The following is a 70,858-nucleotide window of genomic DNA, read 5'->3' on the forward strand; positions in this document are numbered from 1 at the left end:
CTCCCTCGTTTAGATGCTGTGCGTGTTTGGGGAGAGAGAGACAGAGGGAGAGAACGTGTAGGGAGGCAGGGAGAGGAAAAGAGGGGGAAAGAGAGAGAGAGGTGGAAGGGAGGGCGGTGCAGAGGGAGGCAGAGAGACTGAGCCCTGCGGCGGACGGGGGTCCTGGAACCGTCACAGCTGAGTGCTTGAGGCTGGAAGGCTGCCCCCAGCACACACCTTGGTGCAAGCTTCCAAGTGCCTATGGAGGCATTATCACTGTACGAAGCGTCAACATCTCAGGGGCCTGTGTTCTGTCTCCAAACTTAGCTACCTGAGAATCTCCTGCGTTCACAGGGGCAGGTTTCCCAACCTGCCAACGTTTCGCAAAAGCACAGTGAGCTTGTTGCCTCCCTCAGATCTTCCTGATGAGAAACGCCTGGGAGCAACAAAGACAAAACTCCTTTTCTGATGGATCAAGACTCCACAGGCCCACTCACAGGGCTTCTGCTTCCCTGGCTCATAGAGATTCCTGTAAGCTGTGAAGAGTGCAGCATCCGAAGGGCAGGAGTTCAGCTCAGAACGACTTGTTCTGAAGATAAGATAAGGCAAGGTGATTGGAGGAGTAATGACAACTTTTCACTAATAACATAACTTCTTAAATCTTGCACTGTTTTCAGATTGGGATCTTTTGGAGACCCACCCAGAGGAGCATCTGGAAATCTACTGAAACTAAATGTGATATTTCTATCTATGAGTTTACACTGGACACATTTTTATGTTATTCCTGATACTTATTCAAACACAAGGAAATACCAAAACTCTGGAGTGTTTAGTAGTTATATAGTTTTACGATACGTTGGGTTAAACCCATGAGTGAAACTTATAAAATTTCTTGCCAATACAGTGTGTAGTATTCAATTAATATACAAACTTTGTGTTCTTAATCCGATCAAATTTCTTCTCTTATGAAGGTGATTCCTCATTCATTTCATCTCTGGAAATGTTTAGTTATTCACCCTGCCAATAGCAAAGCTGAAGACTCAACGTTAGTCACACAACCAATGAGTGTTTAGCGGTATACATCTTCGTCTTAAGTGAAATAGCACAGGGAAATTATGCTCTGATCCATCTCATTCAATAAAATACTAGCTCTCATATTTAATAATTGGCTATCACTTTTTGGTATTTTTTACTATCATTTCCTATGATCGCATTGTTCTAAGTGTTTCAAGGTCTCTTGTATTGAGAGGTAACTACATTTGTTGTCGATTAGTTGCTCGGTCGTGTCTGACTCTTTGCGACCCCATCAACTGTAGCCCACCAGGCTTCTCTGTCCATGGGATTCTCCAGGCAAGAACACTGGAGAGGGCAGCCAGTCCCTTCTCCAGGGGACCTTTCCAACCCAGGGATCAAGTCCATGTCTCCTGAATTGTCAGGAGGGTTCTTTACCACTGGGCCACCGGGGAAGCCCAGCTACATTTATCCATAGTGTAAAATTGTCATGTGAGCGGATTACATAGCATGCACTCATTCTTTTCAGTCTCTTGTTTGCACAGCACAGCGTGTAGGAGTTTAATGCATGTTGTCAGTAGTTTTTTCCTTTTCATCTCTAAGTACTGTTCTTGGGTTTGTATTTTCGTTCACCTGTTTTGTTCAGCTGTTAGACATTTGAGGTTTTGCCAGCTTTTTGGCCATTACAAATAAGGCTTCAGTGAACATTTGTGTGTTAGTCCTTTTGTGGTGGATGTATTCATATCTCTTGGGTAAAATCAGGATGTGGAATTACTGGTCTGGTAATAGTCTGGTCATGCTTTTAACACTGTAAGAAAGTACTGATATGTGGCACTTGTATACTTGAGAAAGACTTTCTCTAGACGTGCATTGCTGAGCCAATGAGATATGTGGTTTTCTGGAGATATCACGCAGGTGGCAGCATATGAGACCCCAGCGTCCCCTCCCTTAGAGATCAGCAGTGTGGCAGCTGTTCTTGACCAACACACATCCCGACAGAGAAGCGAGAACATGTGATGAGGGTGTGAATGCACTGTGATGAGGGTGTGAATACACTGTGATGAGGGTGTGAATACACTGTGATGAGGGTGTGAATACACTGTGATGAGGGTGTGAATGGTGCGTGAATGAGGAACGGTATATGAAGAGCTGTACTTATTTAATGTATGACGTCAGGAGTTTTGAGGTGAGTATATATCTGTGAAACCATCATGCCAATCTAGGTAATAAACATATCACCTCCAAATGATTCCTCTTGCCCTGAGAAAAGTTATGTTTTGGGATATAAAATTTGTCAGTTCTTTGTTTTATGGGTTGGTGGACTTCAGGGTCATATGTCAGCCCTGCTTCTCACTGGATGCTCTCCCAGTCTTATCCTATCTCTGCCTTCAGCTATAATTACCATATTTCTCTCAGTAGCTCTAATATATGTATCATCTGTCTTACCTATTTAGAGACTCAGTTCACATCCCAAGTCTGAGTTCTACATGCTTATATTTGGGCTCTTACATGGGTTACAGAGCCTTCCATGTTCTGACAGCAGTCTGCCTTTTTAACCTCATCATGCTGCACTATTTTGACTTCTATGTAGGATAATATCTTTCTATATGATCTTTTCCACGTGTGGGGGGTCACCTGCACTTTGTTGCAAAAAAAAGGATGAGCAACAAATGACATGAACAAGCCATGGTTTTATTCATAACCCATTTCAGAAAATTAAAAAATTTAGACCTGTAAGGGTCCCACATACCACCTGAACTCAAGTAAATATGAATGTCTAGGTTTGAAAAGTAAAAATAACTTTTGAAATAGGAGCTATGATATTTCAAACTTAGTAGAAGATAGAGTATGGAAATAACTTTTTAAAATATAGTGAACACGTTGTCCAAGGAGGCGTTTTCATGGGGAATAGAGTAGGTTACATGTGTTTGTAGAAAGAGAGAGACAGACAAACATATTTTATCCAATACATAGTGAGTGGTGACTGTGAGGTTGGAAAGGAAAACGAATCCAAGGGCACCTGTGCACCAGCATTCAAGCTCCGGGAACAGCTCTCTGAATGTCCCCGAGTGTGGCCGCTGCCCAGGGACGTCTAAGGGGAAGAGACTCGGCCGCAGAAGAGGATGCTGTTGGTCTTGATGTGCTTGATGAGGAACAGGAAAGGGTGATCGCAGCGGAAACTCTCTCGAAACGGTAATGATGTGATGACAGCATCACCCACACCGGTAGCAGCCGCGGCCTCCGTGCCCTCCTCGGTCACCTCCACAAAGGACTTGTGGACGACCGTCGACACCACCAGATCAGGTCTCCCGGTCATGCCCGAGAAGTTGGCGACCCTGTCATTGAAGGCATCCACCATCCCCAGGGCTCGCAGTGTGGGCACGAGTTTGTAGCTCTCTTCCACTTTAAACCGAGGCAGGTATAAGTCCACTTCTTGCTTCCCCATATTCTGTGGGCTCGTCCATGCTATTAACTTCTCAGCAGTGAGCTGGTCTTCAAGCTGTAACAGTGGAAAAGGAACAACTGTCAGGATTCTCATGGTCATGGAGCCCACCTAACCTTGGATTGAAATGTCTGGGAAACCTTTATTTTAACAGTAAACGTGAATACAGGAGATTCAGTTTATTAGGTTTTCTCTGAGGAGGAAACAATAACAGTCCTGAATATATATCATTTGATCAAATAAATGTTTTTATACATTTATAACTTTGCTCTTTTTATGTATGTATGTACACTATATATGTGTATATAGAAATGTCTATACACATGTGTAGATGTGTGTTATATAATCATGCACACAGAAATGAAACAACATGTGTTTCATGTGAAAGTCATGTCTGACTCTTTTTGTGACCCCATGGTCTGTATCCCTCCAGGCTCCTCTGTCCATGGGATTTCCCAGGCAGAAGTACTGGAGTGGGTTGTCATTTCCTCCTGCAGGGGATCTTCCTGACCCAGGGATTGAACCCATGTCTCCTGTGGCTCACACACTGCAGGCGGATTCTTTACCATTGAGCCACTGACATTTAAGATATTGATATTATTATTGTTATTATTTTTTTTTTGTTCTATGCTGCCAGCCGGTATCACCAATCTATGAGCAGCCCACACAAGCACTGAATCACGGGAAATGTGAGCAATGGCATGGAGCACTGTGAATACAAGGTTTTACCTCCTGCAGACCGTCTACTTCATTGGGCAGCAGCACCATCATGCTTAGCTCTTCGCCTTTGTACGGGATTTCCAGGATCTTGGCTTGCACGTCCTCCAGTGACACGAACTTGAAACTATCGGATTGTTTCATCATCTGCACAGGTTTGCTTGTATCCTGCAATAAATTCATGTGCAAAAGAATGCCAAGTGAGCATTAGTCCAGAAAAAAAGATAGTATTATTGAGATACCAAACTCAGCCTCCTAAGAGATGATCTGGGAAATTTGTGTCTTAGAGATAAGAGTTTCTTCAAGGAATCCCAAGTAAATAAAGTTTAAAAAAAGGACAAGAAAACAATCCTTGACAAATTCTATCTTCTATACACAGTCATATACTAATTACTATGTATTTAAATTTCACAGTGCATGTAGCTACACTTTGTTATATACAGAAATAACAGACGATACCTTATTCAGCCAAAATTTTTCCTCTGTAGTATGTTCTTCCTTAAATTTCTGGTTCCACTGCCCTTTGAAGTAGACGGCGTTCACCAGAACCAGAGCAGTAGAGCTGTCGAGAGAGTCTTTGGGAAATAGGTCCTTGATTCTTTCTGCAAAGACAGAAAATCAAAGGTGTGTCATGAATGGCACGAGTGGTTTATCTGTCAGATGCTTTGAAAGTTACAAGTGATGGTTAAATATTCACACAAGTCAGCCCGTGAGGGACTCCATGCCCAGCGGTTCACCAGGTGAGGCTTTGCTCACGGTCCCAGCCTGATGGAGTCGCCCTCATGCAGACGCCCCTGCTCCTGAGTCTGTGTGTGTGGGGACATCAGTCATTTCACAAGGAATCCTGATGAACTGGTTTCTGATATTTAAGATGCCATGATATTTCTATGATATTTAAGATGCCATGCTGTGCTAAGCCTCTTCAGTCTGTGAGCCCACGGCTGCAGCCCACCAGGCTCCTCTGTCCATCGGACTTTGTAGGCAAGAATACTGAAGTGGGATGCCGTGCCCTCCTTCAGGGGCTCTTCCTGACCCGAGAATTCTGGGTCATCAATTCTGAAAATACCTTGTTCATCAGAACTGATGAACAGGTCATCAATTCTGAAGAACTGATTTCAGCTGACCTTTACTGGTCCGTTTTCTTCCTTCCCTTTCCTCCCTTCCTGTTCCCTCAATAGCTCTGTCTCTTGTTTCCATTCCCTGTCTTCTTCTTCATTCTGCACATTGAGTGGCTGTAGGTTAAGCCTATGTTTCGGAAGGGAGGTAGGATACGGTTCATGGGATGGAGACGTTGTCCAGCCCCTCCCTGGGTGGGGAGGACACTGTGACAATCCTGTGGGAGGGGGACGTGGGCCCGGAACCTTCTCCTGCAGGTGGTCATTTCTGCAAGAAGGATGGTTTAACGGAGAGCGGCGTGTTTCCCAGTTAAGAAAGCAAAAGTGGACTCTTCATATTTTCTCTTAGGGATTATAATCCGGAAGTTAAGCCTTTAATTTAAAGAACAACTTATGAATCAACCTGAAGCCTGAGCAGAGACTTGGGATCCACACAGATACTGTCATCCAGACTCAGCTGTGCCTGCAGGGGGCTGGTCCTGGGAGCACCCCCGACCGTTTCTCTCTGCCCTGACGTGGACCGTCCACCCCCTGCAGGGCCTCCCCACCCTCTGCCATCTCGTCTCACCCTTGCTCCTGACAGCCCAGTCAGGGTCCAGCACTGTGTTCACACACAGCGGGCATTCAGCAGTGACTTTTAATGAGTGACTCTCTCATAACCTACCATTGGTTTGGCTCTCCACCCAGGAATTAATCATCTTTCGACTTTCCTCTGCAGCATATTTAAAATCAGCAGATTCCACACTGGCTAGGTAAAATTTCTTAACGTTATCCATGTATTCCTATGACATGAGCAGGAAGAAAGCAGGAATGAAAAGTAATTTATCAGTAACTATGTAGGTATCCCCAAGTTAAATTAAATGTGTTAAATCCTGATCAAGCAGAGTTCACAAGCCAATCTCTCGCCCCCCCTCACTGGTGTGTTATCAGCCTCTGGACACTCCAGCGGGTGTGGTTATGGTCAGGGAGCCCGGTGCCCCTGGGAGAAATGCCCCCATGTGGGTCCCCAGGCTCCTCTGCTCCCTCCCCCCGTTAAGAGTTTGGGCCCGAGGACCCGGGATGCAGACCAAAGGTGTGACAGACCAGGAAACTCACCTGGAGAAACCGAAACTCCTTTTCTCCGTAGAGCCTGTTGGCGACACTCAGCTCATAGGCATCTGTGGATTTCTTTAATTCTGTCAGAAGCTTTTGAAAGTGATGATGAACATTTCCTGGCTTTTCAACCTTCAAATGTCAAAAAGTGAGCGCATTGGATTCTCTGTCAATGTAAACTCTACATCCCCAGGGTCTGTTGGATCCCTGTCTAGAGGGTGGTATCCCCAGGGATGATGGTTGTTGGTATTTCCTCTAATTGGTGTGTTTTACTGGATATAGCCTTCCTGATCTTTATAGTCGGTCTCCTAGGCAATTCTTTCTTCCTGCTCAAACACATCCCACTCTTTTCTCTTTTGAACTACCCATGCAGCACCATTCCTCCACTGCACTGCATCTTAGCTGTCTGCAAAGGTTAGGGTAAACTTCTCTGCTAAATTTAAGCTTCTTGAGGGCCAGACCCCCAGTGCGTCTCTGACAGTCATCAGCTGTGTGAGAAAGTGAAATCTGTGTATTGTCCTAGGTTATGACGTCAAACCCTGTTATACTCCTGGTGGGATTGTCTTCTAAGACCTGTTTACTCTGCCCTACGGCTCTTCGTGCTGATGGCCGCACGTCTCAGTGTGGGAGCCGTGTGTGTCTGGGACACTGCCAGCAGCTGTACACCAGCATCTCGGTCTTTGGCTGGATTCACATGATGACAAGAGAGTGCAGAGGGCTAAGTAGTTTCTCCAAGGAGACAGGGCCAGGTTTTCAACCCAGGCTTGTCTCAATCCAGAACCTTAACCTTGCTACCTGAGAGTTTTGGACTAGTCTATAAACAATAGCTCTCTGTTAATCACTTTCCATAATATATTTTGATGCCTAACAATTGGTCTTCATAATATGAACTACCATCATGATTTAACATTATCCAATAATAATATTAATATTATGAGTTAAAACTATGCAATGTTAGAAACATGTTATAAATAGTATAATTATTATTTTGCTATAATAACCATAATAAAATACGTAATATACATCAGAGTTTCAATTTCCTGGCACTGCTATTCTCTTTCACACGGATGTGCATGTATTGTAGCAGACATTTTATTATCCCCAGTTAACTGGGATGAAGTCACTGTGGCTCAGAGCGGTTGTATTCTCCACATTTGTCATTCCTGAACAACAGAGCGCAATTTGAAGCCCCTTTGGGTTTCCGAGCCCTAACCGTGAAGCACATGCTACTCTCCTCTCAGGATAACAAAGACGTGAAGTACATATATGTAACGTGACATGAGCAACAACTCTGTCCGCTGGATTTCACTTAAGATGTCCCCTAAAAATGGACTTTCCCCACTTTGCCTGAAATTCCCAGTTTAAGCTATGACCCTCTTGGATACGTGATCCTCTAAATCCGGTGCCCTGTGACTCACGTGATCTTTTGCGGCTCCTCCTCTTGTGTTCTCTGCGATTTTATTGAAGTGAAGGACCTGGAGGAGACAGATAGCGGGGCAAAGACGTGTCACCCGATACATCTGTGTGCATCACAGCCAACCAAAAAGAAAGAAAAGAGTCAGGAAGAAGAAAGGAAAGAAAATGCAAACCAAGTACCAAACCAGACAAAAACCCCCAAAGCATAAGGAACAAAGAAAAGAAGAAAGAAACATTCAGTGCCAACACTTGCTTCTTAAAAAACACAGTCTGTGTGTGGAAAACACAAAGCTGCTTGAGCGCTGTCCACTTTAAAGAACTGTGTCTCGTTTTTCATTCATCGTTGAGGAAACATGTAAAGGTGTCCCCCGTGGCTTTTAGTCAGGGCCTCACTTCTACTGAAGTCTTCCATTAAAGCCTCACCTCTGGTTGTTGGGCAGTTGTGGGGGTTCATCCCAGCCCCCAGAGGAAGTCCAGGCACAGGAGGCCGGTGGGGAGCCCTGCCCCCATAACTCTGTGCCCACCCAGTCGTGGGGCTGCTTGAGCTTGCCGTGGGACCCGGGGACAGCCAGACCTGTGGTCATCCGCACACCAGCCAGCAGACAACCCATGCAAACCTGTGAGGGAAAGGCAGCTGCCACCTACCTTCTGCATTTGTGATGCGGTGTTTTCTCGGGCCCCTAAGTAAGTCATGGCTAAGGCTGACGAGATACTGAAAGGCGACAGGAAGATGTTTTCCTTCTCTGATTTTCTGATCTCGTGGAACAGATCGATTGCAAGGTGGATGATTGCTTCACCGAGGGAACTCATGGTGGCTGGATGTGGTCTGGAAGTCCTGGAAGAGCATCAGATGCAGTTTATAATCACTCTAGTGAAGGAAGGTAGTCTGTAGTGAGAATTTCTAAAAGAAATGCCTTATGTGTGGGTTGTGGATTTCTGGCAACTACGGTTTTTCCTTTGTATAAATTTAGTAATTAGAAGACTTGAAATTAGGAATACTGGAGTGGGTTGCTATGCCTTCCTCCAGGGGATCTTCCCCACCCAGGGACTGAACCCACATCTCTTACAGCTCCTGGATTGGTAGACTTGTTCTTTACCACTAGGGCCACCTGGGAAGCCTTATTTATAAAAAACGCTTCTTAAATATAATAGAAACTTTATGTTACACATTTCATGATTGAGAGATGTACCTGAATCCATCTCATAATTAGACGACTATTGAAATTAGTATTTAAAGAATGTTTTTCAAAGAAGTAATAGAGTATCTTTACTGTTTCTTCCTTACTGACTGTACAAGAGTGGGTAAAAAGTGCTTTATAACAGAGGTTTTGTTGTTGTTGTTCAGTTGCTAGCTTGTGTCCAACTCTTTGCTCCATGGACAAGCTCCTCTGTCCTCCACTACCTCCCAGAGGTTGCTCAAATTCATATTCATTGAGTCCGTGATGCTGTATAAGCATCCCATCCACTGCTGCCCCCTTTTCTTTTTCCTTTCAATTTTTCCCAGCCTCCAGGTCTTTCCCAGTGAATTTATAACAGATTCAAAGGCAAAACTGATGTGGTAACATCCAGCCATCTCCCATCAGGTACCTCCGTGCCTTACTTGAAGGATCTGTGGATGCTGGACAGCCTACCCCTGATACACGTGCTCCCGAAGGAACGTGGGTTTTCTTTTAGAAATAAGCAAATTACCTATGGATAAATCAGGAGAAAAAGTTCTTCTGTGGCAGAATACGTAAAATACCATCATACCACATGAAACATTTAACACACGCACGATAAGACATCACATTCATTAGTATTTTCAGAAAGGACTCCTGAGTTAGGGCAGAGCTGCTGGAAGCACTTACCTGTGTTCCTGGAGGAAGCAGAGGTGGGCAGGCAGCCTGCAAGCCTGTGTGCCGGGCGCGCTCAGCCCTGAATATATACCTCTACCAGCCGCCGCCCGTGCCTCAAGGCAGCTGGTATTTCAAGTAGATCAGCTTCTGATTTCTTCACCAGGTACTGTCACATTCATAAGCACAAAGTCTGTGTGAGTGAAGATTAGATGCTTGTCTAGTTCCTGTACTTCCTTCTCATCCCGGAAGAAACTGAGAACTGCGGTCACTAGCTCCTGTGAACCACCTGTAGGGGCCTAGGACCACTGAGAGTACAGGCACGCTCCGACCTCTTTACATGCCTTGAGCTGCCATTTCCAAACAGACATAACCCATAAAAACCTGTCTTTTCTTACATGTTGAATTGTCCTTAAGACCACTTCTAACAAAAATGATTAAATAGCTTACATTTTCTATTTTATGTTCTGAGAGCTGGTCCAATCTGACAATGTCCTTGAGAATTATTCGCATAAATAGGAAAATATTTCAAATTCTCAGTTTAAGAGATTCTGGCAAAGTGTCTCAGCCATGTGTGGAGAATAGGTATCAGTTGCCTTCCCCAAAAAGCGGACCTTGGCTGCGGTCCTCCCTGTGACCCTATCCTCCTGACAGCCATCCAGCTGGTCCCCGAGTTCTAATATCAAAGGGAAGCTCTTTTTCCTGCAGAGTCGCCTGCTCTCAGGAGGAATAAGATGTAAATAAATGGGCCATTTGGGGGGCAGTTTTCTCATTCTTACACAAAGATGTATCATAAAAATAATTTGAGGTCCATTATGAAGAGATGGGAATATCAGACCACCTGACCTGCCTCTTGAGAAACCTATATGCAGGTCAGGAAGCAGCAGTTAGAACTGGACATGGAACAACAGACTGGTTCCAAATAGGAAAAGGAGTATGTCAAGGCTGTATATTGTCACCCTGCTTATTTAACTTCTATGCAGAGTACATCATGAGAAACTCTGGGCTGGAAGAAGCACAAGCTGGAATCAAGATTGCCGGGAGAAATATAAATAACTTCAGATATGCAGAGGACGCCACCCATGTGGCAGAAAGTGGAGAAGAACTAAAAAGCCTCTTGATGAAAGTGAAAGAGGAGAGTGAAAAAGTTGGCTTAAAGCTCAACATTCAGAAAACGAAGATCATGGCATCTGGTCCCATCACTTCATGGCCGATAGATGGAGAAACAGTGGAAACAGTGTCAGACTTTTTTTTTGGGCTCCAAAATCACTGCAGATGGTGATTGCAGCCATGAAATTAAAAGACGCTTACTCCTTGGAAGGAAAGTTATGACCAACCTAGACAGCATATTCAAAAGCAGAGACATTACTTTGCCAACAAAGGTCTGTCTAGTCAAGGGTATGGTTTTTCCAGTAGTCATGTATGGATGTGAGCGTTGGACTGTGAAGAAAGCTGAGTGCCAAAGAATTGATGCTTTTAAACTGTGGTGTTGGAGAAGACTCTTGAGAGTCCCTTGGCCTGCAAGGAGATCCAACCAGTCCATTCTAAAAGGTATAAGTCCTGCGTGTTCATTGGAAGGAATGATGCTAAAGCTGAAACTCCAGTACTGTGGCCATCTCATGCGAAGAGTTGACTCATTGGAAAAGACTCTGATGCTGGGAGGGATTGTGGGCAGGAGGAGAAGTGGACGACAGAGGATGAGATGGCTGGATGGCATCACTGACTCAATGGATGTGAGTCTGAGTGAACTCCGGGAGTTGGTGATGGGAGTTGGTGAACTGAACTGAACTGATGAAGACATTTCTCGGTCATCATGCCCTGTAGCACACCAACTTCTGATTCATGCTGGGGAGGACAGAGTCAAATGCGTGTAAGAGAAAAGAGATAGGGAATTGTGTTCTTTGAATGTCACGGTTAAGGCTCTTACTGCTGGAGCCATGTTCTCTTCATGCGTTCAGCGTTCCAATAACAGAACGATGTCATAAATTGTTGACTTTTACTAAGGGGGGGTTATGTATTCACCCATTTCCCCCTTTAACGCCATGTTCAGGCAGATCCATTGTTTCCCCCATTTCTCAAAGACAGAAACAAGGCACAGAATGGTGGGGAGAAGAAGCCCAGGTGTCTAAGGCAGTGAATTGCCCAGGTGAGCTCTCCAGGCAGGTACCTGGCTCAGGAGACTACGTGTGTGTCCACTCCCCAGAGGGAGGTGTGGAGACAGACTCTGGGCCTTTACTGACAAACCTCCTTGTGTTCAGATGAAAAGAACCTGCATCTTCTGCCCTCTCAAGAGAGATCATGTCCTTCCAAAAACCTGGAGGGGTGGAAGTGGGTCCTCAGATTCTCCTCCGTGAGTCTCACAGTCACTAGGAGTGAAGGCTGGGTTTCAGATGCTGTCTTGGGGCTGCGTAAAATTTAGAAACTTCACTGTGGACATTTGTTTTAATATCTCAGGCATTTACCCAACAGTGAAACATCTGGGTCACATGGAAGTCGATTCAGAGCTGCCGACTGCCCTCCCCAGCAGCTGCTCCATTTACTGTCCCACCAGCCTGTGACGGAAGCACGTGTGTGTGGTACTGATTCTCTGCTTGCCTCCAGGTTTGTTACTGTCCTTGCTCCTTTTTTAAGCTCTGCCACCAGCAGAGTCTGCTGTCACTCACTCACTCACATCACTCACTCACAGGACGACTCACCCACCACAGAGTCCCAGAAGCATAGGGATGGAGACACGAACTGAAGGAAGGGGAGACCTGTGCGTCTAAACTGGAAAGATGATTCCTGAGCTCAGGCCTGCTGCTCTTAGGGCTCCTCCTGGTTATGTGTGTCCTGAGCCCCGAATGACACTGGAGGTCAGAGACCCTTGAGCTGAGACTGGTGGGCTGAGTGAGGATGGAGTCTGCTGGAGTCTGATGGGGAGCTGAGTCTAAAGAAGAAGGAAATAGCAGGAGAAAAGACCCAGGATGAAAAACAGCATACGAGGAATAAGAGGTCCCAGTCAAGGCTTCGTCACGGGCGCTGTCAGAGAGCAGGGAAGCCCCGGGGCCGGAGCAGGGTGGACGTCTTTGGGTTCAAAGAGAAAGGGCTCTGAGCCCAGAGACAGAAGCAAGGAGCCCTGGCTTGGCCTGGAGGAAGCCCAGGGGACAGAGCAGGAGACGCGGACTCAAGGGAACCGCTGACTGAGCTGATCCCTCCTGTGAGTAAATTACCGAAGCTTATGGTGCAGAGGTTGGCTTTGAGGAAGAGGCACTAACTGATAAGGACCAGGGTTTTGCTAAAATTTTAGAGTGAACCTGGGTTAGTTCAAATAAGAAGCCGTGTGATACCTTTCTCTCCCTCCTTTTGAAAAGTGCTCCCGGTGTGTAATAGACAAGGTTGACACTGTGATATCATACAGTGTCACAGGAGACTCAGCAATTCTCAGAGGATTTTGCAAGTCAGTACTTGCCAACCTCTCTTTGGGTATTTTCTAAATACGCTAACGTCACTGGCATCATGAGTCCAGGAACCCAATAAAGCTGACTGGCATCATGAGTCCAGGAACCCAATAAAGCTGAGGAGGAAGTGACGCTAGGGATCCATCCCATTATTTCTAGTGGGATGGTAGGAATAGCTCCTGTTTCCCATCATTTCTCCTTCCTTGTGAGGTGTGCAGTGACTTGCCAGCATCACTGAGCTGCACATCCTGGGGGGCAAGGGTACAGCTGGCCCAACTGCAGGTAAGTTGGTTACTTGAGGAGATCCTCCAAGCATCCAATAACAGTGTATCTACCGATTGCAGCTTTCCCCTAGTCAGGGAATGCTCTCGTTTGTAGGTGTGCCATGGAAGATTGAGACAATTCATTCATCACCACTGTTCCCCCCACTCCCATGGATCCAATTCCACCCAAGACAGTCATTCTACTCTCTACTTATCACCATTCCCCCGGTCACTTGCGGATCTCTTACAAGTCCCGCTTTGCTTCATCTTGGCTTTCCTGTTCTGCTGCCAGGAAATCTGCTAGGTTCTCCGTTTTCCTAGGAACTGTCCCTCTTCCTCCTTGCTTTATCTGAAATGTGGATTTTCCCCAGGATTGCATGTCCCCTGATCTTTTCTTAGACACATGTCCTCATTCTCCTACTTCATATTGTGAAGCCAGAAAACATGGTCGTCTCTTTCTCCTGTTTCCACTCACTTCCAGCCATTGTTCTTTGTCTTGATGTCCCTTGTCAAGTTTCTGACATGCAGCTATCTTACCATGTGCCTACCTGTCATCTTGTATATTACTCCTTAATATTCACTAATTGATTGCCTCTCCCTCGTTTATGATTTTGCTCTTTATCCTCAATGCGTTCAGCTTTTTCAGTGTCTTCCAACCTTGTAGTCCACAGATAACGGATGGAATCCATGCTTATTCAATGTTCCAGCTCTGTTCCAGTTCAATCTCCTCGTTTGTGAAAATCTAGTCATGTCTTTTGTTCTTTTGCTATTTGGATCCACGGTCTTCCTTATCTATTTAAATATGCGCTTTATTTAAAGCAAGGTTAATTATCGCTAATTCCTGTCACTGCAGAATTAATGCAGTGGTAAAGTTCCAGAGGGAAGAATAAATTTGATTACATGGGAAATCGTGTGTATGTGCGGGATTTTATTTTGCTTCTCCAGTTTCATCTTTCACTGTCTCAACCTCCTGTGTCCCCAGGAGGCAGAGATGCAGGGAGACATAATCAGGGTTCTGGTCCTCTGGGGAGTGTTGCATCTGGTCTGTGGGAGGCACCAAGAGCAGACCTGCAGCTGGGTGAGGTCCGGCTGCTCAGTCACCCTGCTCCTCTCAGCCTGGCTGTCAAGAGATGGCTGCATTTCTTTACCAAAGCCCGGGAACCTTATTGGGCAGCTTTTCTGCAGCCACAGCTACCTTCTCCTGATTTTGCCACCATTCCTGCCCTTGATGTGGGTCTAGGCGTGGCAAGGTCTCCTCACGGTTGCTGTCCCTGCATGTGTCCCCACTCTTCCTTGGTTTCTTTTAGCCCTGGCATTCTTTGTGCATGTGTGCATGCATGCTAAGTTGCTTTGGTCATGTCTGATTCTTTGTGACTTCTTGGACTGTAGCTCGCCAGGCCCCTCTGTCTACAGGGTTGTCCAGGCAAGAATACTGGGGTGGGTTGCCATGCTCTCCTCCAGGGAGAGCCCTGGAGGGCTCTTGCTGGCCCTGGGATTGAACCCAAGTCTCTTACAGCTCCTGCATTAGCAGACTGGTTCTTGACCAATAGCGTCACCTGGGAAGCCCTGAGCATACTTTGTATAGTCCCCTTATTCAAGTTTCCTTACTCACCTACTTTGACTGGAGTCATTTGTCTTCTGCTAGACACTTGACTAGTACAGTGAGCAAATGGCTTTAGAAGAAACATCTTTGACAGGGATTTGGGGATTGGATCTGTCCCATATTGAGTCTGGAAACAGCTGACTCACTGGAAAAGCCCCTGATGCTGGGAGAGATTGAGGGCAGGAGGGGAAGAGGATGACAGAGGGTGAGATGGTTGGATGGCATCACCGACTCAATGGACATGAGTTTGAGCAGACTCTCTGAGATATTGAGGGACAGGGAAGCCTGGAGTGCTGCAGTCCATGGGGTCACAAGGAGTCAGAGATGACTTGTCGACAGAGCAGCATCAACAGCTGCCCCATACTGAGAGGCACGTGCCGAGAGGCCCTAGGGCACAGGAGTGGGGCGCACGTAGCATCACGCTATCAGCGGTGGAGGCGGGGCATGGAGTGCAAGTGGAGGACAGGTGTGGGGCCTCAGCCACGGTGGGGGTAGTTGCCGCTGTGACCATGTGTGGGCTCCGCTGCTTTCTTATGACGGGAGAGGAAGGTCACCCAACAGAAATCTGAAAGGCATTTTTCATGGATCTTGGCCAGGAAATCCTAAAAAGACATAGATATGTTTACAGCAGTAAGATTCTTAATCTTTCTAGGTCAGCAAAATGCACTTAACTATGACAGTGAGATTAATAGCAATAAAACTGACATGAAAAGAATTCTAAGTGTTGGTATCATGTAGGAAACAGTGTGATGTAGAGGAGAGTTCCTGATACAGTGCTGATAAAAATGCTAGATGGCACAAGTAACTTGGGAATATTTCATGATATGTGATTGTTGGAGGGAGAACAAGGTGGTGGAGGAGTGGGTGAATGTGGACTAGGTCTCTCTCCATGGACACATACACCTTCAGACAGAAGTGCATGCAGAACACCAGCTGAGAGCGGACGGGAGGACCTGGCCGGGGGAAGAGAATATATAGAACCACGCAGAACTCGGCAGGAGGACCGAACCAGGGGGAAAAACCGGAGTGTTAGCAGGACTGCACCCGCCTGAATCTCGGCGGGTGGGGGGACTGAAGCAGGGATCCGATCCCCACATCGGGGCGACTGTCTGAGTCAGAGGAGACACATTTAAGGCTAGAGTGAAACAGCGGATCTGGGACAGCCTGAATGGAAGGAGAATCAGACAGTCCTTGCCACAGCCATACACACCCCAGACAGGGCTGCAGATCCCCTGGAAGGCGCAGCAGCTGGGAGCTGGAGTTTAGGGATTGTGGGGCAATCCCAGAGCGAGGGCTGCTGTTGACTGTGGAGAGACGGATCGAGGGGATGTGAGGGAGGAGATCGTGGTGGAAAAGGCCTGTGGAGGAAAGCCAGGCAGCCATGGAAGCAGGCGATACTCCTGAGTCACTCGTGTGGGTGGAGCCACCTCCATAGCGTCTCTCCCGCCACACTCGGCGCCTGAGCAATAGAGAGGCTGGCCCATCAAATGCCTGACTCACTGAACCACAGAGTAGGACCCCACCCAGGGTGCCCCTTTAAGTGCCTGATGCGCTGAACTACAGAGAAGGACCCCAGCCAGGGAGCTAAGTGCCTGAAGGGTGGAGGTATGAAGAAAGACTGGCCAAAGAGGCCTTCTGATCTCCAGCTACAAGAGGCTCAAAAAAAGACTCAGAAGGACTCTGTTAGGGCTTCCCTGATAGCTCAGTTGGTAAAGAATCCACCTGCAATGCAGGAGACCTGGGTTTGATGCCTGGGTTGGGAAGATCCCCTGGGTTGGGAAGATCCCCTGGAGAAGGGAAAGGCTACCCACTCCAGTATTCTGGCCTGGAGAATTCTATGGGCGCTATAGTTCATGGAGTTGCAAAGAGTCGGACATGACTGGGCAACTTTCACTTTCACTTTCAGGGCCATAACTCCTGCGGCTGAGGCAGTCTGTGTCCCTGAACACTTGGCGCTGCCAGGGCCTCTGAAAGCCAAGCAGCCACGCCACCTTCACACTCAACTCTCAGCAGAGCTGACACAGGCAAAAAAATCTTGCCATCTATGCATGCAGGGTTGCATTGTGTCAACTCTTTGCGACCCTGTAGACCTGGCCTGCCAGGCTCCTCTGTCAGGAGGGTTCTCCAGGCAAGAATACTGGAGTGTGTTGGCCAATACTGGTTGCCATACCCTTCTGGAGTACTATATTTCCTGCTGCCCTAGCCGCAAACTCCCCTGAGTACCTGGTGCTGCCAGAAACCCTGCAACCCAAGCATCTGCACCACCTCCACACGTGGTCCTCACAGGGGCAAACCCAAGCCTCTAGGGAAGCCTCGGGGCAAACCCCACATTTGAAGACCACAGGGGCAGTGTGACTAAGGAAGAAGACCCCAAAACCTCCCACCAGCTGTACAAGCTGCAGATTAAATCCACACGATCAACTAGGCAGACTCTGTGTCTATGGAATATATAAAAGGATTTCGAGAGCTCCCATGAAAGAAAACGTACTATATCTGATAGGTGTGGACATTGGAGGCAAGAACACACAGGAGTAGGACCAGATTAGAATCTGAGCTGCCCCCACAGCAGGTCTGGAGATCAGTACAGTGTTGGAGGGCATCCCAGGGAGGTGAGGTGGACTCTGACTCCCAGCGAGGGGAAGGACTCTGACAGTGGTGACCCAAGAGTTTATTATTATGTTCATGTCATTCTTCTGTTTTGACTTGTTCTGTAGATTCTGTTTTGACTTGTTCTGTAGATTCTGTTTTGACTTGTTCTGTAGATTCTGTTTTGACTTGTTCTGTAGATTCTGTTGGATTCTTTTTTCTTTTTTTTCACCCTCTGTTTTGTTGATTTTATTGGCACCATGAAATCTAATTAAGCTTCTGAGTTTTTTTGTTCCTCAGTCACATTTTTTATTGTTGTTATAAACCTCTGCCTCTACATTGGGCTTTTGCAGTTCTGTGGAGTTCCCCCCACCCCCGTTTTTTTTTTTTTCCTCTTTTTTTTTTTTTTAATTATTATTACTATTCTTATTTTTATACATTTATTCCTTTGTTTGCTTTTCCTACTGTTCTTTTCCCCTTGCAGTTATTGTATATAAATCTTATCTACCTCTATTTAACTTTGCATATCTATTTTTTCTTTCTTTCCTTTCCTTTCAACATATTTGTTAATTTTGTTTTCATTGCTTTATTCCTCATTTGGCACCTTGCTTTAATTTTATTTTGCAGTTTGTGATTTAGTTAGTTTTATTCTTAACTGGTAAATATAATTTTTGGTTTCCTTTGTTCACCAGGTCAATTTACTGTACTTTATATTTGTTGGACTGTTTTGACTTTGCTTATGGGTGTATATGTATTGTGCATATTCCATCATTTTAATTATTATTTGCCTGATTTTGTAACTGCCATTTGTCTGGGGTTCATCTTTGCTTTCTCGTTTTTGGGTATTTGTTTTAATCTCACGTAATGCCATAACAAACGACTTGTGGAATCTTTGTTCCTGACTAGAGATCAAACCCTGAACCTTCGGAATGGGAGCACTGACTCCAAGACTATAGACTATCAAAGAACTAACCCCAGGGAGTACCAGATAGCGAGAACTCACACAAAGGAAACCACTTGAAAATGAGACCCAGCATCACCCAACCACCAGCAGCATCCTGTGCAGGATACCTCATCTAATCAACAAACAAAACAAAAATACAAACCCAATCATCAGCAGACAGGATTACCACCTCACTCAGCCTTGCCCATCAGAGGAAAACAAGCAAACAAAAAAGCTCAGCACCAATCTCACCCTATATGAAGCTTACACAAACCACTGGACCAGTCATAGGAGGGCAGAAACCAAAAGGGGGAAAGAATTCAACCTTGAAGCCTGGGAAAAGGAGACCTCAGACACAATAACGTAAAAAAATTAATGAAAAGGTAGAGAAATACCACACAAATTAAGGCACAAACCAGAAACACAGATGTCCAAATAAATGAAGAGGAAATAGGCGAACTACCTTAAAAAAGATTTTAGAATAATAATAGTAAAGATGATCAAAAACCTAGAAAACAAAATGGTGAAAATGCAAGAATCAATTAACAAAGACCTAGAAGAATAAAAGAATAGACATACAGAGACAAACGATACAATTACTGAAATTAAAAATTCTCTGGAAAGAATCAATAGCTGAAGCAGAAGAACGAATCAGTAAGCTGGAAGATAAAATGATGGAAATAACTTCTGAAGAGCAGAATAAAGTAAAAAGAATGAAAAGAACTGAGGATAGTCTCAGAGACCTCTGAGACAATATCAAACACACCAACATTCAAATAATAGGGGTCCCAGAAGAAGAGAAAATGAAAGCATATGAGAAAATTTTTGAAGAGATTATAGTTGAAAATTTCCCCAACATGGAAAAGGAAATCAAGACAATCAAGTCCAAGAGGCACAAAGAGTCCCATACAGGATAAACCCAAGGAGAAACATGCCAAGACACATACTAATCAAACTAACAAAGATTAAACACTAAGAGAGAATATTAAAGGCAGCAAGGGAAAAGCAACAAGTAACATACAAGGGAAACCCCACACATTGAACAGCTGATCTTTCAGCAGAAACTCTACAGGGTGGAAGGGAATGGCAGGATATATTTAAAGTACTGAAAGGGAAAAATCTACAACCAAGATTACTGTACCCAGCAAGGATCTCATTCAAAATTGATGGAGAACTAAAAAGCTTTTCAGACAAGAAAAAGTTAAGAGACTTCAGTACCACACAACCAACTTTACAACAAATGTTAAAGGGACTTATATAGTCACGAAATACAAGAGAAGAAAGAAGATCTACAAAATCAACCCCAAACAATTAAGAAAATGGCAAAAGAAGCATATATATCAATCATTACTTTCAATGGATTAAATGCTCTAACCAAAAGACACAGACTGGCTGAATGGATACAAAAACAAGACCCATATATATGCTGTATACCAGAAACCCACTTCAGACTTAAACACACATACAGACTGCAAGTGAGAGGATAGAAAAATATATTCCATGCAAATGGGAAGCAAAAGAAAGCTGGAGTAACAATCCTACATCAGATAAAACAGACCTTAAAATAAAGAAGATTACAAGAGATAAGGAAGGACATTAAGTAATGATCAAGGGATCAGTCCAAGAGGAAGACATAACAATTGTAAATCTCTATGCACGCAACAAAGGAGCACCTCAATACATAAGACAAACACTAACAGACATAAAAGGAGAAATTGACAGGAACACAATAATAGTAGGAGACTTTAACACCCCACTCACTCTAATGGACAGATCATCAAAACAGAAAATTAATAAGGAAACACAAGTTTTAAGTGATAACATTAGATGAAATGGATCTCATTGATATCGTCAGGACATTCCATACCAATGCAGAAGAATACACCTTCTTCTCAAGTGCACATGGAACATTCTCCAGGATAGACCACATCTAGGGTCTCAAATCAAACCTCAGTAAATTTAAGAAAATTGAAATCATATCAAGCATCTTCTCCGACCACAATGCTATGAGTCTAGATATCTATTACAAGAAAAAAACTGTAAGAAACACAAACACATGGAGATTAAACAATACATTTCTAAATAACCAACAGGTTACTGAAGAAATCAAAAGGGAAATCAAAAAGTTTCTAGAAAGAAATGACAGTGAAAACACAACAACTCAAAACCTATGTGATGCAGCAAAAGCAGTGCTCAGAGGGAAGCTTATAGCAATACAACCCTACCTCAAGAAACAAGAAAAACATCGAAAGGACAACCTAGCTTCACACCTAGAACAACTGAAAAAGAAGAACAAAACCCCCCAAAATTAGTAAAAGGAAAAAATCATAAAGATCTGAGCAGAAATAAATGAAAAAGAAATGAAAGAATTGTGAAGATGAATAAAACTAAAAGCTGGTTCTTTGAGAAGATAACCCAAATTGACAAGCCTTTAGCCAGACGCATCAAAAACGAGAGAAGAATCAAATCAACAAAATTAGAAATGAAAAAGGAGTTTACAACAGATGAGGCAGAAACACAAAGGATTAGAAGAGACTATTAGGAACAACTATATGGCCATAAAATGGATAACCTGGAAGAAATGGACAGATTCTTAGAAAAGTTCAACCTTCCAAGACTGAACCAGGAAGAAATAGAAATTATGAACAACCCAATGAGAAGACACTGAAATTGAAGCTGTGATTAATTCACAAAATTGATTCAAAATCTTCCAAAAAACTCCCTGAAAACAAAAGCCCAGGACCAGATGGCTTCACAGGAGACTTCTATCAAACATTTAGAGAAGAGCTAATGCCTTTCCTTTTAAAACTCTTTCAAAAAATTGTGGAGGAAGGAACACTTGCAAACTCATTCTACGAGGCCACCATGACCCTGATACCAAAACTAGACAAAGACAACACACAAAAAGAAAACCACAGACCAATATCACTGATAAACGTAGATGCAAAACTCCTCAGCAAAATTTTAGCAAACAGAATTCAGCAACACATCAAAAAGCTTGTACACCATGATCAAGTTGGGTTTATTCCAGGGATGCAAGGATTCTTCAATATATACAAATCAATCAATGTGATACTTCAATTAACACATTGAAAGACAAAAACCGTATGATAATCACAAAAGATGCAGGAAAAACCTTTGACAAAATTCAGCACCATTTATGATTAAAATTCTTAAAAATATGGGCATAGAAGGAACCTATGTCAACATAGTAAAGGCCATATATGATAAGCCTACAGCAAACTTTATTCTCACTGATGAAAACCTGAAAGCATTCTCCCTAAGATCAGGAACAAGACAAGGGTGTCCACTTTCACCACTATTATTCAACATCGTTTTGGAATTCTTAGCTCCATCAATCAGAGAAGACAAAGAAATAAAAGGAATCCAGGTTGGAAAAGAAGAAGTAAAGCTCTCACTGTTTGCAGATGAGATGATACTATACATATAAAACCGTAAAGATAGCTCTAGCTAATTAAGGTCATCCAGCAGTTTGGGCAGGGGAGTGTGAGGGGCTCCCTTCTGCTCTCAAGCAGCATGTCGGATTCCTAGGATGCATGCGGCGGTGTACCTGAAACTGAGGCTTAAAACCACTGGCACTCATTCTCCCTCTCTGCTGAATGCCTGGGGCCTAAAATCAATGTGTTCTCAGCACACACTTCCTCTGAAGGCTCCAGAGGAGAAAGCCTTGCCTCATGCAGGCTCGGTGGTCCCTAGAGTTCCTGGGCTTGAGCGTCTGTCTTTACGTGACTCTTCTCTGAATGTCTCTTCTCTTGTTCTGAGGATCCTAGTCATTGAGTTAGGGTCCACCCTGAGTCAGTATGATCTTGTGTTAAGTAGTTATGTCTGTGACTTATTTCCCAATAAGGTCACAACCTATGATTAGGCATGAATTGTCTTATGTGGAAGGGGAACGTTTTCTTCAATCCAGTACAATCAGCCATCCTATAAGCCAAACTAAAAAGTTTTATGAGTTTGGAGAGAAGTCATGGAAGTAATTTTGGTGTGTATTATTCGATTAATGCATAAAATGTATTTTTAACAGCCTGGTCATAAACATTTTTTCCTGTGGTAGATAGACTCTTCATCTGGCGGTGGTGGTGGTTTAGTCACTAAGTTCTGACTCTTGTGACCCCATGCACTGTAGCCTGCCAGGCTCTTCTGTCCATGGGATTTTCCAGGTAAGAATACTGGAGTGGGCTGCCATTTCCTTCTCCAACTCTTCATTTAGTTTATCTCTAGAAATGTTTAATGATTCTTAAAAAGAATGAAATTATGCCATTAGCAGCAACATGAATGGAGCTAGAGATTATCGCATTGGGTGAAGTAAGTCAGACAAAGGAGGAGAAATATTGTACAACAGCTCATATGCAGAACCTAAAAGAGACAACACAAATAAACTTATTTACAAAACAGAAACAGACTCAGGGACTTGGAGAAGGAACTTAGGGCCCCAGGCGGGAAGGTGTGGGAAGGGATAGTCAGAGAGTGTGGGAGAGAGGTACGCACTACCACATCTAAAATGGATAAACAGCTGACTATTGCTTGGTAACACAGAACCTCTGCTCACTGTTACCTGGCAGCCTAGATGGGAGGGGGGTTTGGGGGAGAATGGAAACATGTGTACGTGTGGCTGAGTCCCTTCACCGTTCTCCTGAATCTATCAAAACGTTGTTTACTGGTTATACCACAATACAAAATAAAAAGTTTTAAAAAATGTTATTTTAATTCAAAAACTGCTATTAACAAAGTTCAATATTCTATGTTAGATGAAGAACAAGTAAGTGTTTAAGAGTCTACATCTTTATCTTAAATGAAAAAGCACAGAGAAATTATGCTTTGAAAGTGTTAGTTGCTCAGTCGTGTCTGACTCTTGCAACCCCGTGGACTGTAGGTCGCCAGGCTCCTCTGTCCATGGCATTTCTCAGGCAGGAAGACTGGAGTGGGTACCATTCCCTTCTCCAGGGGCTCTTCTCCATCCAGGGATCGATCCCGAGGCTCCCGCATTGCGGGCAGATTCTTCACCGTCTGAACCTCCAGGGAAGCCCTAATTAAGCTCTGATTCATCTCACTAACAGATGATATTGGAGTAAAATATTAGCTTTCATGTTTAGTAATTGTTTATCTTTTTTAGGTGTTTTTTGTTTTTATTTCCCATGATCATATTGCTCTAAGTGTTTCAAAGGTCTCTTTTGTATTGAGATGTAAGTAAATTTACTCTTTAAAAGATTGTCACATAGAAAAATGACATAACACGCACTTTTTCTGTTCAGCTGCTTTTTTGCACAGCATATGTGTAGGAGTTTTGTCTATGTCGCTGTAGGAATCAGAGATTTCTGTTCTTTTGTTTCTATAAAAGTTCCGGAAAAAAATAAAAAAGAAAGTTCCGATAAAAGTTTGAGGCTTTGCCAGCTTTTCAGCCATTATGAATAAAATTTCAATGAACATTTGTATGCTAGTCCTTTTGTGATGCTGGTATTCGCATCTCTTGGGTAAAATCAAGTCATGGAATTACTAGATTGTCTGGTCAGTATACATTTGACTTTACAAGAAAGTACCAATATGGGTATCTTTTTTTTTTTTTTTTCCCAATATGGGTATCTTGCACACTTGAGAAAGACTCTCTAGAAGGACATTGCTCAACCATGGAGATTTTTTAGTTTTCTGGAGGAACATCACCCAGATAGCAGTGTTAGGACACCCTAGCCTCCTGTCCCCTACAGAGATCAAGAAGGAGACAACTCTTCTTGAATAAAAACAGCTCAGAAAGAAGAAATGGTGATGATGTGACGCGGCCGAGGTATCAGAGTGAGCTGGGATGGTGATCACTTTGCAGAAAATAAGTGGGTCAGATCCACACGTTGTCCACCTTCTTCTTGCTCAGTGTTACAAGTCATTATATCTTAATAAAGATGGAAAAATTAAAATTACAAGACTGTTTTCCAAAGTGGTCGCGGTTTTTGTATCCCTACCTGATGTATAGGAGAGTTCTGACTGATCCACGTTCTTTCCACATGGGGTTTGAACAGCCTTTTTAGCTTTGGCCAACCCAATGGGGACCAGGTGGTATCCTGGGGAGAGGTATTTTGTATGAACATGAGATTCTTTATTAAACTTCTATCATCTTTATTTTTATTTTTTAAACCACATAAAATATTTTCACTATGTTCCATTCAAAAATAACCTTATTGATGTATGACTGATGTAGAAAGCGCTGTACATGTTTAACGTATACAACTTCGTGAGTTTTGAGATGAGAATACATCTGTGAAACCATCACCCCAGTCTGTGTAGTAAACATGTCTGTCACCTCCAAAAGACTCCTCCTGGCCTAAGGAGAGCTATGTTTTAGGAAATAGAAACTGCTAATGCTTGACATTTAAGTATTTCACTATTTCAGAGTCGGGTGCAGGCCTGCCCTTCTTCTCACTATTTACTCCCCCAGTCTGAGCCCATTCTTGCCTTCCGCTATGATTACCACAGTTCTCTCAGTAACTCTATTATCTGTCTATTCCTGGTATTGTCTTCCTCATCTAATTAGAGATTCAGTTCGTATTCCATCTCTGAGTTCTGGACTCTTATATTTAAGTTCTTAACACGAGTTATAAAGCCTTTCACACTCTGGTAACAGTCCACCTCTTCAACCTCATCATGCTCTACTATTTTGAATTTTTATATATGATAAAATCTTTCTAAATTACCTTTTCTATGTGTGGTGGTTCACTTATACTTTGTTGATAAGAAAAAAAGGAAAAGCAATGAACGACATGAATAAATCATTGTTTTATTGATAATGTATTTCACAAAATCAAAAACTTTAGACATGTAAGTGTCCCACATACCACCTAAATTCAAAGAAATGTGAGTGCCTAGGTGAAGAGTATATATGATTTACAGTGTATATTTTTTAGTATATGTAATTTTTTAATAAGAGCGATGATATTTGAGGCTTAGTAGAAGATAGAGTGCCGGGGTCCAGCCCCGGCTGATCCAGGGTCTTCGAAGGAGAGACGGCTAGGCGGCCTATTCAAATGTTAATAGATATAATAAAGAGGAATAGAATGAGGATAGCTCAGTAGGAAAATTCAGTGGAGAAAAGAAGCTGAGTGGCTTGGTTTACGCAGAAAATCAATATAACCCGTGACACCAGGTTAGCTCTGACCACGGAGGCCGCAGGCGCCCTCTCGAATAGCGGAAGGTGCCCCACCTTAGACACCTTCTCGAGTGGGTCTTAGAAGCCCAGGCAAATAAATGGTCGCAGAGGACATCCACGCTCCAGATGGACACTCAGCTAGAAGTTAAAGGGAAGAATGACATGGGGAGACCAAGCGTTGGTGAGCAAGGCCCATAGCTTTATTTTCAACAGGGGCTTTTATACCCTAAGTTACACATAGAGGACAATAGGGGATGCAAAATCAGCAGTCTTTGATGCTTATCAAAAACCAGGGTTTCTTTCCTGCAGATTTATCGTATACAAATGGTTTAGGTGATTTACATCATCTTCTGGCCAGAGGCCTATTAACATTTTATGACTCTTGACAAGGACTTATCAACAAAGACTTATTTTCTCTAAGAGTAATTATTTTAAGGTTTGGCGCCATCCTCCGAAGATAAGATTACGTTCCTATAGGGTGGATGTGTAATGGGTTTACAAAGGAAAGAATTTACTACCTTAAGGGTCTAAAGTTACTAACACCAGGCCACTACTTATTTTTTCTACATACCAACTATATTAATTAATGCACATTCAAGGATACAATTCAGGGGATGTGAAAACTTGGCAACAAACATTGGCTCATCAATGAAATCTTTTACTAGCTTTATTCTGACAGCTTCTAATTCTCTGAGAGGCTCTAAGCTATTTGAATATCTTAAGCTTCCCGTGCCTCTGGAGGCTGGGAGACTGTAAACAATCGTATGCATAGCTGTAGGTGTCCGGGTAAACTTGTCAGGCAAGTTAGAGAGCCATCTGAGGGGTTTGGATTTAAACACTCCTAATTGCCCAGGAACTTTATTAATTGGAGCTGTAAGTTAACTCTTTGACAGAGAGAGTGAGATGGTGGTGGGGGACAGCCCCCAATAAAGTCAGAGGCGAGAGCACAAAGCAATAAAGTAGGCAGACTCTGGTTTTTGGGGGGTAGATGCTCGAGAATATCCGGGGGCACTCCCGAGGCTCGATCCCGCCTTTGCATATGCCAAGCCTCCTTCCTCATGACCTTTGTCGTGAGTGGAATGTCTCTCGCCGGCTCCCGGCAATAGAGTATAATAATAATCTTTTTTTATTAATGTATTTTAAGTGGAGGCTAATTAGTTTACAATATTGTGGTGATTTTTGCCATACATTGACATGAATCAGCTAATCTTTTAAAATATATTGAACATTTTGTGCAAAGAGGAGTTATCACAGAGAGATAGAGTCAGTTTACATGTTTGTAGAAGGAGAGCGATAGACAGACGTCCTATTCAGACTTCCACCAGTACATGCGCAGTGGTGACTGTGAGGTTGGAAAGGAAAACGAATCCAAGGGCACCTGTTGCACCAGCATTCAAGCTCCGGGAACAGCTCTCTGAATGTCCCCGAGTGTGGCCGCTGGGCAAGGACGTCTAAGGGGAAGAGACTCGGCCGCAGAAGAGGATGCTGTTGGTCTTGATGTGCTTGATGAGGAACAGGAAAGGGTGATCGCAGCGGAAACTCTCTCGAAAAGGTGCTGATAAGACACTAATACCCACACCGGTAGCAGCCGCGGCCTCTGTGCCCTCTTCGGTCACCTCCACAAAGGACTTGTGGACGACCGTCGACACCGCCAGATCACGTCTCCCGGTCATGCCCGAGAAGTTGGCGACCCTGTCATTGAAGGCGTCCACCATCCCCAGGGCTCGCAGTGTGGGCACGAGGTCATAGCTCTCTTCCACTTTAAACCGAGGCAGGTATAAGTCCACTTCTTGCTTCCCTATATTCTGTGGGCTCGTCCATGCTATTAACTTCTCAGCAGTGAGCTGGTCTTCAAGCTGTAACAGTGGAAAAGGAACAACTGTCAGGATTCTCATGGTCATGGAGCCCACCTAACCTTGGATTGAAATGTCTGGAAAACCTTTATTTTAACAGTAAACATGAATACAGGAGATTCAGTTTATTAGGTTTTCTCTGAGGAGGAAACAATAACAGTCCTGAATATATATCATATGATCAAATAAATGTTTTTATACATTTATAACTTTGCTCTTTTTATGTATGTATGTACACATATATACACATATATAGGAATGTCTATACACATGTGTAGATGTGTGTTATATAAATATGCACACAAAAATGAAACAACATGTGTTTCATGTGAAAGTCATGTCTGACTCTTTGTGACCCCATGATCTGTATCCCTCCAGGCTCCTCTGTCCATGGGATTTCCCAGGCAGAAGTACTGGAGTGGGTTGTCATTTCCTCCTCCAGGGGATCTTCCTGACCCAGAGATTGAACCCATGTCTCCTGTGGCTCACACACTGCAGGTGGATTCTTTACCATTGAGCCACTGACATTTAAGATATTGATATTATTATTGTTATTATTTTTTTTTTGTTCTATGCTGCCAGCCAGTATCACCAATCTATGAGCAGCCCACACAAGCACTACATCACTGGAAATGTGAGCAATGGCATGGAGCACTGTGAATACCAGGTTTTACCTCCTGCAGACCGTCTACTTCATTGGGCAGCAGCACCATCATGCTTAGCTCTTCGCCTTTGTACGGGATTTCCAGGATCTTGGCTTGCACGTCCTCCAGTGACACGAACTTGAAATTATTGGTTTGTTTCATCATCTGCACAGGTTTGCTTGTATCCTGCAATGAATTCATGTGCAAAAGAATGCCAAGTGAGCATTAGTCCAGGAAAAAAGATAGTATTATTGAGATATCAAACTCGGCCTCCTAAGAGATGATCTGGGAAATTTGTGTCTTAGAGATGAGAGTTTCTTCAAGGAATCCCAAGTAAATAAAGTTTAAAAAAAGGACAAGAAAATAAGCCTTGACAAATTCTATCTTCTATATGCAGTTAAGTATTAATTACTATGCATTTAAATTTCACAGTGCATGTGTAGCTACACTTTGTTATATACATAAATTACAGACAATACCTTGTTCAGCCAAAATTTTTCCTCTGCAGTATGTTCTTCCTTAAATTTCTGGTTCCACTGCCCTTTGAAGTAGACGGCGTTCACCAGAACCAGAACAGTAGAGCTGTCGAGAGAGTCTTTGGGAAATAGGTCCTTGATTCTTTCTGCAAAGACAGAAAATCGAAGGTCTGTCATGAAAGGCACAAGTGGTTTATCTGTCAGATGCTTTGAAAGTTGCAAGTGATGGTTAAATAGTCACACAAGTCAGCCCATGAGGGACTCCATGCCCAACGGTTCACCAGGTGAGGCTTTGCTCACGGCCCCAGCCTGATGGAGTCGCCCTCATGCAGACGCCCCTGCTCAGTCTGTGTGTGTGGGGATATCAGTCATTTCACAAGGAATCCTGATGAACTGATTTCTGATATTTAAGATGCCATGATATTTCTATGATATTTAAGGTGCCATGCTGTGCTAAGCCTCTTCAGTCTGTGAGCCTACGGACTGCAGTGCACCAGGCTCCTCTGTCCATCGGACTTTGTAGGCAAGAATACTGGAGTGGGTTGCCGTGCTTTCCTCCAGGGGTCTTCCTGACCCAAGAATTCTGGGTCATCAATTCTGACAATACCTTGTTCATCAGAACTGATGAACAGGTCATCAATTCTGAAGAACTGATTTCAGCTGACCTTTACTGGTCCGTTTTCTTCCTTCCCTTTCCTCCCTTCCTGTTCCCTCAATAGCTCTGTCTCTTGTTTCCGTTCCCTGTCTTCTTCTTCATTCTGCACATTGAGTGGCTGTAGGTTAAGCCTATGTTTCGGAAGGGAGGTAGGATACGGTTCATGGGATGGAGACGTTGTCCAGCCCCTCCCTGGGTGGGGAGGACACTGTGACAATCCTGTGGGAGGGGGACGTGGGCCCGGAACCTTCTCCTGCAGGTGGTCATTTCTGCAAGAAGGATGGTTTAACGGAGAGCGGCGTGTTTCCCAGTTAAGAAAGCAAAAGTGGACTCTTCATATTCTCTCTTAGGGATTATAATCCGGAAGTTAAGCCTTTAATTTAAAGAACAACTTATGAATCAACCTGAAGCCTGAGCAGAGACTTGGGATCCACAAGACACTGTCTTCCAGGCTCAGCTGTGCCTGCAGGGGGCTGGTCCTGGGAGCACCCCCGACCGTTTCTCTCTGCACTGACGTGGACCGTCCACCCCCTGCAGGCCTCCCCACCCTATGCAATCTTGTCTCACCCTGTTCCTAACAGCCCAGTCAGGTCCAGCACTGTGTTCACACACAGCGGGGACTCAGTAGTGACATTTAATGAGTGAATCTCTCATAACCTACCATTGGTTTGGCTCTCCACCCAGGAATTAATCATATTTCGACTTTCCTCTGCAGCATTTTTAAAATCAGCAGATTCCACACTGGCTAGATAAAATTTCTGAACATTATCCATGTATTCCTATGAAATGAGCAGGAAGAAAGCAGGAATGAAAAGTAATTTATCAGTAACTATGTGGGTATTCCCAAATTAAATTAAATGTGTTAAATCCTGATCAAGCAGAGGTCACAAGCCAATCCCTCGCCCCCCCTCAATGGTGTGCTATCAGCCTCTGGACACTCCAGCGGGTGCGGTTGTGGTTGGGGAGCCGGTGCCCCTGTGAGTAATGCCCCTGTGTGGGTCCCCAGGCTCCTCTGCACCCTCCCCACTGCCATCCATTAGGAGATGTGGCCCGAGGACCCGGGATGCACCCAAAGGTGTGACAGACCAGGAAACTCACCTGGAGAAACCGAAACTCCTTTTCTCCATAGAGCCTGTTGGCAACACTCAGCTCATAGGCATCGGTGGATTTCTTTAATTCTGACAGAAGCTTTTGAAAGTGATGATGAACATTTCCTGGCTTTTCAACCTTCAAACACCAAAGAGTGAGCTCATTGGATACTCTGTTAATGTAAACTCTACACCTCCAGGGGTCTGTGGATACCTGTCTAGAGGGCGGTATCCACAGGGATGATGATTGTTGTTATTTCCCCTAATTGGTGTGTTTTACTGGTATAGCCTTCCTGATCTTTATAGTCGGTCTCCTAGGCAATTCTTTCTCCCTCCTCAAAAACATCCCACTCTTTTGAACTACCCATGCAGCACCATTCCTCCACTGCACTGCATCTTAGCTGTCTGCAATGATTAGGGTAAACTTCTCAGCTAAATATAAGCTTCTTGAGAGCCAGACCCACAGTGCGTCTCTGACAGTCATCAGCTGTGAAATCTGTGTATTGTCCTAGGTTATGACGTCAAGCCCTGTTATACTCCTGGTGGGATTGTCTTCTAAGACCTGTTGGCTCTGCCCTACGGCTCTTCGTGCTGATGGCCGCACGTCTCAGTGTGGGAGCCGTGTGTGTCTGGGACACTGCCAGCAGCTGTACACCAGCATCTCGAAGTCTTTGGCTGGATTCACATGATGACAAGAGAGTGCAGAGGGCTAAGTAGCTTCTCCAAGGAGACAGAGCCAGGTTTTCAACCCAGGCTTGTCTCAGTCCAGAACCTTAACCTTGCTACCTGAGAGTTTTGGACTAGTCTATAAACAATAGCTCTCTGTTAATCACTTTCCATAATATATTTTGATGCCTACCAATTGGCTTCATAATATGAACTACCATCATGATTTAACATTATCCAATAATAATATTAATATTATGAGTTAATACTATGCAATGTTAGAAACATGTTATAAATACTATAATTATATTTTGCTATAATAACCATAATAAAATACATAATATACATCAGAATTTTCATTTTCCTGGCACTGCTATTCTGTTTCACATGGATTTGCATGTATTGCAGCAGACATTTTATTATCCCCAGTTAACTGGGATGAAGTCACTGTGGCTCAGAGCAGTTGTATTCTCCACATTTGTCATTCCTGAACAACAGCGTGCAATTTGAAGCCCCTTTGGGTTTCCGAGCCCTTCCCGTGAAGCACATGCTACTCTCCTCTCAGGATAACAAAGACGTGAAGTACATATATGTAACGTGACATGAGCAACAACTCTGTCCGCTGGATTTCACTTGAGATGTCCTCTAAAAATGGACTTTCCCCACTTTGCCTGAGATTCCCAGTTTAAACTATGACCCTCTTGGATACGTGATGCTCTAAATCCGGTGCCCTGTGACTCACGTGATCTTTTGTGGCTTCTCCTCTTGTGTTCTCTGCGATTTTATTGAAGTGAAGGACCTGGAGGAGACAGAGAGCGGGGCAAAGAAGTGTAACCCGATATATCTGTGTGCATCACAGCCGACCAAAAAGAAAGAAAAAGTCAGGAAGAAGACAGGAAAGAAAATGCAAACCAAGTACCAAACCAGACAAAAAACCCCCAAACCATAAGGAACAAAGAAAAGAAGAAAGAAATATTCAGTGCAAACACTTGCTTCTTAAAAAACACAGTCTGTGTGTGGAAAACACAAAGCTGCTTGAGCGCTGTCCTCTTTAAAGAACTGTGTCTCGTTTTTCATGCATCGTTGAGGAAACATGTAAAGGTGTCCCCCGTGGCTTTTGGTCAGGGCCTCACTTCTACTGAAGTCTTCCATTAAAGCCTCACCTCTGGTTGTTGGGCAGTTGTAGGGGTTCATCCCAGCCCCCAGAGGAAGTCCAGGCACAGGAGGCAGGTGGGGAGCCTTGCCCCCATAACTCTGTGCCCACCCAGTCGTGGGGCTGCTTGAGCTTGCCGTGGAACCCGGGGACAGCCAGACCTGTGGTCATCCGCACACCAGCCAGCAGACAACCCATGCAAACCTGTGAGGGAAAGGCAGCTGCCACCTACCTTCTGCATTTGTGATGCGGTGTTTTCTCGGGCCCCTAAGTAAGTCATGGCTAAGGCTGACGAGATACTGAAAGGCGACAGGAAGATGTTTTCCTTCTCTGATTTTCTGATCTCGTGGAACAGATCGATTGCAAGGTGGATGATTGCTTCACCGAGGGAACTCATGGTGGCCGGATGTAGTCTGGAAGTCCTGGAAGAGCATCAGATGCAGTTTATAATCACTCTAGTGAAGGAAGGCTAGTCTGTAATGAGAATTTCTAAAAGAAATGCCTTATGTGTGGGTTGTGGATTTCTGGCAACTATGATTTTTCCTTTGTATACATTTAGTAATTAGAAGACTTGAAATTAGGAATACTGGAGTGGGTTGCTATGCCTTCCTCCAGGGGATCTTCCCCACCCAGGGACTGAACCCACATCTCTTACAGCTCCTGAATTGGTAGACTTGTTCTTTACCACTAGGGCCACCTGGGAAGCCTTATTTATAGAAAACGCTTCTTAAATATAATAGAAACTTTATGTTACACATTTCTTGATTGAGAGATGTACCTGTATCCATCTCATAATTAGACGACTATTGAAATTAGTATTTAAAGAACGTTTTTTGAAAAAGTAATAGAGTATCTTTACTGTTTCTTCCTTACTGACTGTACAAGTGTGGGTAAAAAGTGCTTTATAATAGAGGTAAAAAGCAAGAGAGTTCCAGAAAAACATCTATTTCTGCTTGATTGACTATGCCAAAGCCTTTGACTGTGTGGATCACCACAAACTGTGGAAAATTCTGAAAGAGATGGGAATACGAGACCACCAGACCTGCCTCTTGAGAAATTTGTATGCAGGTCAGGAAGCAACAGTTGGAACTGGACATGGAACAACAGACTGGTTCCAAATAGGAAAAGGAGTATGTCAAGGCTGTATATTGTCACCCTGCTTATTTAACTTCTATGCAGAGTACATCATGAGAAATGCTGGGCTGGAAGAAGCACAAGCTGGAATCAAGATTGCCGGGAGATATATCAATAACTTCAGATAGGCAGATGACACCACCCTTATGGCAGAAAGTGAAGAGGAACTCAAAGGCCTCTTGATGAAAGTGAAAGTGGAGAGTGAAAAAGTTGGCTTAAAGCTCAACATTCAGAAAATGAAGATCATGGCGTCCGGTCCCATCACTTCATGGGAAATAGATGGGGAAACAGTGGAAACAGTGTCAGACTTTATTTTTGGGGGCTACAAAATCACTGCAGATGGTGACTGCAGCCATGAAATTAAAAGATGCTTACTCCTTGGAAGGAAAGTTATGACCAACCTAGATAGCATATTCAAAAGCATAGACATTACTTTGCCAATAAAGGTCCATCTAGTCAAGGCTATGGTTTTCCTGTGGTCATGTATGGATGTGAGAGTTGGACTGTGAAGAAGGCTGAGTGCTGAAGAATTGATGCTTTTGAACTGTGGTGTTGGAGAGGACTCTTGAGAGTCCCTTGGACTGCAAGGAGATGCAAGCAGTCCATTCTGAAGGAGATCAGCCCTGGGATTTCTTTGGAAAGAATGATGCTAAAGCTGAAACTCCAGTACTTTGGCCACCTCATGCGAAGAGTTGACTCATTGGAAAAGACCTTGATGTTGGGAGGGATTGGGGGCAGGAAGAGAAGGGGATGACAGAGGATGAGATGGCTGGATGGCATCACTGACTTGATGGACTTGAGTCTGAGTGAACTCCGGGAATTGGTGATGGACAGGGAGGCCTGGCGTGCTGCGATTCATGGGGTCGCAAAGAGTCGGACACGACTGAGCGACTGAACTGAACTGAGCAGAGGTTTTGTTGTTGTTGTTCAGTTGCTAAGTCGTGTTCCACTCTTTGCACTCCATGGACAATCTCCTCTGTCCTCCACTACCTCCCAGAGGTTGTTCAAATTCATATTCATTGAGTCCGTGATGCTGTATAAGCATCCCATCCACTGCTGCCCCCTTTTCTTTTTCCTTTCAATTTTTCCCAGCCTCCAGGTCTTTCCCAGTGAATTTATAACAGATTCAAAGGCAAAACTGATGTGGTAACATCCAGCCATCTCCCATCAGGTACCTCTGTGCCTTACTTGAAGGATCTGTGGATGCTGGACAGCCTACCCCTGATACACGTGCTCCCCAAGGAACGTGGGTTTTCTTTTAGAAATAAGCAAATTACCTATGGATAAATCAGGAGAAAAAGTTCTTCTGTGGCAGAATACGTAAAATACCATCATACCACATGAAACATTTAACACACGCACGATAAGACATCACATTCATTAGTATTTTCAGAAAGGACTCCTGAGTTAGGGCAGAGCTGCTGGAAGCACTTACCTGTGTTCCTGGAGGAAGCAGAGGTGGGCAGGCAGCCTGCAAGCCTGTGTGCCGGGCGCGCTCAGCCCTGAATATATACCTCTACCAGCCGCCGCCCGTGCCTCAAGGCAGCTGGTATTTCAAGATCAACTTCTGATTTCTTCACCAGTTATCTTCAACTTCATGAGGAAGAAGTCTTTATGAGTCAAGACAAGATTATTGACCAACTCCTGTAGGTCCTTTCCTTCTGCAGAAGAAATTGTGCCCTACCACCCGTGGCTCATGGGAAACGCATGCACGTGCCTCTCCGACACGTATGAGAGTACACTTGTGTGGCAGCTTCTTCACGTGCCCTGAGGAACTAGGCCCAGCCAGAAATAAGCCTTAAAAATCTTTCTTCTCTTGTTAATACATGTTGACTCGTGTTTAAGACCAGTTCTAACACAAACAATCGAAACGCTGACATTTTTTAAGTTCTGAAAAGGCTTGTTTCTTTAAAAATATTTTGTATGCCCGGGAAAATAGCTCAATGTCTCAGCTGAAGAGAGATTGGCCAACTGTGTCAGCTGCAGGTGGAGACCAGGCGCGATGTGCCTCCCCTCAGGCTGGGCCCTGGCGCGGTCCTCCCCGTGACCCCATTGTCCTCGTGGTTAATCCCAGCTGTGCACTGGTTGCTAAGCTCAGAGGGCAGCTCATGTTCCAGCAGATTCACTTACTCTCAATGAGAAGAAGAACAGATACACACAGGACCCATTTTAAGGGCAGTTTTCTAATGTTTTTGTACGAAGATTTCTCAGAAAAGCAAATAGCTTGAGCTCCAGAACTACAACATTTCTCCATCATCCTGATCTGCAGCATACCCACTTCCGATTCATGTCCAGAACAACAGAGTCAAATGTCTGTAAGAAAAAAAGAGGAAAAAATGTGTTCTTTGAATGGCATGGCTGAGTCTCATCACTGGAGTCTCATCTCTTCAAGCATCTGGTGCTCCTGTAATAGAATAATAGTAAGCACTGCTGACTATTCACTGAGGGGTTTTCTATTCACCCATTTTCTTCTTTGGTACCTTGTTTAGGTCGGCGAGTTTGTTTTCCCCATTTCACAGATAACAGAAATGAGCCACAGAGTGACTGAACAGAAGCCCAGGTGGTGAATTGCCCAGGTGAGCTCTCCAGGCAGGTAGCTGGTTCCAGGAGGCTGCGTGTGTATCCAACTCCCCACAGGGAGGTGGAGACAGACTCCGGGCCTTTACTGACACATCTGCTTGTGTTTAGATGAAAAGAAGCTGCGTCTTCTGCCCTCTCAGTAGAGATCATGTTCTCCCACAAAATCCGAAGGGGTGGGAATGGGTCCCTAATTTCTCCTCCAAGGACCCCACAGTCATTAGGGAGGAAGGCAGGGTTTCAGATACTCTTTTAGGGTTGTGTAAAATTTAGCAATTTCAGTGTGGACGTATGTTTTAATTTCTTAGGCATATACTTAAGAATGAAATCTGTGGGTCAACGGTAAGTTTACACTTGACCAATTGATTGGTTGAATTTCACTATGATTGATTTAGAAGAACTACCAGACTGCCTTCCCCAGCAGCTGCACCATTTTACTTCCAGCAGCTTAGGAGAAAGTACGTGTGTGTGGGCTGCCAATCCTCTCCTCACCCTGGCACTCAGTACTGCCCTTGGTCCAAGTCTGCAGTCCCAGCACAGCACCCACTCACAGGAAGACTCACCCACACAGAGTCCCAGAAGCACAGGGATGGAGACACGAGCTGGAGGAAGGGGAGACCTGTGTGCCTAAACCGGAAAGATGATTCCTGAGCTCAGCCCTGCTGCTCTTAGGGCTCCTCCTGGTTATGTGTCCTGAGTCCCGAATGCCACTGGAGGTCAAAGACCCCTGAGCTGAGATGGGTGGGCTGAGGGAGGATGGGTTCTGCTGGAGTCTGATGGGGAGCTGAGTGTAGAGAAGAAGGAAATAGCAGGAGAAAAGACCCAGGATGGAAAACAACAAACATGAGGAATAAGAGCTCCCAGTCAAGGCTTCGTTATGGGCACTGTCAGAGAGCAGGGAAGCCCGCAGCCAGAGCAGGGTGGACGTCTTTGGGTTCAAAGAGAAAGGGCTCTGAGCCCAGAGACAGAAGAAAGGATCCCCGGCTGGGCCTGGAGGAAGCCCAGGGACAGAGCAGGAGTCGAGGACTCAAGGGAACCACTGACTGAGCTGATTCCTCCTGTGAGTAAGTTACCAAGGTTTGTGGTGCAGAGGCTGGCTTTGAGGAAAAGCAAGTAACTGATGAAGATCAAGATTTTGTTCTGGAGGAGGAAATGGCAACCCACTCCAGTATTCTTGCCTGGGAAATCCCATGGACAGAGGAGTCTGTCCGGCAACAGTCAGTCCATAGTTGGCAAAGAGTGGGACACGACTGAGCACGTATGCAAAGCAAAGGATTTTACTTAAACTTAGAGGGAACTTTGGTTAGTTCAAATAAGAATCCATATCACATCCTTCTCCCCCTCCTTTTCAAAAGTGCTCCTGGCATGTATTAGACAAGGTGAAGACACCACGAACTCACACAGTGTCCCAGGACACTCAGCACTTCTCAGACGATTTTGCAAGTCAGTACTTGCCACCTGTCTTTGGGTATTTTCTAAATATACCAACATCATTGGCATCATGAATCCCGGAATCCAATAAAACTGAGGAGGAAATGACACGTCCAGGAACCATCCCACATATTTCTAATACCTGTGTAGGTTGCTTCAAAAATAGTTCCTCTGCTCTCCTCCTGTTTTCTTCCTTCCTTGTGAAGGGCGTGAAGGTGCACCAGCTTTTTTGAGGTGCACATCCTAGGGGGCATTTTATCTCTTTCTTCTTATTACCCACATGGTCATACCCATCTGCAGGTAAATTGGTTACTTGAGAAAACCCTTCAAGCTTTCAATAATAGGATATCTGCCAATTACCGTTTTATTTTTTTTAAATTTTATTTTATTTAACTTTACAATATTGTATTGGTTTTGCCATATATCAAAATGAATCTGCCACAGGTATACATATGTTCCCCATCCTGAACACACCATCCCTCTGGGTCGTCCCAGTGCACCAGCCACAAGCATCCAGCATCGTGCATCGAACCTGGACTGCCGACTCGTTTCATATATGATCAATTACTCTTTGAATATTCCCATACAGATACAGATCCGTACAATGTAAATAGCATCTGAACAGGATGAATCAGATTTACCTTAATGTCCCTTAGCTGGGGAATGGTCTTGTCTGTAGGTGTGTCATGGCAGACTGAGACAGTTCATTCTCACCACCCGTCTCCCCATTCCCATGCCTCCAGTTCCCTCGGGACAGTCATCCTACTCTGTGCTTAGCACCATCCAACCCTCTCTCACATCTCCTGTCTCTAGAACCATTTCTACAACCCTTCCTTTCAGCAGTTTTTGACTGACATTTAACATTGCAATAGATTTCGTGTGTGTTTGCTAAGTCACTTTAGTCATTTCCCACTCTTTGTGACCCTATGGGCTGTAGCCCACCAGGCTCCTCTGTCCATGGGGAGTCTCCAGGCAAGAATACTGGAGTGGGGTGCCATGCCCTCCTCCAGGATCTTCCCAGTCCAGGGATTGAACCTGGGTCTCTTATGTCTCCCGTGTTGGCAAACTGGTTCTTTACCACCAGTGCCAACTGGGAAGCCCCTTGAATTGATTAATATTATATATTAAGGAAGGACTGAGGAAGTCCTTAGTCAAAATTTTATTCTATCACTTCTTATCATATCAGAAAAATCGCACTGCCTCCAGGATTCGCTTTTATGGGTCTCTTAATTTTTTGGTAAAATGCAGGAAGAGAGAGACTGTGCTTTGTGCAGGAACTAGGAATCACTGCCTCTTGGTCTCTTACATTTGAATGAAGGCTTCTTGATTCCATGTGAATGTAGGGGTGATCACATACTGTGTTTGATTATCTATTTTTATAATTTCCTAATGATTCATTCTCCATTCATTGAGTCCTTAATTATGTTTTTTGACTTAGTAGTGAGCTTAGTGAAGGGTCTCTACCACAGTGCTAGAAGCAGGGACTTAATGACAAGGGAGGTTTGCCAAGGCTCCTTTACATTTGGTGGCCACTGACTTCCTAAGCCTCATCCTCTGAGACAAACTCTGAGACCATGATAGCACATCCATTCCCCACCCCATGACTTCTGCAACCAGCCTCTGCGTTCCCCCACGTGACTCTGGCTTTAGCACACATCTCACCAGGACTGCCGGGGACAGCGGTCATCAGCACCTTCAGTTCCTCAGTGATCCAAGCAAGATAACGTCAACTCCATAGACTCCAGTAAATGTCTATTATTGCACAAGGAACGCCTGGCTCTAACTCGTTGCAGTGATTTCCTCCCTGCATCTGACGACCACCTGACAAAACATCCTAATTACCTGTACTTCAAGTAAAAGATTTGCTTCTGAAATTCAGGGCATTTCATTGAATGTTGATTTACAATGTTGTTCTGATGAGGTTCATGTCCTTCTTTGAATGCATTTTTAATTGCTGAAATGGTTGATTTTTTGCTCTAGTAAACTACTGTAACTTAACAGTTTAGGCACGGGAGCGTGAGAGGGGACTTCTCTGCTCTCGAGGCACTGTGTTAGGTTCCTAGACCTCTGTCGTGAGCTGCCCACACTGAGGTTTGAAACCACAGGTATTCATTCTCTTCCCCTTCTGGAGGCTTGAGGTCTAAAATCAGTGTGTTCTCAGGACCACACTTCCTCGAGGGTCTCGGGGAGAATTCTCTTTACCTTTTCTACCCCCTGGTGGTTCCTCGAGTTTCCGGGCCTGTGCCTCTGTCTTGACATGACTGTCTTCTCTGTGTCTCTTCTCTTCATATAAGGGTCCAGTCATTGGAGGAGGACCCAGCTTGGGTCAGTACGATCTTATGTTAACTAGCTATGTCTATGATCTATTTACACATAAGGTCACACTCTGTGATTAGAAATAAATTGGGGGTGGAGTGGGGGGCAGAGGAAGTTCTCTTCAGTGCGGTACAACCAGCGATCCTAGCAGCCAAACCAAACACTCGTAAGAGTTTGGAGAGAAGCCATGGCAGTATTTTTCCATACCCACGAGGCGTTTATCTGTATCCCTGCGATCCTGAGCAAGCCCGCGCAGCGCGGACTCTGAGCGGTCAGGACTCGAGGCCCTGGAGCAGCGGGGCCGGCGGCGGCGCTGGAGGACGCGGCGCTGGGCGGCTCAGCGGCCTCGCAGGGCCGGCCCGAGGGGTGGGCGGCTCTGTCGTGGCTCCGGCGGTGCTTCTCCCCCCAGAACCCAGAAGGGTGAGGGAGAGATGCACTCGGGCTTGTTCCGGTTTCAGGGCCACTTCTCGTGGCAGCAGTTCAGAGCCCCAGGAGGTGAAGTCCTCGTTTCAAGGGTGGAGAAGGGAGGGCAGCACGGAAACTGGCTGCGCCGGCAGGGGCTTTTCCTGAGGCCTTCCTGGAGGGTTAGCTCCAAAGCCGAGGTGTATTTACTGGTGGAGCCCTGCTGACCCAGCTCCCTTGTTTAGATGCTGTGCGTGTTTGGGGAGAGAGAGACAGAGAGAGAGAACGTGTAGGGAGGCAGGGAGAGGAAAAGAGGGGGAAAGAGAGAGAGAGGTGGAAGGGAGGGCGGTGCAGAGGGAGGCAGAGAGACTGAGCCCTGCGGCGGACGGGGGTCCTGGAACCGTGACAGCTGAGTGCTTGAGGCTGGAAGGCTGCCCCCAGCACACACCTTGGTGCAAGCTTCCAGGTGCCTATGGGGGCATTATCACTGTACGAAGCTTCAACATCTCAAGGGCCTGTGTTCTGTCTCCAAACTTAGCTACCTGAGAATCTCCTGCGTTCACAGCGGCAGGTTTCCCAACCTGCCAACATGTCACAAAAGCACAGTGAGCTTGTCGCCTCCCTCAGATCTTCCTGATGAGAAACGCCTGGGAGCAACAAAGACAAAACTCCTTTACTGATGGATCAAGACTGCACAGGCCCACTCACAGGGCTTCTGCTTCCCTGGCTCATAGAGATTCCTGTAAGCTGTGAAGAGTGCAGCATCCGAAGGGCAGGAGTTCAGCTCAGAACGACTTGTTCTGAAGATAAGATAAGGCAAGGTGATTGGAGGAGTAATGACAACTTTTCACTAATAACATAACTTCTCAAATCTTTCACTATTTTCAGATTGGGATCTTTTGGAGACCCACCCAGAGGAGCATCTGGAAATCTACTGAAACTAAATGTGATATTTCTATCTATGAGTTTACACCGGACACATTTTTATGTTATTCCTGATACTTATTCAAACACAAGGAGATACCAAAACTCTGGAGTGTTTAATGGTTATATAGTTTTAAGATACGTTGGGTTAAACCCATGAATGAAACTTATAAAATTTCTTGCCAGTACAGTGTGTAGTATTTAATTAATATACCACCTTTGTGTTACTAATCCGATCAAAATTTCTTCTCTTATGAAGGTGATTCCTCATTCATTTCATCTCTGGAAATGTTTAGTGATTCACCCTGCCAATAGCAAAGCTGAAGACTCTACGTTAGTCACACAACCAATGAGTGTTTAGCGGTATACATCTTCATCTTAAGTGAAATAGCACAGGGAAATCCATCTCATTCAATAAAATACTAGCTTTCATATTTAATAATTGGCTATCACTTTTTTGTATTTTTTACTATCATTTCCTATGATCGCATTGTTCTAAGTGTTTCAAGGTCTCTTGTATTGAGAGGTAACTACATTTGTTGTCAATTAGTCTCTCCGTCGTGTCTGACTCTTTGCGACCCCATGGACTGACTGTAGCCCACCAGGCTTCTCTGCCCATGGGATTCTCCAGGCAAGAACACTGGAGAGGGCAGCCATTCCCCTCTCCAGGGGAACTTTCCAACCCAGGGATCAAGTCCATGTCTCCTGAATTGTCAGGAGGGTTCTTTACCACTGAGCCACTGGGGAAGCCCAGCTACATTAATCCATAGTGTAAAAAATTGTCATTTGAGGGGGATTACATAACCCGCACTCATTCTTTTCAGTTTCTTGTTTGTACAGCACAGCGTGTAGGAGTTTAATCCATGTTGCTTCAGTAGTTTTTTCCTTTTCATCTCTAAGTACTCTTCTTGGGTTTGTATTTTCGTTTACCTGTTTTGTTCAGCTGTTAGACATTTGAGGTTTTGCCAGCTTTTTGGCCATTACGAATAAGGCTTCAGTGAACATTTGTGTGTTAGTCCTTTTGTGGTGGATGTATTCATATCTCTTGGGTAAAATCAGGATGTGGAATTACTGGTCTGATAATAGTCTGGTCATGCTTTTAACCCTGTAAGAAAGTACTGATATGTGCCACTTTGTATACTTGAGAAAGACTTTCTCTAGACGTGCATTGGTCAGCCAAGGAGATATGTGGTTTTCTGGAGACATCACCCAGGTGGCAGCATAGGAGACCCCAGCTCCCCTCTCCCTTAGAGATCAGCAGTGTGGCAGCTGTTCTTGACCAACACACGTCCCGACGGAGAAGCGAGAACATGTGATGAGGGTATGAATACACTGTGATGAGGGTGTGAATACACTGTGATGAGGGTGTGAATACACTGTGATGAGGGTGTGAATGGTGCGTGAATGGTGAACGGTGTATGAAGAGCTGTACCTATTTAATGTATGATGTCAGGAGTTTTGAGGTGAGTATATATCTGTGAAACCATCATGCTAATCTATGTAGTAAACATATCACCTCCAAATGATTCCTCTTGCCCTGAGAAAAGTTATGTTTTGGGAAATAAAATTTGTCAGTTCTTTGCTTTATGGGTTGGTGGACTTCAGGGTCACTTGTCAGCCCTGCTTCTCACTGGATGCTCTCCCAGTCTTATCCCATCTCTGCCTTCAGCCACAATTACCATATTTCTCTCGGTAGCTCTAACATATGTATCATCTGTCTTTCTACTTAGAGACTCAGTTCACATCCCAAGTCTGAGTTCTAGATGCTTATATCTAGGCTCACACATGGGTTACAGAGCCTTCCATGTTCTGACAGCAGTCTGCCTTTTTAACCTCATCATGCTGCACTATTTTGACTTCTATGTAGGATAATATCTTTCTATATGATCTTTTCCATGTGTGGGGGGTCACTTGCAGTTTGTTGAAAAAAAAAAAGATGAGCAAGAAATGATATGAACAAGCCATGGTTTTATTGATAATGCATTTCAGAAAATTAAAAAATTTAGACATGTAAGGGTCCCACATACCACCTGAACTCAAGTAAATATGAATGTCTAGGTTTGAAAAGTAAAAATAACTTTTGAAATAGGAGCTATGATATTTCAAACTTAGTAGAAGATAGAGTATGGAGATAACTTTTTAAAATATAGTGAACACGTTGTCCAAGGAGGCGTTTTCATGGGGAATAGAGTAGGTTACATGTGTTTGTAGAAAGAGAGAGACAGACAAACATATTTTATCCAATACATTGTCAGTGGTGACTGTGAGGTTGGAAAGGAAAACGAATCCAAGGGCACCTGTGCACCAGCATTCAAGCTCCGGGAACAGCTCTCTGAATGTCCCCGAGTGTGGCCGCTGGCAAAGGACGTCTAAGGGGAAGAGACTCGGCCGCAGAAGAGGATGCTGTTGGTCTTGATGTGCTTGATGAGGAACAGGAAAGGGCGATCGCAGCGGAAACTCTCAGAATTTATTCCTGCTTTTTTAGTAATTGCTACACCAGTAGAAGCTGAGGCCTCCGTGCCCTCCTCGGTCACCTCCACAAAGCACTTGTGGACGACCGTCGACACCACCAGACCGGGTACCTTGGTCATGCCCGAGAAGTCGGCCACCCCATCACAGAAGGCATCCACCATCCCCAGGGCTTGCAGCGTGGGCACGAAGTCGTAGCTCTCTTCCACTTTAAACCGAGGCAGGTATAAGTCCACTTGTCTCTTCCCCATATTCTGTGGGCTCGTCCATGCTATTAACTTCTCAGCAGTGAGCTGGTCTTCAAGCTGTAACAGTGGAAAAGGAACAACTGTCAGGATTCTCAGCAGTCATGGAGCCCACCTAACTTTGGATTGAATTGTCTGGAAAACAATTATCTTCACAGTAAACATGAATACAGGAGGTTCAGTTATATTATACATATAAACTCACTATACTATATACATATATTTATATATTGCATGTAATCTCGTGTATTATAAGCTGAATATTTTGTAATATTTATATGATAAAATGAGCCTTCTGTATATATATGTGTATATATATCCATACATAACAGCAGAAGCATTAAATAAATTTATTTTGTAAAAGATAAACTATATATCTTCACTTCTTAAGTTGCCAGATCACTACATGTTTTATTTCAAATAGTCTTGTCTTGTTAATGTCTTTTTGTGCATAGTTTTTGCATGATATAGTGTACAACCCATTATTATTCCTTTTACTTGCTTGACCTCTTTGAAAACGTTTCCTGTATAGATATGTTTCTCTGATCAAGTTTAAACTGTTACATAATGCCACCATTAAGTAGAGATTCAGTGTATGTGTTTACTTAATTAATATTTTTAGGCATCGTGTGTTAGTCCCTAAGCTACCGTATATATATTTTATATGTGGCAAGTTCACTGCAAATTCAGCATCATTGGCTATTATAGTAATTGCAGATGGCCAGTTATGGAATGACTTTTATATGCCGGATATTGTTATTGGTGTCTTTACAAATTATCTTGAACCAATATAACCATGCTAAAAGGAAGATTCACTTTTTTTTTCAAATTCCCAGCAATGAGGCTCCAAATAACTCTGAGAGAGTACGTCTAAATAGAAAGTGAGCATCAAGATAGGTTGGTTTGTCTCCTGTCTATGAAGCATGTGACTCAGTCTGCAGAATGGAGCTCAGCATTGTTTTACTTTGTTTGATTTTGTTCATGAGTGAATTTTCGTATATTTTCCATGAGCCATCTACATTTGAGTCTTAGTTTCCCTGTCTTCAAATGAATAGACTGGAATAGGTGAAGTTTTGATGGTTGCAAAATATTAACATGTGAGCCAAGCATATTATTTTTTGAAGTGACATTCTGGTTTTCTCAGAGTATTACTGGGGCCTGTGAAGTTGAGATTTTCTACATGTTCTTCCATATCACACTATAAGGTCTATTTTTTTGGAAAGTGACAGGATGCCAAGTGTCCCTTCATGATCTTCCATTAGACTCAACAGAGAGGAAAGGACACACTGCAGTCTCTTGCTCTCCTGGCACAGCACCAGCGTTCAGTGAGCCGCCCGCACAGGCGCTGTGTTGCCGGCAACGTGAGCAGCAGCATGAAGCGCCACAGGCGCCAGGTTTTACCTCCTGCAGACCGTCTACTTCATTGGGCAGCAGCACCATCATGCTTAGCTCTTCGCCTTTGTACGGGATTTCCAGGATCTTGGCTTGCACGTCCTCCAGTGACACGAACTGGAAACTATTGGTTTGTTTCATCATCTGCACAGGTTTGCTTGTATCCTGCAATAAATTCATGTGCAAAAGAATGCCAAGTGAGCATTAGTCCAGGAAAAAAGATAATATTGAGATACCAAACTCAGCCTCCTAAGAGATGATCTGGGAAATTTGTGTCTTAGAGATGAGAGTTTCTTCAAGGAATCCCAAGTAAATAAAGTTTAAAAAAAGGACAAGAAAATAAGCCTTGACAAATTCTATCTTCTATATGCAGTTATGTATTAATTACTATGTATTTAAATTTCACAGTGCATGTGTAGCTACACTTTGTTATTTACATAAATTACAGACGATACCTTATTCAGCCAAAATTTTTCCTCTGCAGTATGTTCTTCCTTAAATTTCTGGTTCCATTGCCCTTTGAAGTAGACGGCATTCACCAGAACCAGAACAGTAGAGCTGTCGAGAGAGTCTTTGGGAAATAGGTCCTTGATTCTTTCTGCAAAGACAGAAAATCAAAGGTGTGTCATGAATGGCACGAGTGGTTTATCTGTCAGATGCTTTGAAAGTTACAAGTGATGGTTAAATATTCACACAAGTCAGCCCGTGAGGGACTCCATGCCCAGCGGTTCACCAGGTGAGGCTTTGCTCACGGCCCCAGCCTGATGGAGTCGCCCTCATGCAGACGCCCCTGCTCCTGAGTCTGTGTGTGTGGGGACATCAGTCATTTCACAAGGAATCCTGATGAACTGATTTCTGATATTTAAGATGCCATGATATTTATATGATATTTAAGATGCCATGCTGTGCTAAGCCTCTTCAGTCTGTGAGCCCACGGACTGCAGCGCACCAGGCTCCTCTGTCCATCGGACTTTGTAGGCAAGAATACTGGAGTGGGTTGCCGTGCTCTCCTCCAGGGGCTCTTCCTGACCCAAGAATTCTGGGTCATCAATTCTGACAATACCTTGTTCATCAGAACTGATGAACAGGTCATCAATTCTGAAGAACTGATTTCAGCTGACCTTTACTGGTCCGTTTTCTTCCTTCCCTTTCCTCCCTTCCTGTTCCCTCAATAGCTCTGTCTCTTGTTTCCGTTCCCTGTCTTCTTCTTCATTCTGCACATTGAGTGGCTGTAGGTTAAGCCTATGTTTCGGAAGGGAGGTAGGATACGGTTCATGGGATGGAGACGTTGTCCAGCCCCTCCCTGGGTGGGGAGGACACTGTGACAATCCTGTGGGAGGGGGACGTGGGCCCGGAACCTTCTCCTGCAGGTGGTCATTTCTGCAAGAAGGATGGTTTAACGGAGAGCGGCGTGTTTCCCAGTTAAGAAAGCAAAAGTGGACTCTTCATATTCTCTCTTAGGGATTATAATCCGGAAGTTAAGCCTTTAATTTAAAGAACAACTTATGAATCAACCTGAAGTCTGAGCAGAGACTTGGGATCCACAAGACACTGTCTTCCAGGCTCAGCTGTGCCTGCAGGGGGCTGGTCCTGGGAGCACCCCCGACCGTTTCTCTCCCCACTGACGAGGACCGTCCACCCCCTGCAGGGCCTCCCCACCCTCTGCAATCTCGTCTCACCCCTGCTCCTGACAGCCCAGTCAGGGTCCAGCACTGTGTTCACACACAGCGGGGATTCAGCAGTGACTTTTAATGAGTGAGTCTCTCATAACCTACCATTGGTTTGGCTCTCCACCCAGGAATTAATCATCTTTCGACTTTCCTCTGCAGCGCTGATAAAATCAGCAGATTCCACACTGGCCAGGTAGTATTTCTGAACATTATCCATGTATTCCTATGACATGAGCAGGAAGAAAGCAGGAATGAAGAGTAATTTATCAGTAACTATGTAGGTATTCCCAAATTAAATTAAATGTGTTAAATCCTGATCAAGCAGAGTTCACAAGCCAATCCCTCGCCCCCCCTCACTGGTGTGCTATCAGCCTCTGGACACTCCATCGGGTGCAGTTGTGGTCGGGGAGCCGGGTGCCCCTGGGAGAAATGCCCCCGTGTGGGTCCCCGGGCTCCTCTGCACCCCCCGCCCCCATTAGGAGATGGGGCCCAAGGACCCGGGATGCAGACCAAAGGTGTGACAGACCAGGAAACTCACCTGGAGAAACGGAAAATCTTTTCTTCCATAGAGCTTGTTGGCAACACTCAGCTCATAGGCATCAGTGGATTTCTTTAATTCCGTCAAAAGCTTTTGGAAGTGATGATGAACATTTCTTGGCTTTTCAACCTTCAAACACCAAAAAGTGAGCTCACTGGATTCTCTAACAATATAAATACTGCACCCACATAAGTCTGTTTGATCAGTATCTAGATTTTGGTATTTCTGTGGATGACTGTTGTTCTTTCCTCGTATTTGGTGTATTTTACTGGAAATAAGCTTCATAAACTCACATTTAGTCTTCCAGGTAATTCTTTCTCCCTTCTCTAGTAGACTGCGACTTTTCCTCTTTGAAGTGCACGTGCAGCACCGTTCCGCTCTTGGGTGTGTCCTCACTGTCTTAAACGTGTGTGTGTGTGTGTGTGCGCGTGTTAGTCACCCAGTCACTTCTGACATTTTGTGACCCCGTGGACTGCAGCTTGCCAAGCTCTTCTGTCCATGGGATTTCCCAGGCAAGAATACTGGAGTGGGTAGCCATTCCCTTCTCCAGAAGATCTTTCCGACCCAGGATCGAACCCAGGTCTCTCGCGCTGTGGGCAGATTCTTTACCATCTGAGCCACCAGTTGAATCCCTTGAATGTTTAGGGATCAGTTAAACTTGAGCCTCTTGAGGCCTAATGCATCGTATTGCATCTCTAAGAGTCATCAACTGTGTGAGAACATGCAATTTGTATACTGTCCTAGATTATGACATGAAGTCCTGTTATACTCCTTGGTGAGATTATCTTCTAACACCGGTTGACTGTGCTCTGTGGCTGTTCACTGTGATCACACATAGTGGTCACACTTCCCGGTGTAGGAAGAGTGTGTGCCTGGGACACTGCGAGCAGCTGTACAGCAGCATCTCTAAGTCTTTAGCTCAGTTCATGTGAAAACAAGAGCGTTCAGAGAACTAAGCGACTTCTCTAAGGAGACAGAGCCAGGTTTTCAGCAGTGCTTGTCTCAGTCCCTGGTTGGGGAACTAAAATCGTGCAGACGGCTCGGTCAGCACACGAAAGGAGCCCTTCAACATGAAGCTCCTTAGACCCTCTTCTCTGAAACACACGCTTCTCTTCAGAAAACAGATGTCTGAGATCAGCATGTGACATGGTATCAGAGACAACTCTGCTCATCTGTCTTGCCTAGTGCCCTGTGCCTGTGTGCTCTGGCGTGTCTGACTCTTGCGACCCCATGGACTGTGCCCACCAGGCTCCTCTGTCCATGGGGCTTCCCAGGCAAGTACACTGGAGAGGGTTGACATTTCCTTCTCCAGGGGACCTTCCTGACCCAAACTCGTGTCTCCTTCACTGGCAGGTGGGCTCTTTGCCTGCTGAGCCAACAGGAGAGCATTTTTGCCTAGGATGTGCTCTAAAAATGGACTTGTCCCAGTCTATCTGAAATTCCCAGTTTAACCAACAACCCTCTTGAATATATGACCTCCTTCTAGATCCAGTGCTGTGTGACTCACGGTGTCTTTTGTGGCTCCTCCTTTTGTATTGGCTGCGATTTCACTGAAGTGAAGGACCTGGAGGAGACGGGAGTGGGACAAGGAGACTTTAGAAACCTATGTACATCAGGGTAAATAAAAAAAGAAATAAAGAAGGCAGGAAAGGACAAATCCAGACAAGCAAAACAAATTGCTAAACAACAACAACAAAACCAAAAAAACAAGGGAAAACCCAAAGAGAATCAAAGAAACATTCAATACGAGCATTTGCTCCTTAGGAAACACAAACTGTGTGTGCAAAGCACAGAACTAGCTTATAAGGAGCCACCGCAAGGGGTCCTGGCTGCTTGTAACCGTTGTTGAGGAAATGTGTTAAAAAACTCTCAAAACATGGATTTTAGTCAATGCCTCACTTCTACTGAAGTCTTCCATTAAAGCCTCACCTCTGGTTGTTGGGCAGTTGTGGGGATTCATCCCAGCCCCCAGAGGAAGTCCAGGCACAGGAGGCCGGTGGGGAGCCCTGCCCCCATAACTCTGTGCCCACCCAGTCGTGGGGCTGCTTGAGCTTGCCGTGGAACCCGGGGACAGCCAGACCTGTGGTCATCCGCACACCAGCCAGCAGACAACCCATGCAAACCTGTGACGGAAAGGCAGCTGCCACCTACCTTCTGCATTTGTGATGCGGTGTTTTCTCGGGCCCCTAAGTAAGTCATGGCTAAGGCTGACGAGATACTGAAAGGCGACAGGAAGATGTTTTCCTTCTCTGATTTTCTGATCTGGTGGAACAGATCGATTGCAAGGTGGATGATTGCTTCACTGAGGGAACTCATGGTGGCTGGATGTGGTCTGGAAGTCCTGGAAGAGCATCAGATGCATTTTATAATCACTCAAGTGAAGGGAAGTTTGTTAGTCTACAATAAAATTTTCTTAAAAGAAACATCTTGTATGTGGTTGTGGGACTCTGCCAGCTGTGTGTGTACATACTCAGTCACTCAGTCGTGTCCACTCTGCAACCCCATGGACTGGAGCCTGGGAGGCTCCTCTGCACATGGGGTTTTCCAGGCAAGAATACTGGAGTGGGCTGCCATTTCCTTCCCCAGGGGATCTTCCAGACCCAGGGACCAAATTCATGTCCCTTGCATTGGCAGGTGCATTCTTTACCACTGCGCCATCTGGAACTATAGCTTCTTTCCTTTTACTTTTAAAGTTGTTTTCAATGTATATACTTAATACTTAGAAGACTACAAAAAAAACTTTTCTAAAAACTAATAGACTATCTTTATCTTTTCTTCCTTAACTGCTGTACTAAGACTGGGTAGAGAAGACCTTATAACAGATACCAAAGCAAAGATTGATGTGATAACGTCCAGCCAACTACCATGAGGCACCTCTCTTGCCATTTTTTCATTTTAAAAAACTAACTGGGTCTTTGTTACAGTGAGCAGGCTTTCTCTTGATTTTTGGAGAACGGGGGCTCTTCTCTAGGTGAGACGCCCGGCTTCTGCCTGCAGCGTGTCTCCTGTTGTGGAGCACAGCTCCAGAGTTCTGGCTCCTTAGCTGTGGTGCCTGAGCTTAGTTGCCCCGCAGCATGTGGGATATTCCCGGAGCAGGGATGGAACCTGGGTCCCCTGCATTGGCAGGTGGATTCCCATCCCCTGGACCACCAGGGAAGCCCTGCATTTTTCTTGAAGGATTTGTGGGTGCTGCACCTCCTACCCCTCATCACACTTCCTCCTAAGGAAGCGTTTGTGTTTTGGAAATTAATAAATTACCTAAAGATTAAAGCAGATGAAAAGTTGTTTTACTTTTGCCCTGGCTAAATAATAAAATATAATCAGACAAAATGAAACAGATAAATGATGTACAATTGTATAGACAAATAACACATCGTTGTTACTTTCAGAAAGGGTTCATGTAGCTCAGCAGAGCTGCTGGAAGCGCTTACCTGTGCTCCTGGAGTGAGCAGAGGTGGGCAGGCAGCCTGTAAGCCTGTGCTGTGGGTGCTCAGCTCCTCAATATATGCCTCTCTCGATTCCTCCCCTTCTTCACAGAAGCTGGTATTTCAAGTAAATCAACGTTTGGTTTCTTCACCAGGCTATCCATCACTTTCATGAGCATGAAGTCTCTATGAGTAAAGACAAAGTTATTGTTCTTTCCCTGTATGTCCTTTTCTTCTGTGGAAGAAACTGTGACCTGCAATCATTGGCTCATATGAAATGCATGTACGTGTCTTTCTAAGACCAGCGAGAATAAAGTTAAATTCCAACTTCTTCATGTGCCCTAAGCTACTGTTCCCAATGAGAGCCCTTAAAAAGTCTTTCTTCTCTTACACGTTGAATTGTCTTCAAGGCCACTTTTAGTACAATTCTAGTAATTAATAAAAAAGTACAATTAGAAAATTACATTTTCTAAGCTATATTCGGAAAGAGTTTGTCCAGCCTGACCACCATTTCCTTAACAATTATCCTGTATCACCAGGAAAATGTTTCAGACTCTCAGCTTAAGAGAGGCTGGCGAGGTGTCTTAGCAGCAGGTGGTGGAGAATGGGTGCGTGCTGAGTCACTTCAGTCGTGTCTGACTCTCTGCGATGCCAGGGACTGTAGCCCACCAGGCTCCTCTGTCCATGGGATTCTCCAGGCAAGAGTACTGGGGTGGGCTGCCATGTCGTCCTCCCAGGGACCTTCCTGACCCAGGGATCGAACCCAGCATTCTTCTACCTGCCCTGGCAGGCGGGTTCTTCACTCTAGTGCCACCTGGGAAAAGGAGAACAGGTGTCCCCCGCCCTCCCCTAAAGGCAGGGCCACGGCCTCGATCTCCACCCCCGCCCCACCACCTGCCTGGCAGCCCGTCCCGAGGGTCCTCGCATTCGAAGGTCAGAGGGCAGCTTGTCTCCCTGCAGTCACCTGCTCTCAATGAGGAGAAAAATGGACAAATAGGGGCCAGCTAGGGAGCAGTTTTCTGATTTTTACACAAAGATGTATCAGAAAAATAAATTGAGCTCCAGAATCACGACATTTCTCAGTCAGCTTGCATTGTAGCAAACCAGCTTCCAATCCATGGTCAGGACAATAGAATCAAATGCCGGTTTAAAAAAGATAAAAATTGTTCTTTGAACACTATGGTTCGATCTTGTCACTGGCGCTGTATTCTACTCAAGGGTGTTCCATTCTCATAACAGAATAATATTAAAAACTGCTGACTTTTACTGTTGGTGTTGTTCAGTGGCTCAGCCATGTCCGACTCTTTGTGACCCTATGGACTGCAGCACATCAGGCTTCTTTGTCCTTCACTAACTCCCAGAGTTTGCTCAAATTCATGTCCATTGAGTTGACGATGCTATCTAACCATCTCATCCTCTGCCATTCTCTTCTCCTTTTGCCCTCAATCTTTCCTAGCACCTGGGTCTTTTCCAGTGAGTCAGCTCTTCGTATCAGGTGGCCAAAGTATTGGAGCTTCAGCTTCAGCATCAGTCCTTCCAGTGAATATACAGGGTTGATTTCCTTTAGGATTGACTGTCCCTTGCTGTCCAAGGGACTCTCAAGAGTCTTCTTCAAGTGCCATATTTTGAAAGCATCAATTCTTCTGCGCTCAGCTTTCTTTACATCCAACTCTCACATCCATACATGACTACTGGAAAAGCCATAGCTTTGACTAGATGGACTTTTATCACTAGTTGGCAAAGTCGTTTCTCTGCTTTTTAACACACTGTCTACGTTTGCCATAGCTTTCTTTCAGGAAGCAAGCGTCTTTTAATTTCCTGGCTGCAGTCACCGTCTGCAGTGATTTTGGAGAAATATGATTTTTATTGAGGGAGTATGTATTGACCCATTTAGCGCCTTTTTCAGGATGGTGCCTCCATGTTCCCCATTTCACAAGTGACAGAAGCAAGGCGCAGAGCAGCAGAAGAGAAGCCCAGGTGTATAAGGTGGCGAGTTTCTCAGGTGACTTCTCCAGGCAAGCAGCTGGTTCAAGCAGGCTGCGTGTGTTCTCACTCGCACAGGGAAGTGTGTAGACAGACTCTGGGATTTTACTGACCTATCTCCTTGTGATAAGATGAAAAGAACCTGTTTTTCTGCCCTCTCAAGGGATATCACGTCATCCCACAAAATCTGAAGGGGGGGAATGCGTCTCCATGTTCTTGTCCGTGGGACCCACAGTCACTTGGAGGGAAGGCTGGGCTCCACCCAGAGACCCCAGGCACAGTGAGTGGGGAATGGGCTTGGAGTGGTTTCCTCTGGAGATGTGGCTTTCAGAGAATGGTCAAACCGTGCTCACTCAGCATTCTCCCAGATTGCTCTATCCAGCTGGGATTTACCAGAAATGAGTCACTGTGGGACGGGACTAAAGGTGGACAAAAGAATGTGTTTTTCTCCAGAGTACTGTTCCCTGAGGCATGGCTGTCTGTGGAAGGGTTGCATTTCCATGGCATTTGGTCCAATATTTCCCCTTTGAAAGGATGTGGAGTGTTTGTACTGTGGACCGACTTTCCAACCGAGTCACAACTCACATACAGTCAGCCCTCCAAACCCAAGGGTTCTGCACCTATGGACTCAATCAAGCAGATTGAAAATATTTGGAAAAAATTCCAAAAAGTTCCAAGAAACAGTCCTTGAATTTGCCCCACACCAGGAACTACTTTCCACTGTATTTACTACTCTTCAAATAGCTTTTACACTGTATTAGGTATTATAAGACATTAAGAGGTGATTTAAAGTATAAAGGAGAATGTATGTAGGTTATATGTCATTTCATAGAAGGTATTTGAGTATTTCTATATCCTTGAGGTATCCTTGAATCAATCCCCTGTAGATCTCAGGAAATGTCTGCAGTGTAGATTTCATCTTTTAAAACTGTAAAAGTCATTGGCTTTTGGCCCACAGATAGGGTTATGTAACCATGACCATGATCTGTTCCAGAATAATTTCATTACTCCCCAAGAAGCTCCCTACACAATTCTTCCTTCCCCTCCTTGGAAGCCACTGATCTGCTTCTTGTCTCCATGGATTTGTTTATTTTGAGTATTTTGTATAAATGGAATTGCCCAGTATGTGGCTTTTTAAAATCAGGCTTCTTTCACTCAGCATAGTATTCTCAAGGTTCATCCACACTGTTGAATAAACTTTCTCATCTGAGAATAAACTTTCAAGATTTGTCATGCAGCTTATGGCTTTGAGGAAAAGGCACTCACTGGTAAAGACTAGGAGTTTCACTAAATTTGCAGAGATCTCAGGCTAGTTTGAATAGAAACTGTGTCATTCTCCCCACCCAAACCCCTCCTTCTGTCTTTGAAAAGTGCTCCTGGCATTTCATAGGCAAGGTTATGACACCCTGATGTTACAAAAGTGTTACAGAAGACTCAGTAATTCTCAGAGGATTTTGCAAGCCTGTAATTTCTAATTTATGTCTTTGGGAATCAAGGAACCCAATAAAACTCAAGAGGCAATCACACCTCCAAGAACTGTCTTTCTAATACCATTGTTGGTTGGTTAAGAAGCAACTCCTCTGTCTCCCTAAACCTTACCTCCCTGTGAAGGGCGTGAAGGTTTGTCGGTGTTACTGAGTTGCACATCCTGGGGAGCATGTTATGTCTCCTTCTTACCAAGTATGTGGTTGTGCCTGTCGTAGTGAAACTGGTTAGGAGGGAAGACCATTCAAACATCCATCAGTAGGATACCTGCCAATTGCAATTTCCCTACAGATACTGATACAAATGTGCACACATTGAATGACATCATAATAGGGTTAATAAGCTTTGCTTTAATTTTCTCAGAGGAGAACCAACTGCAGTAAGATATAAAAAGATATTAGCTGGGGAATTAGTCTCCTATGTAGGCTTATCAAGTAAGACAAAGACGCTAGCCTTCCACTCATTCCCACATTTCCATTCCCACCCTAGACAGTCATCCTAATCTATGCTTTCAATCAAATCCAAAGCTGTTCCCTGTTGATCTCTTATAATTCCCTTCCTGGTTCACCCTGGCATTCCTGTTTTGCCACCCAGAGAAATCAATGCAGGCACTCCCTTTTAGTATGACTGTCCCTCTTTCTCCTTTCTTTATGTGAAGTATGAATTTTCCCATGATCTTGATCTTTTCTCAAGGGCAACTCCTTACCAACCTTTTCACACCATGACTCCAGGAAACATGGTCTTCTCTTTCTTTCATTCCTACTGCCATTGTTCTTTCTCTGTCCCTGTGTCCTATTTTAAGTTTCTGGCCCTCCGGGTAGTTCAGGATGTGCCTACCTGCCGTCTTGTATGTTACTCCTTAATATTCACTGAGTGATCTGTGGCCTCCGCGCCCTTTGGGCTCCACTTCATCCCAGCTCCTTCCAGTGCTGGGCAACTGCAAAATTTTCATTTTGTTGCAACAGTTGAGTTGATTCTTGTTTCATTTTACATCTCTATTCTAAATGAATTTCCTCCAAAAGCTTTTCTTGACCCTTAAAAATTGGATCCATGATGTTTAATACCTATTTGAATATTTTCTTTAATAAAACAATATTAATTGTTGTTAATGCTTGTCACTAGAGTACCAATATAGATGGAACCTTCTGGAGGGATAAAAAATTGATTACATGGGATATGGGTATGCTCAGGACTTTCTTTTGCTTCTCCAGTTTTTTTATTAACATATATTTTATTGACATATATTTGCCTTATGATGTTTCAGGGGCACAGCAAGGTGATTCAGTTATACATATACACATATGCTATTCTTCAGGTTATTTTCCATCATGGGGTATTACAAGATATTAACTATAGTTTCCTGTGCTATACAGTAAACCTTTGTTGACTGTTGCATATTGATTTTTTTAAAATTAGAAATCTAGCTTTCTATTCATACTAAATCAAACAAAAGGAATCAAAAATGTCATAAATCTTTTAGTTAGGCAAAAGTTCATAATTTTCTAAAATATGCATTTTGTACATACTATTTATATATACATATGCAAAAGCTTGGGGTTTCCCTAGTGGCTCAGTGGCAAAGAATCTGCCTGCAATGCAGGAGATGCAGGTTCAATCCCTGGGTTGGGAAGATCCCCTGGAGAAGGGAATGACAACCCAGTCCAGTATTCTTGCCTGAAGAATCCCATGGACAGAGGAGCTTGGTGGGCTACAGTCCACGGGGTCACAAAGAGTTGGACACGACTAAGCGACTGAGCATGCATGCATGCATACAAAAGCTTTTCAACTATGCTTGATAGAAGTTTGAGAAATAACATTAAAAAAAAAGAAGAGATGGAGAAATTAGAAAACATAAACTAAATGAAATGGGAGCCCTGAACATGAAATAGAAAAAATGAAACATGCCAGATAAAAGTAAAAGACGATCATGTAGTCCAGTAGTTTTTAAACATGGCTGCTCATTAGAAACACATCAGGAGCTTTGGAGAAAAAAAGCATTACCAGGCATTTGTATTTTTCAAAAAATTCCAAGATAATTCCAATATGCATCTGGATTTAAAAAGTGATTACAAGTTTTTATATTAAATGGTAGTTTTGGTGCTTTATAATTTTATTATTTTTCTGTTGCTCAATCATGATATAATGGTATTAATGAGTAACAGTTACGTAATCACAATAGTAAAAGATGTTTATCAGTTTTCACAATCAATAGCCAGGCAAAAAATAAAAGATAATTATAATCACAAGTCTTAGTGGGAACATGGTTAACCTAACAATATGAAATGGCCTGGGGGGCGTCCAGCAGAGTGGGGCGTTTAAGCACAAGAGTTGCGTGCACATGCTTTCGTCAGCTCAGCCAGCCTGCCTTTTAGTTGGTGCATTTAATCCTTTATCATTTAAGGTATATATAGATATATATGATCCCAGTACCATTTTCTTAATTGTTTTGGGTTTGTTTTCTGTAGGTCTTTTCCTTGTCTTGTGTTCCCTGCCCAGAGAAGTTCCTTTAGCATTTCCTGCTTGTCTGGAAAGCTTTTGATTTCACCATTAAATCTGAATGAGAATCTTGCTGGGTAGAGTATTCCTGGTTGTAGTTTCTTCCCTTTCATCGCTTATGTGCATCCTGTCGTTCCGTTCTGACTTCTAGGGTTTCTGTTGAGAAGTCAGCTGATAATCTGATTGGAGTTTCCTTGTATGTTATTTGTCATGTTTCCCTTGTTGCTTTCATATTTTATTTTTGTTTTTAATTTTTGTCAGTTCTTAAAAATTAAGGATTGGTGTGATGTGGAAGAAGAGAATGACTGATAAATTGCTGATGAAAATGTTCGCTAATATAAGTAACTTGGTAATACTTGGTGGCATGTGGTTGAAATTCAGCAGTTCTCTGTCTAACCGTATACCTTCTATTTTCTCACACGCTGCGCTCAAAGCGCCACATGTTGTGGGTTAATTGCAGTACTGTCAACAGTAGCAAGACGTAGAAACAATTTAGACATTTATTAATAGGCTAATAAAGGAAATAAATACTCTAGGTTTATATAATGGAATGTCCTCCAGCAGTGAATATAAATGAGCCGGATATTCATGTATCAGATAGGACAGATCCTCAGACATAATATCCAGTGGAGAAACACCCATTGGAAAAGGATGAGTAGCTCATATTTTATCCCTCTCCCCCATGTCTCCCCTTTGGTGACCTTAAGTTTATTTTCAATATCTGTGAGCCTTTTTCTGTTTTGTAAGTAAGTCCATTTGTATCATCTTTTAAAATTAGATCCTACATATGAGTGACACCATGTGGTGTCATGTGCCTTTCTCTGTCTGACCTCACTTTTTTACATTGGAGGATAATTGCTTTTGAACGTTGTGCTGGCCTCTGCCGTCCAGCCATGCAGAGCGCCCATAACTATATATATCGTCCCTCCCCCTTGAGCTTCCCTTCCTCCCTCCCAAGTCTGACTTCACTTACTGTGATCATCTCTAGGTCCATCCATGTTAGAAGCAGGGACTTATTCACAAGAGAGGTTTGCCAAGGATCCTTTACTTTGGGGTACAAGTGACTTGCTAAACCTCATCTCCTGAGCCAGACTCCACTCCATCAGCATGCACTTCCCATCTCACTGTCTCTGAAACTAGCCTCTGCATTTCTGGGAGTGATTCTGGGAGTCATCTCCCAGCACTGTCAGGAATAGTTATTATCACGTCCTTCAGCTTCCCAGTTGCCCAAGCATGAGAGCGTCCATTCCTCAAGGTACCAGTAATTGTCTATTACTGCACAAGAAGCTTCTGACCTTGAAGTGATCCCAGAGGCATCTCCCTAAGTACAAGGATCTCTTGACAAAGTACATGATGACATAACTCTATGTAAAAGAATTTTCCCTGAAACTCAGTACATTCAATTATTTATTTGGTCTATATTTGTTTTGATTTACAGTATTTTTCCAATGATATGAACATCCTCCTCTGGAAGTATTGTTTTAACAGCTAAAATCCTTGAGTTTTGCTCCAGTAAATTAAGGTCATTTAGCAATGCAGGCTGAGAGGGTGAGAAGGCACGCTTCCTCTGCTCTCAAGCAGTGTGTTCGATTCCTAGAATTGCTATTGTGATGGACCCCAAACTGAGGCTAAAAATGACAGGCATTCAGTCCATGGGGTGGCCGAGAGGCAGACACGATGGAGCGCCTCCCACTGTTCATTCTCTCCCGCTTCTGAAGGCTTGAAGTCTAAAGTCAACGTGTTCTCAGGACCATATTCCTCTGAAGGCTCTAGGGGAGAATGCTTCTTGGCCTCTTTCAGCTTCTGGTGGTTCCTGGAGTTCCTGGGCTTGTGCCTGTCTTTCCATGACCTTCTTTTCTGTGTGTCTCCTCTTATAAGGACCCCAGTCATTGGATTAAGACCCACCCTGAGCTCATTTGACCATCTTTTAACTAGCTCCACCCATGCTGCTGCAGCTGTGCTCAGTCGTGTCTCACTCTTGCGACCCCATGAACTGTAGCCCACCAGGCTCCTCTGTCCATGGGATTTCCCAGGCAAGAGTACCGTAGTGGGTTGCCATTTCCTTCTTCATGGGATCTTCTCAGCCCAGGAATTGAGCCCACATCTATTGTGTCTCCTCCTCGGCAGGCAGATTCTTTCACACTAGTGCCCCCTGGAAGCCCAGTTAATAAATCACCTATTTCTAAATAAGTTTACACTCTGCACTTCTCCAAGGACATACATTTTTGAGGGATACTATTCAACCTATATGGAACAACAGACTGGTTCCAAATAGGCAAAAGAGTATGTCAAGGCTGTATATCGTCACCCTGCTTATTTAACTTATATGCAGAGTACATCATGAGAAACGCTGGGCTGGAAGAAGCACAAGCTGGAATCAAGATTGCCGGGAGAAATATCAATAACCTCAGATATGCAGATGACACCACCCTTATGGCAGAAAGTGAAGAGGAACTAAAGAGCCTCTTGATAAAAGTGAAAGAGGAGAGTGAAAAAGTTGGCTTAAAGCTCAACATTCAGAAAATGAAGATCATGGCGTCCAGTCCCATCACTTCATGGCAGATAGATGGGGAAACAGTGTTAGACTTTATTTTTGGGGGCTCCAAAATCACAGCAGATGGTGATTGCAGCCATGAAATTAAAAGATGCTTACTCCTTGGAAGGAAAGTTATGACCAATCTAGATAGCAAATTGAAAAGCAGAGATATTACTTTGCCAACAAAGGTCTGTCTAGTCAATGCTATGGTTTTTCCAGCGGTCATGTATGGTTGTGAATGTTGGACTGTGAAGAAAGCTTAATGCTGAGAAATTGATGCTTTTGAACTGTGGTGCTGGAGAAGATTCTTGAGAGTCCCTTGGACTGCAAGGAAATCCAACCAGTCCATTCTGAAGGAGATCAGTCCTGGGTGGTCATTGGAAGGACTGATGCTAAAGCTGAAGCTCCAATACTTTGGCCGCCTCATGCGAAGAGTTGACTCATTTGAAAAGACTCTGATGCTGGGAGGGATTGGGGACAGGAGGAGAAGGGGACGACAGAGGATGAGATGGTTGGATGGCATCACCGACTCGATGGACATGAGTTTGAGTGAACTCTGAGAGTTGGTGATGGACAGGGAGGCCTGGCATGCTGTGACTCATGGGGTCACAAAGAGTCAGACACCGACTGAGCAACTGAACTGAACTGAATTGATTCAACCCACTACAAATAACGATCTCATTAGTCAAGATGAATCACTTTAACAGTTTGAGGGGAAACCACCCGTCTATTTCCCATAACTATGAGACAGGAATTTGATGGTGGGGCCCTTCCCCTTGCCCACACATCTTCTAAAACAGTGGTCTTTCCATTTGAGTAAGTCTCGAGGTGCCTACAGGGATGGTTCTGTTGTTCTAGCTTTTAAACATCTCAAGGGCCTGTGTTCTGTCTCCAAACTTAGCTACCTGAGAATCTCCTATGTTCACAGGGGCAGGTTTCCTAACCTGCCAACATTTCACAAAAGAACAGTGACCTTGTCACCTCGCTCAGATCTTCCTGATGAGAAACGCCTGGGAGCAACAAAGACTAAACTCTTCTGCTGATTAATCAAGACATGCAGGCCCACTCATGGGCTTTTGCCTTCCTCCTTTTCATACAGCTTCCTGTAACATGTGAAGTATGGGGGGTTAGAAAGGCAGTATTTGGGGATTTTCCTGCCTGTCTAGTGATTATTAAGACTCAGCACTTCCTCTGCAGAGCACAAAGGTTCAATCTCTGGTCAAGGAACTAAGTTTTCATAGGTCATGTGGAATGGCCAAAAGGGGGGAGGATGGGTGGGTATTTTAGTTTATATTGACTTGTTCTGAATTAAGAATATACGTAAATTAAGATGGGGAATGGTGGGAGTAATGATATATGTTCAATAATATTAGCCTCTTCGAGGCTTTGACTATGGTCAAGATTGAGCTCCTCTGGAGACCAGAGCAGAGGGTATCTACCGAAATTAAATACGATTTTTCTACCAGTGAGTTTATGTGTAGAAAATTCTTTCCTGCTGTTCCTGATACTTAATGTCAGTGACAATAAAATGCCAAACCAACTGGAATGCTCTACTGGATGATATACTTTTAAGTCTCCTTGGATAAAATGTATGAAATGTTTTTTCAGATATGGTGTGCATCATTCAATCAATATATAAAATCTAACTCATCAGATCTCATCATGACTATTTCTCCTGTGAAAGGACTTCTCATTCCACTTTATCTCTAAGTGTTAAAGGCTCCACTGGCTGGTTGTTATGCGAGATGCAGAACCAATGAATTAATTGTTGACTAAATAATTAATAATTGACTAACAATGTCAATTAGTAGTTGACATTTTTACCTTAAGTTAAAATATGGATAATTTTGCTCTGTCTCTCATTAAGAACGAGAATGCTGTTCCAATAAAAAATTAGCTTTTGTTTTAGTAATCATTTATCAAATTTTTAATGTATTCTTTTTTCAGTTGCATGGTAATGGTAAGTGTAGTGATAATTCAGTCCAAAAGAGACCTATGAAATTTAGAGAAATATGATCATAGAAAATTAGAATGTTTCATATTTTAAATTTATAAATATTTTCATTTGAAAGCAAAGATGACAAAGTTATCAATAAAAGACTTTAAAGTATAAAATTAGGGTAAAATTTTTTGGAGAAAGTGGAGTAGGAAATACAGTCTCCTTGTAAGGAGGAACACTGTAACATATTAGAAAGCTACGGGGCTTGTCATGTATTTTGAAAATGGATGATAGTGAGCATCTTAGGGTTGATTCCACTGCCGCGGCTGCTGCTGCTAAGTCGCTTCAGTCGTGTCCGACTCTGTGCGACCCCAGAGACGGCAGCCCACCAGGCTCCCCCGTCCCTGGGATTCTCCAGGCAAGAACACTGGAGTGGGCTGCCATTTCCTTCTCCAGGGCATGAAAGTGAAAAGTCAAAGTGAAGTCGCTCAGTCGTGTCCGACTCTGGATGCATTTTAAAATGTGATAGTTCTATTATAAAATAGCAACACTACAAAATAGAGTAGGTCACAAATTATCCTTTATAACTACTTACAGTACGGGCAGATTTTAGATGGCAACTAAAGACTACAGGAGAGTTGGAGCAGCAGTCCTGAGCTGTTCTTGAACAAAAGGTTTGGACGTCCCCGTTGCAGGGGCCAGGTTCGGGCCACCGTGTTGCTGTGTGTTTCCAAGTGCGGTCTCTTTCTGGCCAGACCACTAGCGACACCGTGTGGCAGTGACCGCAACAGCAACTCGGCAGTACAAGACTTCCTGGGACAACACAGACTTCTGGTATTTTCTCTTTAAAGCAAGTGTAAGGTTGATGATCCTCCTGTATATCTCAACTTGGGATCACCCTGGGCTACTTAAAGTTATTAGGAGAGTGAGAATCCAGGGAGAGAGAATGATGTTTTAACTGACAGGATGGTGGATGGATTATACTTCATCTGATCATGTAAAGGATATAGTCTTCTGTGTTCACTAAAATTCATTGTTTCTCCCCCAAAAGAAAAGTCCCGTGCTAAATGGCTTTCACTGGTGAATTCTACCAGATATTTGAAAACAGCACCAATCCTTCTCAAACACTTCAAACAAATCAAAGAGGAGACAGTACTTCCTAACTTATCCCAGAGAGGCAGCATTACCCTGATACTAAAGCTAAATAGACACTAAAAAAGAAAGCTGCATACCAGTATCTCCCATAAATACTAATACAAAAGTCCTTATAAAATAATAGCAAACTGAATTCAGCAGCATATTAAAAGAACTATGTATCATAACCAAGTATGATTTATTTCTAGAATGCAAGGATACATCAACACATTGAAATAATCAGCTTCTATAGCACATTAGGGCTTCCCAGGTGGCTCAGTAGTAAAAAATCAGCCTGTCAATCAGGAGACCCAGGTTCGATCACTGGGTCAGGAAAATCCCCTGGAGGAGAAAATGGCAACCCACTTCAGGGTTCTCGCCTGGGAAATCCCATGGACAGAGGAACCTGGTGGGCTTCAGTCCATGGGGTCACAAAGAGTCAGACATGACTTAGCAACTAAACTACCACCACCAACAGCACAGAAGCAAAGAATGAAGAGGAAAAACCACTATGTGATCATCTCAATTTACGTAGAAAATCATCAGACAAATTCAATACATTTTCTTGATAAAAGCATTTAGCACATTTGAAATAGAAGGATATTTCCTCAACATGATAAAAGATATTTATGAAATACCCACAGCTTGCTTCACACTGCAGAGTGAAAACTTAAAGCGGCTACCTTAAGAACAGGCACTTTCTTTTCCCTCTTCTACTCACATAGTTTTCGAAGTTCTAGCTAGGGTAGTCAGGGAAGAAAAAGATATAAAAGGCATTCAGATTGGAAAGAAAGAAGTATTAATAAAATGGTCTCTATACACAAATGGCATGATCTTATATGTAGAAAACCCTAAAGAGGCCACAAAAAATCTTTTAGCTCCAACAAATAATTTAATAATTGCAGGACGTTTCTGCAATATGAAATCAACACACAAAAATGGTTTGTATTTGCATGCCCTAAAGGAGAAAAATCTGAAAAGGAGATTACGAAAACATATCCATTTATAATAGCATCAGATTTTTGTGGGTTGTGGCTCCAATGAAAGTTTCATTGTCAGAGCGTTTGCTGTGCTGTTTTGGTCTGTGTGATGCTTGATAAAGCTGTGGATCCCGCCGGTCGTGACTCGTCATGACTGGTGCCGCTGCAGAGGGTGAGGGGAGTTTTCTGAGGCAGGGTCTCTTGGTTCCACTAGATGGAAGAAAGAAATTTCTGAAGCGTCTCTGACCGACGGGGATGGAGGTTACTTCACAGGACTGGTCCCATGTTACGGTGGATCCTCCTTGCTGATGCTGCCTGGTTAGGCAGTATCTCTTTTAAAATTATTTTTTTATTTGGCTGCACTGGGTCTTAGTTGTGGAATATGAACCGTTAGCTGTGGCATGCGGGATCCAGTTCCCTGACCACACGTTGAACCCCGGCCCCCTGCACTGGGAGAGCGGAGCCTTAGCCACTGGACCCCCAGGGAAGTTGTCTGGGCAACTTTTAGAGTATGCCTTTGGTGGTTCTTCCCCAGAAGGAGAGGCTGTAAGTTTTGGAATATGTTGATATAGTTCATTGAGAAAGGCAGAAGAACATCCCCCAGGATTTCGTACAGGACTTACTTGCTTGGCACAGGCAACAGCTAAAAGAAAGGACGATTCAGATATCAACAAGGTAAAGAGTTCTAAGGGTCCAGGTGGAGACTGACCACAAGCCGGATCTAGTGAGACCTTAACCAAATACACAAGATCTAAGCTTCCCTGGTTTGTCTTGTGTAAGAGGAGCAGTTTGTCCTCAGTGAACTTTGAGGTGTCGTCCAACGCTCATATGTACAAGCTGAAATCCATCCTATTCACGCTTCGTTAAATTAGAATGATGCCAAGTTTCCTCCACAAATTTCTCCCAACTGTTGAGGCAGTTGGATTCAGGGATGACTGGACATAAAGAGCCGTTCTGGTATCTCTGCTGGCATCACAAGCAAACCTCAATCATTTGTATATTAATTATTTATTGGTTCATTTGACTCAGCATCACTAATTAAACAAGTATGTTCTGTATGCTCCCTCAGTACCAGTTTTGTCTGAGGTCCCGTACAAGATAAAATGTAAAAAGGAGAGACAGATTCTCCCACCCATGTTACTCAACCACTTATTTGGAAATTTCTTCCAATAAGCACACATTCAATGATGTGAATAAGTAACTTTCGGGACGAAGACATAGCCTGTGGTTAGACTTAACATTCCAGAGGGTGTCACTGATTTTCTGTGAGGCCATCTAGGGAGTCTGGGAGCATTGTTTAAGCACAGTAAGTCTCAGAGCCTTAGTGCTCTGCACTGTTTGGTTCCCATGAACAAGCTCCAGTGATTCTGCAAGCTTTTGTTCTCTAATAAGTTGCGCAAACATGAACAAGCGTGGCCGCCTTGTCACTGTTCATTGTGCTGTGTAACTGGAAGAAGAAACCCTAGTTTTCCTCTTCTCTGAGGAGCAACCAGGTAGGCAACAGAGCAGTCTTCCGACATTCCTGCCTAGAATGGTTATGGAATCTTGGGGCTCAACACTATATAGACCTTCTTGCCTGGTTCACAGCATTAATAATAGCTGGTACCAAAATCTCAGTGAAGCAAGTAATCATAGAAGCATACAATAAATTACAGACTATACTTAAAGGGCTAAAAATCTACAAGCAGATTAAACATTCAGCAAAATGAACAGCAGTCCAAGTTTTCAGTAGGGCTGCTGTGTTAGAGCCTCCGCACGGAGCCAGCTTCAGGCCTCAGAGACGGGCGAGGTCAGCACAGAGAAGGAACTCCAGAAAACTGCTCCACCTGCCTGACTTAACACCCGGGAAGATGAGGCCAAGAACATTTTCTAAGATGGCCCAGGAAATGGAACTAGTTGCATGACCTCAGTCAGCGGGCCACGAGGGCCATGGTCTCTTCTTCTGCAACCCCTCCCACTCCCTCCCCGCCAGCCTGCAGTGTCTGTGTTTCTTTCCTCTGTTCCTCTGGTCCCTTCCCATCTCTGGGCTTCCCTGATGGCTCAGCGGTAAAGCATCTGCCTGCAATGCAGGAGACCTAGGAGACATGGGTTCAATACCTGGGTTGGGAAGATCCCCTGGAGGAGGAAATGCAACCTGCTCCAGTATTCTTGCCTCGGAAATCCCAAGGACAGAGGAGCCTGGTGGGCTACAGCCCATGGGGTCCCAAAGAGTCGGACATGACTGACTGACTACACACGCAGATGTTCCATCTCATTTCAGACGCAGTGTTCTACTCCAGTGAGAGACAACTGATTGAAAGACACAGATCCAAACAGAAGCTGTGGGGCCTGTACGTGGAAAGAGAGTTGTTCTTTAGGACAAAGGATAACTCGTAGCAGAGATTAGGCAAGTGGGGGGAAACCCCTCATCTCTACAGTTGAGGAAGAGGGTGCATTGAAAATTTGAAGTACAGTTGCAAACCCAGAATTTCTGATAGTTAATAAGCAGTAAGGGTGCCTCTGTTACTGTTTATTTATTTTTGTAACAAGAACGTCAGGACCTACCTGGAACAAGGGCAGAGGGACAGAAGCAAAACCTGGAAGTCTCAAGAAGATCAACGTGGTCCAGAAAAGATCCCTGAAAATGCAGGGGATCTGGGGGGAGAGGGGTTCCTCCCCTCAGCCTCCCAGAACAGTGCTGGTGCCCAGCCGTTGCTGTCGCATCACTAAGTTGTGTCCAACTCTCGTGTGACCCCGTGGACTGTTGCCCACCAGGCTCCTCTGTCCATAGGATCCCATAAATATTAGTTGAATAGTCAAGTAAGGTTTTTGACAAATTTCTAAGGAAGAAGAGTTAGAAAGGAAGGCTGGGAGCCACATCTCTCCTCCTCCTTTGTTGTATATGTTGCCAGTTGAACATGTTCATTTCACAGAAGGAAACCAGCTAATCCTGGACTTGCTCGTAAAGCTACAGGTGAAAGGGTTTTATGGCGATAATCGAACTGGGTGCATCTCCCCTGAGGACTGCAGCCGAGATCCTGGCAGAAAGGCCAGAACGGCCAGAACCTGAGATCGCCTGCCCTCACAGGGTCTGGTGTTTCATGAATCGATTATATAACGTCCGCCAGCTGCACGAGCCAGCGCAGTGCGGAAGAGAAGCAGGAGAGAGCATCCGCTTTCCTCTGGTAGCTTTTGATTTGTTTGGTCCTTTTACTTCTCTGTTGCCAAGTAGCAAATGATGCAGGGCTTCCCCAGTGGCTCAGTAGTAAAGAACCTGCTTGCTGATGCAGGAGACGCAGAAGATGTACCTTCTATCCCTGGATCAGGAAGATCCCCTGGAGGAGGAAATGGCAACCCACTCTTAGCAACCCCATTCTTGCTTGGAGAATTCCATGGACAGAAGAGCCTGGCGGGCACAGTCCATGGGGCTGCAACGAGTCGGACACGACTGAGCGACTAACACACACACAGCATTTGATGACAGAATTGAGTGCCTTAAAAGAACCATTTTATTCGTCTGTGATTGTGGGTCAGGGAGGCAAACAGGGCCCTGTGGAAGTGGCTGGGCCCCGCTCCCCGAGGTGCCTGCTGGGGGCTAAGAGCAGCTAACTCAGTCTAAACTGGCTCCCGTTTGCCCATTTCCCTTCCTGGTGTGGTTTCGTCCCTCCAGAGGCTCTCAGCTCGACGGCAGCTCTTCGGCTTCTCGGTTCTGTGCCCACACTCACCCTTCCCCAATTGTCCCGCCGAAGCCACAGGAGGGGTCCCGGCCCATGTAGCTGCTCTCCTGACCTCCTTCCTCTGGCAAGGGAGGCAGGGAGGAAGGTTCTGATACACACCACTCCCTGTCTTTCCCCCATCTGAATAGGCTGCAGTTGCAGACATAAGACCTCGTCAGCTCTGCTTCCTCCAGCATTGTCTTACATCACAACTCCGCCCGAAACGAGGGCTCTTCTCTGATATTCTCTGCCACATGTTGCATCCTAGATTCCGCACTTAGAACACTGTTGAAGCAACTTCGCTAAGATCACTTGGGCCTTTCTGGTTGCTTCCAGGTTCTTCCTTGAGCTATGTAAAAAGTTCAGGTGATAGGCACAGGGAACTTTATTCAGTATTTTATAATAACCTATCATTGTGTGTATTCAGTCATGTCTGACTCTTTGCGACCCTGTGGCCTGTAACCCGCCAGGCTCCTCTCTCAGTGGAATTTTTCAGGCAAGAATACTGGAGTGAGTTGCCATTTCCTTCTCATAATAACCTATAATGAAAAAGAATCTGAAGAAAGAATATATATATGTACATGTATAAAACCTGAGTCACTTCACTGTAGCCCTCAAACTACCACAACATAGTAAATCAACTAAATTTCAACAACAAGAAAAATAGAGCAAGATGAAAAGGTGGAGAATCAGCCTTAACGTTGGATATGACGATTCCAAATGACAGAAACTCCGCACTGGAAGGGGCTCCCATCAGGAAGCACTTTCTCTGAGCAGAGAAGGATGGGGCAGGTTTGGGACTGTTTAATTCTGTGCAGATGGTTGTGTACAAGTATTTTTCAGAGGATCTCATGGGGACAGTGGAGAGTAGGGGCATAATTTCAAGCCTAACTTTTCTGGTTCTGTGTCTGTAGAGGGTGTAATTTTGGCTGAGAGAGGGCGTGTTGCGCACCGAGGATGAAGGGAAAAGCTGCAGGAAGAGCGTTCGGGCGTGGCACGCAGTGGAGCTCAGCTCTCCTGCTCCACTCCGGGCAGTGGCGTCAGTGCCAACCTGGAAGTCACCCGCCCGGGAGCCTGGGGGAAGTGACCCTGGTGACTGTGCGTCCCAAACATTGTTTTTTTGTCTCCAGTTTTCATCCGTCATCTCTAGTCTCTCTCACACGGCACTGGATCACACCTCCTAACTCACCTTAGGTGGGGTGGCTTGCAGCTGCTAGCAAGCTTTTAAATGAAAACCACAGAATAACTCTTGCTCGAGCTATTCTTGTATTCTTTTTATGGGACAGGAATTACCTGCCAGCAGATTGCTTCTTCAAGAGAGCTCAGGAGATCTCAGGATGAACGTGCCTCAGGTCAGGCAGCTTTGTTCACGGCTGGAGAGCCTTCCCTGGAGGAGCTCTGTGCATGCTCGTGACTCCAACTACCCTTCGCATGCTGAATATGGCACCATGGGCTTGAATGGGTTCAAGTTATTCTTTTGAGAAAGACAGCTTATCTTCTTGAACAGAAGTTAGGCTCGACAATGCTTCCCCATTAGCAAAGCGGAGGGAGGTTGACATGCGTGTCTCTCCAGCTTCGGGGGCCACACCTCGGGCTGGTGGCCATCCTGAGAGCGCTGGGGTCTTTCAGAAGGATTTCCCCCTTAGAGCCGTCCTTTCCGCCCTGCCGGTCTCGGAGTTGAATCGCTAAGAGCACCCAGGGAAAGGGAGGGGCAGAACGTAAAGGCTTATATTTCCTCTTCAGAGACGCAGCTTGCGTATCTCCGGCCCGACTGTCCACTTCACCACCGAAAAACAACAAAAGTAAAGAGAAGTAGCTTTGTGCTTTATCATTTCAGCTGTGCTTCTTGTCAAAGGGGAACAGATAAAGGCAATAAACGATGGCATTTGAACAGAGTTGCCGGGAACCAAAATGAGGGGGAACTTACTCTTAGTGAGGGTGGTTTTTTTGTTCATGCATACCTTAACCGGTCTGAATGTCACTGATGGTGTGCATTTTTAAGTCTCTGAGGCAGGCGAAACTGATTTCAGATTTCCGATTTGTTTAACGAAACAGAACTCCGTGGATATTTTTTATAAACTCCCTAATAACTTTTATTCAGAGCACAGCTGGTCACACGTGGCTGTCAGCTCCATGTGATGAAGCACTTCTTAGTTCCTCAGAGGGTCTTAGCTTCATGGGAAATGCCTTAGTAAAAACTTTCTGTGTGGGGAAGAATTCTTTTAGTTTTCTGGGTCTAAATTTCTTCTTAGGGCTTTAACATTAGTCTCTTAAGGTAACAGTGCATTCTGTAAACAATTGTAAAATCTCATGGTTTATGTTTGATGGGGTGGCCATTCTAAAGTTCCTACTACTTCTAGGATCAACAAGCACATTGTGAAATTTACAAAGTTTGAAGGACAGAGCCTGAGAGGCAAAGATTAGCCCTGATTTAGGGAAGGAGAGGAGGCACAAGAAAAGCTGTTGTGTGAAACGGTTAAGAATTTAGCCGGGCTCTGCGCCAGGTTTGAAGCACTTGCTATCTTAGCCACCCTGGGAGATGTGTGTCCCCCAGAGGGACAAACCCCGACCCTGAGTCTTCTCACAGTCTCTTAGTTGTCAATATCCCCTTCTAAGGGGCTTCCCTGGTGGCTCAGTGGTAAATAATCCGTCTGCCAATGCAGGAAACGCAGGTTCCATCCCTGGGTCTGGAAGATCCCCTGGAGGAGGAAACGGCAGCCCACTCCAGTGTTCTTGTTTGGGAGAATCCTGTGGACAGAGGAGCCTGGTGGGCCACAGTCATGAGGTCACAGAGTCGGACATGAGTTGGCGACTCAACAGCAGTAATGCTCCCCTTTTAAGGCACGTTCTCTCCTCCTGTTTCCTGAACAAAAGCCTCCCTTTCTCAACCTAGAAGGGCTGCAGCCTTGCACATACTTTTATTTTTCTGTCTTTTCTTTTTCTCCATGACAGCTTCCAGATGACATATCTCTACTGCTTGGGAGGGATTTTTTTTTTTTTTATCCTAAAAGCAGATAGAGAGGTGCACTAAAAGAAAATGTCTGCAATTCTTTGTCTTTGAGGTTTAATTTGAAATCCTTCTACCACTAAGGACACTTCCAACTTGCCCTCGCTGCCTGGGTGGCATCTTCCCTGTGTGTGTGTGTGTCTGTGTGTGTGTGTGTCTGTGTGTGTGTGTCTCAGTTGTGTATGACTCTTTGTGACTCCATGGACTGTAGCTTATATCTTTGGTGGGATCCGTGTGCCTTGGAGCTTCTGTGTTCATGGGTTCCTCTATCCTGAAACTGACTGGATAATATTAATGAGACCAGAAATTGTAAAATGTATGGAGTGTCCCTGTTGCTAATACATATTGATTCCTGGGTGACTGTGCAAGACACTGATAATTTCCAGGTAAATTTTCCCTGCTCTCAATAAATGTTAGGTGTAGTGATGCAGACTAGCCTGTGCAATGAACAGGAACCTGCAGGCTCGTCTACGATGCTGCGTGCGCACGGTCACCAGGTGTGGGGATTGTTCCGCTGAGGGAGCCGCATAGAATCGGCTGAATGTAAGATTAACACAGGGACTCTGTTGTGAAAGAACTCTTCGAACAGCTAGAAAGGCGGAATTTTGGAAAATAAATGGAGGAAGTAGAATTCTCAAGTGCTGGGTTAACAATAGTTAAAACTCAGTCTTGCAAATAAACAAATACCATGGCTCATTAATTAATTTTAATGAAATATTCCTAATAATTTTTAGAGCACAGAACCAAGAAGCAAAACTTGAGCCTGAAGTTTTCCTTCTTGGTTCTGTGCTCTAAATGTTTGAAAAACCATAAAATCTAACTGGGAAGTAAGATAAATAATACTGTTTCATTAACTATCAGATTAAGCCTATTAATGCTTTACATCTTGGACAAATTTCATAATTTTTCTGGTAGAATGCTATCATTATAAAATAGGGATAATAATCATCCTATT

The 70,858-nt window shown here is 44.3% G+C and overlaps 3 protein-coding genes and 1 long non-coding RNA gene across 4 annotated transcripts; 1 reads left to right on the forward strand and 3 right to left on the reverse strand.

The window, feature by feature from the left end:
* Positions 1–2,697: 2,697 nt before the first annotated feature.
* LOC129635934 (serpin B3-like) lies at positions 2,698–9,660 on the reverse strand. The gene is made up of 8 exons (XM_055559185.1): positions 9,621–9,660; positions 8,419–8,608; positions 7,776–7,832; positions 6,361–6,489; positions 5,930–6,047; positions 4,610–4,752; positions 4,163–4,318; positions 2,698–3,490 (listed from the first exon to the last, which is right to left on the reverse strand). The coding sequence occupies exons 2-8, from the start codon at positions 8,581–8,583 to the stop codon at positions 3,083–3,085; spliced, it is 1,176 nt and encodes a 391-aa protein (XP_055415160.1). The 5' UTR covers positions 8,584–8,608; positions 9,621–9,660; the 3' UTR covers positions 2,698–3,082.
* Positions 9,661–17,412: 7,752 nt separating this feature from the next.
* Positions 17,413–24,308, forward strand: LOC129636017 (uncharacterized). The gene is made up of 3 exons (XR_008706596.1): positions 17,413–17,517; positions 22,517–22,618; positions 24,057–24,308. It is a non-coding gene; the product is annotated as an uncharacterized LOC129636017 (long non-coding RNA).
* A 2,437-nt stretch (positions 24,309–26,745) lies between these two features.
* On the reverse strand, positions 26,746–34,741 carry LOC129635948 (serpin B3-like). Its single transcript, XM_055559195.1, has 8 exons — positions 34,695–34,741; positions 32,358–32,547; positions 31,715–31,771; positions 30,317–30,445; positions 29,880–29,997; positions 28,567–28,709; positions 28,118–28,273; positions 26,746–27,446 (listed from the first exon to the last, which is right to left on the reverse strand). Exons 2-8 carry the CDS (start codon positions 32,520–32,522, stop codon positions 27,042–27,044), a joined length of 1,173 nt encoding a protein of 390 aa, XP_055415170.1. The 5' UTR covers positions 32,523–32,547; positions 34,695–34,741; the 3' UTR covers positions 26,746–27,041.
* An 8,504-nt stretch (positions 34,742–43,245) lies between these two features.
* Positions 43,246–49,539, reverse strand: LOC129636003 (serpin B3-like). Its single transcript, XM_055559278.1, has 7 exons — positions 49,375–49,539; positions 48,731–48,787; positions 47,224–47,352; positions 46,787–46,908; positions 45,471–45,609; positions 45,025–45,180; positions 43,246–43,683 (listed from the first exon to the last, which is right to left on the reverse strand). The coding sequence occupies exons 1-7, from the start codon at positions 49,537–49,539 to the stop codon at positions 43,279–43,281; spliced, it is 1,173 nt and encodes a 390-aa protein (XP_055415253.1). The 3' UTR covers positions 43,246–43,278.
* Positions 49,540–70,858: the final 21,319 nt, after the last annotated feature.

This window comes from Bubalus kerabau, chromosome 21, assembly GCF_029407905.1.
Source record: "Bubalus kerabau isolate K-KA32 ecotype Philippines breed swamp buffalo chromosome 21, PCC_UOA_SB_1v2, whole genome shotgun sequence".
NCBI classification, from domain to species: domain Eukaryota; kingdom Metazoa; phylum Chordata; class Mammalia; order Artiodactyla; family Bovidae; genus Bubalus; species Bubalus kerabau.

What these genes read in the sequence shown, in the direction of transcription:
- LOC129635934 (XM_055559185.1), bottom strand. Translation starts at nt 8,583, where the DNA reads ATGAGTTCCCTCGGTGAAGCAATCATCCACCTTGCAATCGATCTGTTC. An exon ending in GGTGGAGAGCCAAACCAATG is followed by an intron (nt 4,753 to 5,929) that starts GTAGGTTATGAG and finishes CTGTCTTTGCAG; the next exon opens with AAAGAATCAAGGACCTATTT. An exon ending in AAAAATTTTGGCTGAATAAG is followed by an intron (nt 4,319 to 4,609) that starts GTATCGTCTGTT and finishes AATTTATTGCAG; the next exon opens with GATACAAGCAAACCTGTGCA.
- LOC129635948 (XM_055559195.1), bottom strand. Translation starts at nt 32,522, where the DNA reads ATGAGTTCCCTCGGTGAAGCAATCATCCACCTTGCAATCGATCTGTTC. An exon ending in GAGAAGCCACAAAAGATCAC is followed by an intron (nt 30,446 to 31,714) that starts GTGAGTCACAGG and finishes TGGTGTTTGAAG; the next exon opens with GTTGAAAAGCCAGGAAATGT. An exon ending in AAGTAGACGGTCTGCAGGAG is followed by an intron (nt 27,447 to 28,117) that starts GTAAAACCTGGT and finishes CCACTGTTACAG; the next exon opens with CTTGAAGACCAGCTCACTGC.
- LOC129636003 (XM_055559278.1), bottom strand. Translation starts at nt 49,539, where the DNA reads ATGAGTTCCCTCAGTGAAGCAATCATCCACCTTGCAATCGATCTGTTC. An exon ending in GAGGAGCCACAAAAGACACC is followed by an intron (nt 47,353 to 48,730) that starts GTGAGTCACACA and finishes TGGTGTTTGAAG; the next exon opens with GTTGAAAAGCCAAGAAATGT. An exon ending in GAGAGCCAAACCAATGGTAG is followed by an intron (nt 45,610 to 46,786) that starts GTTATGAGAGAC and finishes CTTTGCAGAAAG; the next exon opens with AATCAAGGACCTATTTCCCA.